We start from the raw sequence: 72089 nt of genomic DNA, 5'->3' as shown, positions 1-72089 counted from the left end.
ATTTACGTGGAATCGAAGCGATGCCTATTTTAAAACAATAATGATTATTTGTCACTTCAAAGTGCAGTCGAACTTCGCTTACAAAACAAACATTTGTAAGTAACCTTTGTAGAGATCAGCAGGTACCCTGTAATATGAATATATATATATATATATATATATTTATATATTTACTCTTTTGCATGGCTCCTCAGATAAAGTGAAGGATCCTTTGCTTGCTGATGATGGCGTAGAATAGATGTTCAGCAGTGACATCACATGAGAGGAGCTAAAGGGGGTGTGGACCACAAATTTCCCCTTACCGTGTTTACAAATCAACTTTAAAAATACTTTTACATGTCTGGCTTTAATGACATCCATCACCTAGAGTTAACCCCTTACAAATGTCACTGGCATTCATTTATTTTGGTCCTTGGTGAGACTGCACCTTAAAAATAGAAGGGTGACCGTATATGAGCACACTGTTTTTACAAGGTTTCAAATGCCTTTCCTTTTTTTCTTTTTTGGTAAGTGCTGGAAATGTGAGGTTTAAAGACTTGGTATATAGTTTTAAATATGCCTTACCTATATTTAGTAACAGGTTTAGTCTAGCATGGGGGTTTTAAAACCTCCTGCTTGGGGAACACCAGCCCGGCTACATTTTAGAGATGACCAAGTAACTCTCCATTTGCATGTATTGTACATTTATTCTCATGTTGACTAACCCCTCGATCATTCTTGGAATCTGCTATTGCTGGAGATGTTTAAAAACAACTGAGCTGAAGTACAGCCTAAGGCCGCGTCCATACATACCACGCGCGCGGCGCGACAAATGGCCGTACCTCTCTGAGGCAGGCCATACAGCACGCTGGATTCCCGGGCAGACAAAATCATTCGATTTTTTGTTGCGCGACTGCCGGGTCACGTGATTGGTTCAGCCAATGAGGGCACGTCTCCGACACACATCTCCCCATCCTATAGGCCACGAATTGCCTCAGGGGCAGGTGCGCGCGACACTGCACGCGCCTACTATATCCACGGCCTTACTCTCTTAATTTGTTTTTATTATAGTCAATATGTCACATGGGAACAGTTGGTCAATACTACTCGAATACTTTTGAATAATTTTCAGTCTAATGCTGAGATTATGGTGCGTGCGTGCGCCCGGCAAGCCCTCTTTCTGTAGTGGGCTATGCAAGTTACCCCAGTGCCTGCGCGCCTGCCGGAGAAGAGGCTCGGTGACGCGGCAGCATTTTAAAAATACAACACGTTTTGCATTTTCCGGCGGCTGTTGTGTGACGAACCAGCTCTGTGACGCGTCCGCCATGCCCCTGCATTGTGTCTACAATCTCCTACAGCCAAGTTCACAAACCGCCTGGGCTGTAGGATTGCGCGCGGAGGCGCGCTCGTTCTCACGCGGTCCATAATCTCAGCCTAAACATTCGATAGAAAAGGACAGAAATCTTGATTTACTTCTGAATATATTGTTCTTGCTTCTAAAACCCAGTAGCCAGCATGTAAATTAATTAAATACACTACCTCATTTCCAAATGATTTCAGGGTGCGTAATGAATTTTTGTTTTAATTGTAAAATAATTGACTTTTCATAAGTATAAGCTGTCTAGTTTCTTTTTAAAGTTCTCCAATTTAGTTGCTTGTTCAGCATCCAATGTTATGCAGTTCTATTGCTTAATAACCCTCTAATCATTTATTATGTAAATGCTGGTGCCATAGACTTAAATCCAAAACTTGGGAGTTCGTTTTTGATTTTAATTTCATAATGTATATGCAATTTTACTTTTGTTACTGCTAAATATTGCAATTTTGTTGCCAACACAAAGACTTTGACAACCATTTTATTTCTTTGGGCACAAATCAACAAAGGTGAAGAGTCTTACAAAGATACTAATGCGTTAATTATTGTAAATGTACATGATGAATATTGACAAGCCATAGGATATATATTAAAGGATGGCTAACATTCTGGAGTTTCAAGGACAAAGGTACAAAAAAAAGTGCTTATGTGTGAAATATTTAATCATCCTGTTGCTCTTACTTTTTTTAATACTAACATGCTTTCTCTGGAGATAATAGAAAAAAAAATAAGCTTAGGGCTATAAAGCTGTAATTTGGTCTATTCAGTTGAAACCCACTCAAAATATATGCAATGGCACAATTGGACATGACGCCAAAAAAAAACTAGTTTCTTTTTTTACCTTGCGCCTAACGTGTGCCTGAAAGGTATAGCTACTGTATGTTGAAGTGCCATATCGAAATGCAAGACTTGTGAGTGGATAAGCCTATAAACTAAAGTAATAATGCACTCTTGGATCCAAATACGCATGGAAGTTGCTTCTCCATGTTAGAAAAGACATCTGCTCAATTCAAATAAATAATACTAAACACTTTGCTAGAATGGGGAACTGGCTTCAAGGCATAATTAACAACGGCCTTAGAGGGTTATTAATTAAACTGTGATCGTGCTGATCAGGCACTATCTCACACACAAATCCCATTGATCACCACTATCACAGTTTGATATATAACCCTCATTGAGTCTTACTTTTTATTTCCATAGTATAAAACCTACATACTTAAACTATGGAAATATATATTATATTAATATAAAAATGTCATGTATCCAAAAAAAAAACAACCACACCAGAAAATATTTGTTTTTTCATTATATGACAAGACTTGTATAACTGATTAACCAGCGTCCTCATGTTGTTGATATCGTCACTGGTGTATCACTGCACCTGGATACCTTTTTACAGATGCACTATGGTTTTTTTTTTTTGTTTGTTTTTCTTAGGGCATGCATAATTTAAGAAAAGGTTCCTGCTGGTGGTATGTTGGTAATTACAATTCTGCCTCTCAATGCAGAAAAACGGGAAGGTCTCAATGTATGCACAAACGTATCTAACCAGCAAGGGTTTTAATTGAATAGACCCTAGTAGATGTAGACATATTTTATCCTAACCAGGTAATCTGCGTAGTGACATCCAACAGTGCAACTTCATACAGTATCTTGGATTTTTTTTTTTTTCCTCAACATTTGGATGTTGTATTTTTATGTTTTCATTTAAAAAAAAAAAAAAAAAGCACTTGATTGATAATGTATGAAAAACCTACAAAGAATTACCATGTAATTTTATTATTACTGTGATGAGGATCAAATTTCAGTATTGTAACCAGAAAATGCCAAATTTGCATTTGTCTTTACTTTTTACTCTGGATGCACAGATTAATGCAATAAAGATTGTATCAACATATTTTGTAGTGTTTGATTACCTTTCTAATTCCACTTTTGTTCCTCTTAAAGAGTATAAAAATAAGTAGCTGGCAGGGATTATCCCTTCTTTATCAACCTAAACATAGAATTTGATGGCAGAAAAGGACCACTTGACCCAACCAGTCTGCCCATTTTCCTATCTGCTGCAAAACCTCAGACACGATTTTAGTTTCGGGACTTTTTTCTTCATATTTAGGATAGCCTCATTATGCCTATCAAAGCATTTTTTCATTCTCTTACGATTAGTCGCTACATCTGTGTTGGGAGATTATTCCACACACCCACCACTCTTTCACCAGAGTTCTTTACAATTCCCCCGAGATTACTCACCCTCAAGCTTCAGAGCATGACCTCGTTCTAGCATTCTCATTCTCTGAAATATTCTTCCCTCTACTCTGGAAACTATTGATATTAGAAAATGTCAATCATACAGTATGCTCCTCCCCAAGCTATACATATTGAGGTTCTTTAGACTTATGATGTAGCCCATGTTTGCTCAATCTCTAAATGTATGCCCTTCTGGAACTATGGTCTCCACAATTGAACAAAGTGGCATCGCTTCCTCTTTCTACTGCTAATACCTCTACAACCTACTAGCTTTTGCCATTGCTTTCCTCCTTTTAAGTCCGATGGAAGACCCTGAGGTCCCTTTTTATAGTTTCGTTTTATAGTACTATTAATCCGGATTCTGCCGTTGTATTTTTTATGAAACCAGTGCATTGTTTTTCATTTTTTCGAAACACATTGTAGTTGCCACACTTAAACATTCCTCTAATTTAGCAAAATTATAAGTCATTTTGTTTGCCTCCTTCAATTTCAGTCCTGTTGTCTACAAAACATACTTTTCCTTCCAGACTATTTTTGTCATAAATAAGGGGGGATGGTGGCTCACTAGGGGTATTGAGATTTAGAGCAAAGGAAGGGGTGACCAGAGTCAGAGGGTCACTCCTGCGAGGGAGAGTAAGCTGAAGTAAAAAGCCCTCGATTACATGCACTAGCTGGTTAATAGTGGAACTTTGGCTATGGGCCAAAGAAATGATGATTATCTGTATATGGACCTCGTGGTTATGTGAGTGACCATAGGTAAATGGTAGTCCCGAATAGATTATAGATAAACTGCCAGTGAGATCCTATGCTAGAGTTCCACTATTAACTAGCGAGTGCATGTAATCGGGGTCTTTTTACCTCAGCCAGCTCTCCCTCTCTGGAGTGACCCTTTGGCTCTGGTTACCCCCTTCATTTTCTTCATATTTCTAATGTCACTAATAAAGATACATGGACCAGAGTAGAGATCCTGGAGGTACTCCACTGGCCACCTTCCTCCTCTTCCACCTTGGAATCCATCCCAAGCACTGCAATATATCACTCTTCTATGTGGGTCAGTCTCTGTTTTCTCTAGTACAGTAACTATTATTAAAGTAGCTTGCACATGTAACGGTATGTATATTCTACCTGTCTTCCCCGCCCTGTTGTGTAAGTCCTGCTAGCTGCAGGCTGTACGAGATTAATCCTATGGGTTTGTGCCCCCACACATGCTCCTCTATGATGGACAGGAGTAAGGTGGTGACTCATGGCCTGTGTAAGCCACAGAAATAGGTATAGACCATGAGTCCGCCCGTCTATCCTTATTTGGGGACTACCAAATTTAGGATCAGTCCTGTTCCTGCTCTGGAAGAGAGGAAGCAGTAGAGCTATCAGCCTCTCCCATGGCGGGATTAGTGTGCTCACCCCCAGGCTTTGGAGTGAGGGAACATCTCATTCAGCCACAGATGCCCTATACTACCAGGCCTGAATCTAAGCCTGTCCTGATCTCCACTACACCGCAGATCAGCTCAGTTCTCCTGAGGGTCGGGGGGGGGGAGGGGGGGAAGAAACAGTGCTACATTTGGAGGCGCTGCTGAGATCAGGGCAGGCTTTTTCAGTAAAAGCAAGGCAGCAGGGTGGCATCAAGTACCAGGAAGGTGGATGAAGAGAAGGGCCAGGGGTAAACCTGGAGATGCAAATGTTGGTAACTCCTGGGTACCTAGCACCTCGATTGTGCGGGTGGGGCGTACCCTGAAGGTCTGATACCAGGGAGCGTGGACCCATACCTGAAACAAGGCATACCTACGGTGCTAGTTGGGGCGTACCCTGATGGTATGATACCAGGGAGCGTGCTCACCCTCCTCCAGAGGGCCCAGGTCTACACATAATACTGTAGAAAATCCTGGGTACCATAAGAAAAGTATGTTCTATGTTGGGGGCTCCCAGTGGGAAACTTATCCTGGGAGAGTGGTTACCTCATTTGAAAATCTGCTGTAAGGGACAATCTGTGCAGTGCATGTGGGGATTGTGCACCTGGCAGACTGGACCTTTAAAAAGGGTCCTAAAGGAGAAGCATAAGAAACCGGCCCTGATGGTACGACCGGGAGCCCCTGTGCACCTTTAAGTAAAGTGCTGGAGGAGTTCTAAAATGGCGGCCACCGCATTGTGCCAGATGCGTGGTGTCCAAAATGGCGCTCCCGCCAAGAAACGGCAAACCGCATGGGCTTGCAAAAGCCAAAGTTGCAAAAATCTGCAAAGTGTTGCATCCTTTCGGCGCCAAAGGGAGGGGTCCGCCCCTTATGCTGATCGGCTCCTGGTGAGTCAGCCCTGCCTCTGATTTCACTCAGAGGAGAAGCTATTTCTTACCAACCTTTTACAGAGTGCCTAGTGCTGGGAGGAGTTACTGTACTGCCCCAAGTGTTCATTTCATCTTTGAGCGGAGTAAGAGAGAGGAGCTTAAGCACATCTATTCCAGACTACCTCATGGCGTCTCACTCAGCTGTTAAAGGTGATCTAGAAGTCACCAACTACACACTTCCAGGTGGCTACCTGATTGTGTATGTGAATAATCAAGTTCACCTGCGGTGCATCTGCCCACATTGTCGACTGCCCGGAGGAGCTGTTGGCCTAGAGGACCGGTGCCAACACTGTGGCACCTACTATCTGCGGCCTGCCAGCCCAGTGCCACCGGAGGTATGTGTGCCTCCTTCAAGAGCCGTTACCCTGACTGGTGCAGTCTAATTTGTCTTCCCTGCTGCCACGGAAGCTGTGGGCCCGTGCGCCCTTATTAACGTGGCCGGATGCCCAAGTGGTCCGATGCCACCTCCGTTTACACCTACGGCTGCGGAACCTGCTGTGGGCCTGTGTGCCCTACAACTGTCGTTCCTGTCTACGGTGATGGTAATGTACCTACCGACGTCCTAGAGGGTGACTTGACTGCCCCAGGGGTGTCGGGTGTGAGTCCCCAGGTGACCGCGGAGCAAGGTAGCTCCATACACATGGTTGCCCTGGCGGAGGTGTCCCCACCCGAGGAAGAACATGACCTCTACCGGGCGGGACCTGTGGAGAAGAGCTCACAGCCTACCTGTCATTTGGAGAGAAGTTCCAGCCCGATCGTGTCCATCCCCGAGGCTGTGGAGGTTCCGGAACATCCGAGGAGCTCCGCGACTCCAGATGATGTCGGTGCTATTTCCGATCCACCTGAGGAGGATCTGAGGGACATCTACCTGATGATGGGTGAGCCGCCCTTTCATACTTCATTGCAGATTCAGTTGCGGCCTACCTGGAGGAGGCGCCGAGTGCGGCCTTGTCTGGTGCACCGCGGGGTGGCGAACTTCCAGTTTCACCGGATGTGACATCGCCGCCGCCGGACTTGAGCCTGCCTGGTGGTCTCACGAGATTGTCCATTGCTGATGATGTTGACAAGATGGCGTCCGAAGAAGCCACACGGAGCCTGCTGCACCACCGCTAACATCAACAGCAGTGAGTGTAGGTCTGATTCCCATCAGTGCTTCATTTTATGTGGCTAATTGTTTTTGGAGAATGTCACCGGGCCTCTGACTCCCTGTCTTTGTCACCATCCTGGGCCAAAGGACAGTCCATGGATCTTGCTGTACCCCCGCCACTGGCCATAGCATCCCATGTTCTATCCCATGCTACCCCAGTGCAGGACATTGTGGACTTGGAGGCGCTAGGCACCTGTGGGAAGAACTGTGCTAGGGGGGAGAATGCTAAAAAGGTTGGAGGAGATTCTAAACTAGGATGGAGGGGAATGAACCAGATAATGAACTAAATGGAATAGAGGAGGATACAAGGTGGTATGGAGATAGAATAGGGGCAAGTGCGAGTTTGACAAGCAGTGAGACACCCATAGTAAATACAGATAATACTAGAAAACTTCTAAAGACTAAACCAAATGGGCGCAGAAAGGAAGGAGCAGATAAGATAATAGTACAGGCTGAAAAAAAAACTTAAATGCATGCTTGCTAATGCAAGAAGCCTGACAGATAAAATGAGGGAGCTTGAATTAATAGCTGCAAGGGAGCAGTATGATATCATAGTAATTACTGAAACATGGTGGGATGAAACTCATGACTGGACAGTTCATTTAGTGGGTTATTCCCTTTTTCGGAAGGATCGAGCAAATAGAAGGGAAGGTGGAGTATGTTTATATGTTAAACCGGATCTAAAACCTATTAGAAGGGAAGATCTTTATGAAGGGAATGGTGAAAATGTAGAGACCTTGTGGATAGAAATTAGCAGTGGAGGTTAAAGTATAAAGAAAATGTTTGTGGGAATATGCTATAAAACATGTTGTAAATGGGGGGAAAAGGGAGAGAGGTGGGATGACCCCGCTCAGCCACTGGAGTATGAGAATAGAGACTGGAAGTGGTTGCTATCAGGGATAAAGGCATGCACTGGGAAACGAGGAAAAGAATCCCAAAGGATGCACTCACTAAGGGATAGGACTCAAAATAAATACCCCGCTGTGGCAAACATGCGCTCTTTTTTCAGGTTTTAATTAGGATGCGTTTTTCTTGTTATCAATAAAATGTATTTATTTTGAGTCCTATCCCTTAGTGAGTGCATCCTTTGGGATTCTTTTCCTCGTTTTACAATATGCTATAAACCACCAAATATCTGTGAGATTGAGGAAGCTAAAATACTTTTGCAAATGGAGAAGGCATCAAAACTAGGTCATGTTAGCTTTATGGGGGATTTTAATTATCCAAACGTAGACTGGGGCAATGAGATTAGCATTACAACAAAAGGAAACAGGTTTTTGGGGGTGCTTAAAGACAATTATATGACCCAAATTATTGAGGAACCAACCAGGAGAGGGGCAGTACTGGATTTGGTCATGTCAAACAATGTAGAAGTAATAACAAATATATTCAAGTCCTGGAACATTTGGGTAACAGTGATCATAACATGGTCTCTTTTGAAATAAATGATCAAAAAAACGGATTACTTGGGTTCCACAAAGATCTTAAACTTTAGAAAGGCAGATTTGAATAAACTGAGGTCTAATCTAAAAGTAATACATTGGGGTGAGGTTATTGCAGGGAAAAATGTATAAGATAAATGGGCAGTCTTTAAAACATTGTTAGAAAAGCACACTTATCAGTTACCCCTTGGGCAATAAGTATAAAAGAAATAAGTCAAAACCAATGTGGCTAAATAAAGAGGTAGGGGAGGAAATGGACAAGAGGAAGGTGTTTAGATTCTTTATGTCAGAAGGGACGGAGACATTGTATCAGAATTATAAGGAATGTAACAAAAATTGCAAAAGGGCAATCAAATTAGCAAAAATGGATAATGAAAAAAGGATTGCAATAGAAAGTAAGATCAACCCTAAAATGTTCTTTAAGTACCTTAATAACAAAAAAAGAGAAAAGAAAATATAGGACCCTTTCAGTGTGAGATGGGTAGGCAGATTATTGGAGATAAGGAAAAAGCTGAGGTATTAAACACTTTCTTTGCCTCTGTGTTTACCAGGGAAGAATCAATTTCAATAGTAGTGCAGCAGGAGGAAGCTACAACATCCATATTAATGAACAATTGGTTAACTGGGGAAGAAGTTCATAAGCGACTTGAAAATATTAAAGTAAATAAGGCACCTGGCCCCGATGGCATACATCCAAGAGTTCTCAAGGAGTTAAGCTCAGTAATAGCCAAACTACTATATTTAATATTCAAGGACTCCATTTACACAGGCTCAGTACCACAAGATTCGCGTAAAGCAGATGTGGTGTCTATATTTAAAAAGGTAGCTAGATCACAACCGGGGAATTACAGACCTGTAAGCCTGACTTCAATAGTGGGGAAACTACTTGAAGGTTTAATACGAGATAATATTCAGGACTACCTAATGGAAAACAAAATTATTAGTAATAGTCAGCATGGATTTATGAAGGATAGATCATGCCAAACTAACCTTATTTGTTTCTTTGAGGAGGTAAGTAGGAATTTAGACCAGTGTAATGCAGTTGATGTGGTCTACTTAGATTTTGCAAAGGCTTTTGATACGGTTTCACACAAGAGGTTGGTGTACAAAATAAAGAAAATTGGACTCAGTAATAATATAAGCACCTGGATTGAAAACTGGTTAAAGGACAAACAGAGGGTTGTCATACATGGAACTTTTTCAGGTTGAGCTAAAGTCGTGAGTGGAGTACCTCAGGGATCGGTACTGGGACCCCTGCTTTTTAACTTGTTTATTAATGACCTTGAGGTTGGGATCGAGAGCAAAGTCTCCATCTTTGCTGATGATACTATATTGGGTAAGGAAATAGAAACAGAGCAGGATGTAATTTCTCTTCAGAAGGACTTGGAGAGACTGGAAACGTGGGCAGGTAAATGGCAGATGAGGTTTAATACAGATAAATGTAAGGTTATGCATTTGGGATGCAAGAATAAAAAGGCGAATTACACATTAAATGGGGATACATTGGGGGAATCCTTGATGGAGAAAGATTTAGGAGTGCTTGTAGACAGCAGGCTTAGCAATAGTGCCCAAAGTCATGCAGTAGCTGCAAAGGCAAACAAGATCTTATCTTGCATCAAACGGGCAATGGATGGAAGGGAAGTAAACATAATTATGCCCCTTTACAAAGCATTAGTAAGACCACACCTTGAATATGGAGTACAATTTTGGGCACCAATCCTAAGAATAGACATTATGGAACTAGAGAGAGTGCAGAGAAGAGCCACCAAATTAATAAAGGGGATGGACAATCTAATTTATGAGGAGAGACCAGCTAAATTAGATTTATTTACATTAGAAAAGAGACGTCTAAGAGGGGATATGATAACTACTGTATATACAAATATATTCAGGGACAAAACAAGGAGCTTTCAAATGAACTATTCATCCCAAGGGCAGTACAAAGGACTCGGGGGCATCCCTTAAGGTTGGAGGAAAGGAGATTTCACAAGCAACAAAGGAAATGGTTCTTTACAGTAAGGACAGTTACAATGTGGAATTCATTACCCATGGAGACTGTGATGGCAGATACAATAGATTTGTTAAAAAAAAAGGTTGGACGTCTTTTTAGATAGGAAAGGTATACAGGGATATACCAAATAAGTATACATGGGAAGGCTGTAGATCCAGGGATTAATCCGATTGCCAATTCTTGGAGTCAGGAAGGAAATTATTTTTCCCCTTATGAGATATCATTGGATGATATGACTCTGGGGTTTTTTGATTGCCTTCCTCTGGATCAATAAGTATAGCTGTAGGATAAAGTATCTGTTGTCTAAATTTAGCATAGGTTGAACTTGATGGACGGAAGTCTTTTTTCAACCTCATCTACTATGTAACTATGTAACTAGTAGAGAAGTATCTAAGCCTGTCCTGACCTCCACTACACCGCAGATCAGATTAGCTCTCCTGAACCAACAGGTATGCCTCAGCAGCACATGGTAGCAACCTGACAGCTACTGTTTGTCCCAGTCCTGATTTTCATTATAGAATGACTCACCTTGTTAATTGTGAAAGGCAACTGTGCTTACATGCCAGAGAGATGCAAGTGCTCCATTTGTAGTGCCAGTAAATTTATAGTGCAGGGTCAGTAGTTTGTATTGGTCTAAAACAGAATAACAGCACAGTGTGGAAACAACATTTGCAATTGAAAACATATGAATATTCTTTGCATGTATATGTAAATTAACACATTACAACTGTTTTCTATATGAATGTGTGTTTTTTTTTACTTCCTTAAATACTGTATCTTTAATAGAGAATCCTACAAATGACATGCAAAACTTTTGTATTTTTTTTTATTTATTGTCTTTAAAAAAAATTATATATATGAATCTGCAACAGGCTATTCCAAGTGCTAAAATACAATTCTCATCTTGTAATAAATAAATATCTTAGCCATGCTGCATTCAGCCTAATTGACTTGAATAATGCTGCATTTGGCTGCAATTCAGCTCCATAACTATGTTAAAATCGCCGAAGCATTATGCAGCTGTTTTGGGACACAGCTGGGCATTTGTTTGGCTTTTGAATTGGTTCCTGCTTTTGTGTAACATCTGTGACATTTTTAATATGCTATAGAGGGCAGCACATAACTGCTCCGAGGCATATTCTAGTCCTAAATGTTCCATTTGCACAAAAAAAAAAAATGGGTAACCTTTAGAGAAAAATAAAACACATTGAAAGCACGTAGGTTATACAGAATACAATACTGCATGCAGTTAAATAACAGTAAGTCATGTGAGCAGAAATATTTGTACGTATGACTTTACCTATTAAAATGTGCCCGTATAATTTCCCTAATACAGGACACACAAGTAAAATCAAGCCAACATTGTGCAAAAGGGTGACCACACATAATTACTATTAAGCACAAACTGGAAGACAAACCATTAAGCGAACATTCCTCACAACCAGTTCTCTCCGTCCCCCCTGGGCCCCCTCATCTCTGTGTCTTCTGTGTTTATTCTAAAGGTACATTACAAATCAGAAACACACTAGAAGAACTTAGGAGCTGAAATTCATGCGTCTTTTTAATGAAAAATAATAATAGTAGTTTGAATTACGATTTGAGTTTTATAAGAATTGACCTGCACTCCGATTAACTGTGTGTGCGCATGCTGCATGATGCATGATGCATAGTTATCTGTATTTGCATTGCTTACATGTCCCAAGACTCAAGAACAAAAAATGTAATTGACAGCTGTGCAAGACGATACACAACTGTATTAACTGAAGATGTAAGAAAATTGAACTGCAATATGGGGAAGAAAACTACCTTGTCAAAGGTAACAAAAGTTTAAAAAAGATGAAGAAAATTATGACTGGGAAGAAGAAAATCATCACCCGAGAGGCGATGGATCAACAATAAAAATCGTTGCACATAAAGAGAGTTAAGCGCTTTTATAAAAAAATAATATAAGAACAAAGAGCAGAGAACATTATCCAACAAACTTATCCTCCTTGTGGTGTAAACTCCTCTAATTGCACAACTATCCCGTCAACCTCCCTCCCCTCTCCCTTTTATCTTTACCGTTTGGAATACATGGCAGGCGTGAAGTTCCTCCTCAATCTACCGTTACCGAACCCTTCCTATACCTCCCTCTTTTTGTCTTGCCTTCCTTTGAGCGTTGAGGCTCACACTCTTTGTCTCTAGATGGTGGTCATGTATCGTACACCTACCTCTACCCATCCCCCGCCTGTATTTCTCTCTGACTTTGAATCCTGGCTCTCCTTTCTCTCTTCTGACCCCTTCTCTTCTCCTTGGGGAGTTCAACTGCCACATTAATGACAACTCTCTCCCTTCGGCTTCCCACTTTCTCTAACCTCTTCTTTTGGCCTTCACCAATGGACTGCAGCCAGGAGCCACAAAGATGGCCATTACCTGGACCTGGCTTTCACAAAAAACTTTTCTCACTTTGATTTCTCCATTTCACACTTTCCTCTCTCTGACCATCACCTCATCACGTACTCCTCTACATCTACATAGAGATGTTGCCTTCGTTTCTGCAGAAACTTGTGTGCCGTTAATCTACTGGCCCTTGATTCCCCTTTGCGCTCCTCCCTCTCTTCTCTCTGCTCCGCTACAGAATGAGAACCTGGTCATCAACTATGCCCATGCCTCTCTTGACCTACATGCCCATCTTTTTCTCCTCCCCTCTCACCCTTCTAACACCAGACGATGGCTAAACTGCCACACACACGTGCTCCACTACTGAAATCGCTTCTCTGAATGACTCAGGAGGAAATCTCATACTACGTGCACAGATTTCCTTCACTACAAATGCATCCTATCCTGTTTCAACTCTGCCCTCTCACAGGCTACACAAACCTACTTTTATTCACGAAACAACACTCCCAAGTCTAACCCACACCCACTCTTCTTTGTCTGACTCTAGTCAGACCACCACTTATTACCTTTTCCCCCCTCTCCATTTCACCTCAAGGATTTGCTGACTATTTCAAGATAAAGGTGGATTCTATTCATCAGGGTATCCTCTATGTACTATCCTCATATTCCTAACTCTCCTCCAGCCTTTCTTGACTCATTTTCCTCTGTCTCAGTGGAGGAAGTGTTGCTGCTGCTATCATCCTCCACCTCTACCATTATCCTTTTTACCCCATCTCCTCAAACCTCTTGCTCGCACTTTAATCCTTAGACATATTTTCAACTCCTCCCTCAGTTCTGGTGTCTTTCCCAACTCTTTCAAGCATGCAAAAGTTATACATTTACTCAAAAACAATACGCGTGACCATACCTCTCTCTAACTGTCCCCCTGTCTCCCTCCTGCCTTGTGCCTCTAAACTCCTTAAACGTCTTGTAGTCTCTCACTCGCTCCATTTTTGTACCTTTCGGTTCTCTCCTACATCCTCTACAATCTGGCTTCTGCACTGCTCACTCCCCTGAAACAGCCCCCACCAAAATAACTAATGACCTTTATGCTGCCAAAGACATAACTTTCCGCTCATATTACTTGACCTCTCTGAAGACATTGCAACTGTGCACCACCTTCTTCTCTTTCATATTCTCCATAATCTTGGTATCTGTAACAGAGCTCTATCCTGGATTTCCTCTCCCATGTTACTCCCAGTGTGATTCGCTAACACCTCCTCCTCTGTTGATCTCTCTGTAGGCGTACTTCAAGAGTCTGTTTTGGGACCTCTCCTCTTTTCTCTTTACACACTGTCTAGTTGACCTCATCACATCTCTTGGGTTCAAATATCACCTCTTTCTGATGACACTCAAATGTACTTTTCAACCCCTGACCTTACACCAGCTGTACGGACCGAAGTCTCTGAATGTCTCTCCACTATATGATCCTGGATGGCCCTCCACCGACTAAAACATAACATGTCAAAGACTGAGCTACTCATACTTCCTCCCAAGCCTGGCCCTACTGCTGCCTTCTGCATTACTGTTGGCAGTATTACAGTAGTATCATACACTGCCTAGGTGTCACATTTGACTCCGCCCTCATATTCTCCTCTCACATTCACAATGTAGCTAAAACCTGTTGATTTTTCCTCCTTAACATTGTAAAACTGTAATGCAGGTCATCGTTCTCTCATGTCTCGACTAGTGCAAGCTTCTACTGTCCGGCCTTCCTGTCTCCCCTACAATCTATCCTAAACGCTTCCACTAGAATCACTTTACTCTCTCCTAGATCTGTCTCAATGTCTCTCCTGTTGAGATCCCGCTCATGGCTTTCGATTAAATCATGTATTACTTTCAAAATGCTCCTCCTCTTTTAAAGCCATACACTCTTCTGCCCCAACCTTGCATCTCAGCCCCAATTTCTCGCTATACACCTGCCCGACTCTTGCGTTCTGCTGAAGAATGTCTTCTGTCTACCTCTTTTGTATCTAAAGCCCTCTTCCATCTTAAACCTTTCTAGCTTACTTCCACAAATCTTGAATGCCATACCCCTCAATATTTGACTAGTTCCCTCTCTCTCCACCTTTAAGGCCCATTTTAAAACATACCTTTTTAATGAATGATCTGGGTGGCCTCGTTGGCTGATACTATACATCTCATTTACTATGACTTCTTGCAGATGCACTTACCATGACCCGCCCCCTATGGTCTCTATAAGTTCTCCCTACTTAACATTTCGACAGTAAACTTTTTGGGGCAGGCCTTCTTTTCCTAATGTCTACCTTTATGCATGAAACGCTTATTCCTATTGTATAATGTATATTACTGCTGTAAAGTGCTATGTATATGGATGGCACTATATAAATAAATCTATTCATACATAGAGAGAGAAGAAAACACCAATGTTTTACCATGCCTGATTCCAGAAGAAGTAACATAGGCAATAAAATCCATGAAAAAGGAGAAGGCCCCAGTGAATTTACAACTAAAATCTTGAAAGGAGCTTTGTTAAACGTAGAGAAATGTCATAGTTATCCTCATCCATAAGATAGGAGACAAACAAATTCACAAGAACTATAGACAATTCAGTATAATTTCAATCATTTAATGTACAAGATTTTTAAGAAGATACACACTAATTGTCTGCAACAGACCCTGGACTGAACAAGCAGGGCTTCTCAGTGGGTATAACACAATAGACCCCATCTAAGTTGTACAGGGAGTGATTTCCTAAAGTACTGAATACGATCTACACATATATTAGGATTCATAGTATGGAAAAGCATGTTATTCTATCTACACCTCAGCGGCATTCAATTCAGTACGAAGACAACATGTTGAAGAAGTGTAGATTGATAATATAAGGAACATTTATGAGAATGCCAAACCAACCATTAGATAACATAAACATACAAGCAAGGGTGTACGACAGGGAGACACCATGTCACCAAAGCTATTCACAATAACACTTGAAGAATTTTTCAAGACACTGAATTGGAAAGAAGAAGGAATCAAAATGATACAATTTGCAGACAACATTGGTACTTTTGCCTCAAGCCCAGGAAACCTCCAGCAACAAATCAAAGAAGTCGACGAAGCATATAAAAAGATGGGCTTCCATATGAATCTCAGCAGGCCCAAAGTGATGTTCCACAAATTTGTCAACTCCACAAGGATCAAAATAAACATAATAGAACTACATGTTGAAAACAATCTTCCTTGGCCTGCAAGTATCAATGGAAAGACAGAAGCAATAGGAGAGATCAGAGCACACTTTTCCCCAGAAGTGTGTTCTCCTCACACGAAATGTGAACAATCGGGAGACAATGACATTACTCTTGTGAGACAGATGCTAACGGGACATATACTGACTGTGTCTCCTGTACCCTGCAGTGTCTACAACGGTGGGCGACCCGGGCTGATCATACTGTGGATCAGAATCAAAACAAGTGATTTTTACTGAGGTAATCAAACGCACCAGACTATAACCACTCCCAAGCTCCTGTACTTAAAAAACCTAGTTGAATTAACAGCATTGCTGTTCCGGTCACTCTGCGTTTGTCCTTCCCACTGCAATATGATTGGCTGAGCTCCCTTCTTCCATGCATTTGGACAGGAGGGGGGAAAACTACAAACGCACTTGGCCATCGCAAAGTTCCACAGTTGCTCGTGGGTAGTTTCGGCGATTAGAGGCTGCCTGGAAATACGAGCCAGCGGTGATCTATGCACTTTGTAGCCACGGTCGAGGCTTGATTTGTGGAATACGACCTGGGTAAGGCCGCGTGCATAGCGCCGGGGACGGGTGACGTCGCCTTCGCCGCTAGCGAAAGTTCTATTTCGCATTGCGGCGGTGGCGCCGGCGTACTGGCATTTGGTTCAGGGGCTGTCACATGAGGCAACACCCTTTGAAAAATCAAATATTGCCAGCTACCAAAATTCGCGACGCGCCGTTGCTCCGTCACATTGTCGCCGTCGCGATTACTATAAGTGCACGCGCCGGTGGTAATGCATTTGTTTTTGCCCGACGTCGCCCGTCGCGGGCACTATATGCACGGCCTAAGCTGGCTTATGTAGCGTCCGGCACCTAGAGAGTTAGGAGACCCTGTTAACCCTGTTAAATGCAGAATCTGGCTATTTTAAGTGTTTAATAGTGCTTGTTGTGTGTTTTTAACTCTGTTTATGCTTGTGATGTTCCCTTTTTGCTTTTGCCAGAATAAACCCTTGTTTATTTAACCCCTTGCTCTACCTTCTGCTGTGATCTCTGTGTACTGTATATCGTCTCTTCCTCCGTAACACATGTAAACATATCTTAGTGCGTCCATGTGTCTGAACGTAGTCACTCAGTTGATGCGTCTTCAGTCAACAACTTATGTAATTGATGAATTGTGCATTTGAATAATGGAAAGATAGGAGGATAATGAAAAGAGGGGAAAAAATCATATATCAAGAATTATGTCCTTTTTTTTATCTTTACGGTGCCAGGAGTCCTGCAGAAGCAGAGCGCCACTGGTAATCACATAACACCACCAGGCCACAGATGTTGTAAACCTAAGTGGATGACTGGATTTTGTTTCCCTTCTGCATTTGATTATTTACTTCCTGTCCATGTAAATCATTACAGTAGGCCTGTTATAATGCTTTTAGTTTTTGTTGTTTCATGTAGTTAATTGAGTTGTTTGTACGTTTTTTCTGGGATGTCCCAAGGCTCTCTTTTGAAGAACATGGAAAAATACATGTACATGTAAATTGGAAGTCTCGCAGGAGTACTACAGTTCTAGCACTTGCTGCACTTAGTAAAATATTAAATCTGGCCTATAGTACACATATACAGTACTGTAGTAGACCAAATAAGCATTTTTTCTGAGAAAGTGAATACTCAGGTTTATTGCAAAACTATGCCCTAGCTTAAAAAAAAAAGTCCATATTAATATCACATTGCATTATTCGGAGAAAAAAAGTTGTTATTTTTTTCTCTCCATATTTACTAAACATTTAATAATGCAGCAATTGCTCTCCTCTTATTGTATCTATTATGGGCTAAATTTAACACCAGGACTGCTAATTAGCATGAGAATGAGTGTATACATCACCTAAATACGTACGGAGCAGTGTTAAAGTCTCACAAATGACTATGCAGATGAAGAATTAACGCCGTATTACCTATTTTCAAGCTACTCACTATCGCACAACCACCCAAAAATATTTCCATTTTTGAGCACCTACCCTAGGCTTCTACCGTATATACATACGACAAACAAGGAAGGAGCGCAACAAAGCATGGTATCAGTATAAAATACTCTATATAGAAAATAAGCAAACATTTAAAAACTCGCATATAATTATTGCATGAACCAGCACGCACAAAGTCTTCAACATATATCCATGGTGTCTGGCTGATACAATGCCTATCGCTGGCAGTGGAACTCCCGAAGGGAACGTAACAGACACCACATCACCCAGGCCGATTGTAGGACAGATCTTCGGCAGCCTCGTGGAGACACTCGGGATAAGACGTCAACACGGGATCAATTGCCAACCACTAAGCGTTTTGCGTCATTACGCTTCATCAGGGGGTTGGCTAGTGGGCGCTAGCTACATAACGCCACCTGTGACTACTCTAGTGATATTAACTCTATAGGTACAGGAATAGAGGGGAGGGGATACATATATTACAGGGGAATAGATTACATATAAACCAGAAAAACTATTTGGCAACAATTGAAAAAAATTATTTAAAACATTTGCTACTTTTCTATCTAAAGTATGTTATACTGACACCAGCCTTTGGTGTGCTCGTTTTTGTTTTGCTAAAGTTTTGCCCCTTCGATCGCGACAGGTTTTTGAGCAGCAGGGGAAATTTCCTATCACTATTTCAATCTGATTTATCTGTTAAATCCTGGATTCAGGGCGTGTGGTTTTGTGCGCTACTGTACATACATAGGTATGATAAGACTAGCCAATCAAGAATGAATCATGAAAATACATAATATAGTCAACTCATCACTAGTTGGCTACTAAAGCTTTTAACATGTGCACATGTAGAAGTTATGCTTTTTGTGTATTATTTGTGGGTGTTTATGTTGTACTGTATGTTAATCACTTTGATTATATTTCAGGAATAGGTTTTTGTTACACTGGCGACACACTTTATTCGAGCTCGGCTAGTCCCACGAATTCGGGTATACCCGGGTGTATTGAGGTTTGTGACTGTTTTCTGCCCGAGTGCATTGGGTTATTTTCCAGGCAGGGATTGAAGCATTTTATTCCCGCTGGCTGCAATACTGCACAGTATATATATATATATACTGCATTACAATTCATGAATTTATGCCATCTGGTAGACACGCGAAGCATTGCAGCCTATTAAATCCTAATCATTATTATTTAACAGATCAGCCGCCCATCAGCCAGGCATGAACCCAGGCTGGGAAGGCAAACGCAACGGGGCTTGTCACAGGTGAGGAGCGGTGCATTCCAGGTATCTGCCAGGTACATACTGGGTATTTGCTCGAATAAAGTGTGTCGGTGCAGTAATAGGTTTTTAGATAACTGTATGGTAGAAAAGTGTGATACATGGGTACATATGCATGTATGTATGTTTGTATAGGGATATATGTATATGCATGTTTATGTGTTTCTATGTGTTAATGCACCTAATGTTTTGGTTCTTGTTGCGATGAGGAAGGGAAGGAGTGCCCCCTCCCACTGCTGAGCACGAGGAAGCCGCTCTCCCCCCCCCTCCAACTGGCACAAGAGACCGAGAGAGAAGAAAAATAATAATAAATATATAATAATGAAGTAAATAAAACAAATAAAGAAGAAAGTTAAAATAACAAAGGAGCAAGTAAGGAGAGAAGACAGATCTATACAGAGAAACTAAATAGCAGTAGAATATATATAAAATGGACTTCAAAAATAGCATCCCATCATGTGTAAATATAAAACTTGAGTGAACACAGTAAAACAGTCTGAGTGCTCAGTGTTCCTGCACTGAGCGTTGGTAACTATAGCCTATAAAGGCTTCAACTGTCCTCCCGGTTCTCCGGTACTGTGCTGAACTCCCCACCGGTATTTCCCCTTGCCTGTCTCTCCAGTATAGGTCTCAAATGGCTGCTAGAAGGGCGATCAGAGGGCTGCAGTGCCTGGGACTCCACCTTGTCTCTTCCTCCGTGCGTGCCTACCAGCGATCAGCTGAGAGCAGCGCTACGGGGAGCACATGAGCGGGTACACTCAGTCACTCAAACTCCTGCAGGGATTTTCAATTGCTTAACCCTACACATTTTGAAACTCTATGTTTTTTCCCTCAGGGGTATTTAGTGTGTTGGCCATCTAGGGTACTTACTGTATATAGGATTCTTGATTAACCCCTTCATAGCCATTCATACTTATTACCAAACGGATTATATATATATATTCCCCGGAAGAAGAGATCAGTGTATCTCGAAAGCTCGCACAAATAAAAGCATTTTGTTAGCCACAGAACGGTATCATCTATTAATTTTTGATCATATATACATATACACACTGTAGAGTATGTGAAAAGTGGTAGCAACACATACATGACAAAACAGTACATAATGTGTGTACTGCTATAGCATAAAACTTACCAAGAATATCAGCAACATATACAATGTATAATCCTATCACCTATACATATTCAAACTGATTTAATAGTTCCTTGGTAAATTTTATGCTGTATCAGTATGTAACGGGTATTCCCCCACCTAATCGCATATAGAGTGTATGTGAGGGGGAACCTATATGTTACCAGGTGTGGTGCGTATACCTGCAGGTTCACAGGAGGCCTGAGCCTCCGCTGATGGGAACCTGGGGTGCTTCTCTGGAACGTTTCTTCGGTCAGCGCCTCCACCTATGTAGGATTCTAGGAGTGTAGAATGTTCCCTACACAGGACCCACATATAGTAACCACATACACAGGAGTATAAGTATAACCGTTTACTATATGCAGAATCAAACATAACACAATACACATAGCAATAATAGCAACACAGCCGTGTCACCCTCTGCCACTAGCTGGCAACTATAACCTTGCCCCTAACTGGGCTATACCCTTACCCCTTACTCCTCCCCAACACCGTGTACCCAGAGTCCCACGAGTCCTCTAAGAAACACAAAATCTATAGGCAGGATCAGTGCCTGATGTACCGGTAAGTTGGTGCTCTTAAAATATGATACCTGCCCCAGTGATTGGGCACCTGGGGCTGCAGACACTTCACAAAGGATCCGCCGCTCTGCGATCTCCTCAGCGATGTCCTATAACTCTGCCTGGCGGTGGGTGGCTCCCGCATGGAGTGATCCACCTTTAGAAAGTCTCTTATCTCTGCAGCCGCAGAGAATGATTCCTTATACACTGACCCTTCTTGTCAGAGCACACAGCACTGCAGCAGCACTGACTAAACTGACTGCTAACAGGGCAAAGTCCCTACCTAAGGGGCCTTCCCTAAAGCAGTCACAAGCAGAAGGGAAGTGGGGTCTAGCTGGGGCCTAAGGGGAGACTTCTGGCCTAGTGCAGGAGGCTACTTTCCTCCCTGCACAAACACACCCTCCCCTCTCTGTGTCCCAGTTCCTAACTGACACTCTCACACTCGTGCTCCATTGTCAGCTTCCTGGACTCCAGCACGCAACATTGTATCTCCTTTGCTGCAGGAGAATCTGTAAACCCTATTGGTTTCAATGCAGCAAGTGATAGGGGTGAAAGGGCAGTCCCCAGAGGCTGCTGGGAGTTTTAGACCCTTAGGGGCCACTTTAACATTAGGGCCGCCTGCGCTATGGTTACTGCGCATGCGCGACAATATAATGGCCGCCGCTAGCTCTCCATGCGCCTGCGCGAACTCTGGGAAGCCCTGCACTTCTGTAATGGCCACCGCGACTGCTCTGCTTACGCGCAAGCCTCCGCATATGCGCGAACACATTAAACATGGCGGCGTCCTGCCGCAACTGCCACCGGGAGCCCCCGGGAACACGCTCGCCCCCGCCACAGCACACACGCAAGGGGGGAAGAAACCTGCAGACAGTGTAGCCAGAGGGACCCTGGCTACAAGTACACACATTATAGTAACATTTGATAGTACATATTATTGACAACAAAAGAAAAAACTCCCCAATGATACATCCAATATGACAAAAAATATATAGTTAAATACTTAACTGTTTGTCTTCTCATAAGTAAGGATCAAGGTTCAACTCTTTGGCCAAAGTGTTATAATCCTGCAGCCACGTCACAACATGACCACTCTGCAGGTCCTAACACTAACAGTGGAGGGAGAAATGTCTCAATATGTTGCCACTCCGAGGAACCTGCTTCTAGAACTGTCTATCAGGCTATTTATAACCTGATAGTGATATCCCTGGTCACCATGCATAAAGGGGGAGTGGCTTCTTTCCTGCCAAATCACTCTACACCAGTGTGATGGGAGAGGGGCGTTATACTGCGTGAGCCCACACAGTTAACCGTTTAAGGCCATTAACCCCTTAACTGAAATAGTAGTCCCTAGGGGACTACACTCTGCCCTATTGAAATACAAAGTTGCCCCCGACATCCTTCAAATATGCAACTGGAGTAAAATTAGAATACTCAGATACAGACATTACAGATGTACATTACATGTTATAACAGTCACATACACGTATTTTGTATCTGCACTCACAGCAATACTACAAGACTAACTATGGCATAACATTAGCAATATACTTATACAGTCAACCGTTCTCTCCCACTTCCTGGTTGAGGCCTATTTAGATCAAGAAGTTGCAACACAACTTGCGTTGCAACTCTTTTCCATGCCAGTTCACGCCCCTGTTTCCCTTGGCCTCTTAAGCTAAGTATTTGTGTTGCCTGCTTCTCTAGTATGACCTCAGATCTCTGCTGAACTTTGCCTTTGCCTAACCCCTTCATTTATACTGCTGCCTGCCTGTGAATGACTTCAGATTGCTTTGACTCTGCTTTGATTTCAACCATTTTCATCAAACCTCCATATTGAACCGCTATCATTCCCCAGCATTCTTAGAGGTTGCAGTGCGCTGACGGTACAGAGTAGGCGGCTCCACAGGAGATCGAGATCGATGAAAGAAGACGTCCGTCTTCATTAGGGATATTTCTGAGGTCCCGGGATTTGGAGTCAAGTACCACAATCACCACACCTGGCTTCGCAGGACAACTCTCTTCCTGGTCACCAACGCAAGGCACACACGGCTTGGAAGAACTCTTTGCCTTGTATCGAGATTTCAAAGACTGTTCCGGGAATGTCGTTGTGTGTGACTGTCACGACAGGCATACTGGAGTCCATTTCGATTTGAAGTAGAACTTTGCAATGTATTCAATGGTTTGGGCTGAATACAAATCAAGTACTCTACTGTACACTTCCTCAGAACATAGAGGCCAGCTAGTAACCCAGAAATGGGCATGGTTTACCATCACACTAACATGCACACAGTTTTTTTTCCTTTGCAACAGTAGCCCCTCCCCTATCAATATCAATAGGGGAGGGCTTAGTCTTCTTTCCCTTGAATTATTGTTGGACGGTTCTGCATTGGTTTTAGTTTCGCGCCACTCTCACGCAGGGGCACGGCACATTGGTTGCACCCCATGCACAGATTTTGTTGCACACATTTTCTTTTGGTGGCAAACAGCAGTTACATTTACTTGTGCAAAACTTTTCTGTAGCAGGAGATTGGGACCCACTATAAGTTAGCAATTCCTTTAGCGTAGTAGCATCTGGATAAACAATCCTAGCTCTGGATGCACATATTTCAATTTACAGTCCCTAATACATGGCACGTGCACGTAACGTCCCCATAGTATATATAATTGCTGAAGCAGTGGAGCAATGGGTGCAGGCTTGCACTGTACCTGGAATATCATTGACGAGACCTTCATCCAGCTGTGGATCAACCAAGGCTGAAGAACATGATGAAATTATATACTGTACATATGTGTGTTTTTCATTTTATTTTTTATTTTACAGAACTTAACTATTGCTAAACCAAATGACTAGTCTGGAGATAGAGTTTTTTTGTTTAAAAAAAAAAAAAAGAGAGAGATTGAGAAGTATTAAGATTAACAAAGTCAAACAAATTAATGTCTGAATGGTTAAAATACAGTGTCTGTAACTTTTGTTTTAGTTCTAACAACCATTTGGGCTGAAGAAATGGGTAATGAGTAAATGTACAAATGCTAAAAACAATGACATTGACTTTAAAGTAGGGGGTCTAGTTTAAATCCCTTTGTCAGCTCTTTGTGACCTTATGGCCTTGGGTAGGGTACTTTATTTCCCTGTGCCTTAAGCACCAAAATTAGATTGTATAAAGATGTTACGGGGCAGGGAATCATTGGGTCTGCAAAATTATGTATACCGTGCTGTGTACCTTGTCAGTGCTAGATTAAACCAAATGCTTATTTTTAATTTCAAAAGGAGGGAGCGACAACAAATTGGTTTCAATTGAATGTCCACTAGGGATGTTTGACACAACGCCTTATAGTACAGGAACTTGCATTGCCAATCACAGGTAAAATTCAAGGTAAAAAACACGCCAGTCGCATCTTTTTTCATTTACAAGATAATTACTTGGATACCAAGTATCTTTGAGATGTCAGTTGCTTAGAACTGGACACCAAAGCAAATGAAATGTAACAAGGAGAGTGTTGGTGATCTCACGTAGTGAGCAGTCATTAAAATCTAAAGCTGTTCATTTAATTGAATTTTTTTGGCGTTATGGGTACTTTGGAGATTTGATTGTTTAAGGAGGGGGCTCCTGTGCATGTTTATTGAAAAGTTCCTTAAACCATACAAAAATTCTTCTAACACCCCCACCTTTTACAATTCATCTAGCCTTGTTTCATGTGTGTAATCTCAGGAGCATGATAGTAATTGGCAAATGGAACAAAGCTGCATTTAGAGCACCTGCATTAAGGGCAGCCATACACTCAAAGGATATCACATTCCAAATAACAAGGCTTCTAAACTCCTTTTTTCAGTATCAGGTTGATACAAGAGTGAAGAAAAAAATCAAGCGCAAATAACACCACTTAAAACTAATACCATTAAATAATATACTGTCCTTAGAGAATGCAGCTCCCGACACAGGATTCAGACCAAATCCAATCAGCAATCGAAGAAGAAACAGGTGCGCAAATCACATCAGGACATGGAAAAGAAGTAGAGACACCAAATAGTGCAATATTGTCAACCCCAACAAATGAAATCAATGTTGATAGCTCTATAAAATTTGCACTCACGTGTACGACGTGATAATAAGGCGTTGTGGTTATTAGAAGTTACCAACTTTAGTTTCCAGATAGGTACTCCAGATCCATAGAAAAGGAAGGGAAATCCATATACAAAAAAGGAAAAAGCAAAATAGTATAATACTGCTTTTAATATTAAAAGCACAAAGTATTCCACTTACATAAGTGCCTTTGTGGTGAGCATTCAGACCACCCTGGGTCATATGGACAGACAATTGTATTCACAGCAACAGCATCTGCTCCGCGGCCGTCACAGCATACACTGGGCTGAATGAAGTCGTCTTCCACTCTGGATGTCACCAACAAAGTGACACTCTGTAGTCAATGATTCACCCAACGCGCGTTTCCACTTTAAAAGTCTTCCTCAGGGGATAATCTAACATCCTGCACTGTTTCTCTCCCTTAAATAACCCAATGCATTAATTTTCAAATTGCGGAGCGTCACGTGTGACGTCGTCACGTCACGCGTCATCACGCATAATTTAGCATATTCAATTGTTCAAAACTTTATAGAGTCTTGGTGCACAATCTATTAAACAGCCAACCCTTTGGCATATAGCTCCATACTAAGTATAACCCACCGCATTAGAATTGGACTGCGGGACATTGCGTGTGATGTCATTACGTCACGTCTCTCACCGCGTCACGCGACGCGTCACCACACATAGTATTCAGTCATTTAAAACTTTACAAAGTCTTGACACAAAACAAATTACATAGCCATCAATTGGGCGCATAACAACATAACACAACCCTCTATATTTAGTTGAATTAAGGAGCGTTGCTTGTGACGTCATTACGTATGACATCACGCAACATATCATTAATATATTAAGCTTACACAATCTTTACAGAAAAAATGTTACACAGCCACAAATAATTAATGACAATACAGATTGGTGCTAATTAGATATAGGGATAATAGCAACAATATTTATACATTCAATATAAAATGGCAATAACAAATTGTCATAACAAGCATATTATAGAATAAAAATTATCATTATATAACAATATTTCCATGTCAGTGCGTCTGCAGGTCAAAAAGGATATATTTTCCAAAATGACCTACAAAGACACTGACAGGGAAATATAACATACATTTGACCTATTCTAGCCTTTGTTAAATAACAATGGACATTTAATCGATGGATCCATATCAGCAAATATCTAAAAATAAAATAATTAGACATATAAAAGACATATAAAAGTTATCTCATTCAAAAAAGACATTAAGGGATATTAGAGAGTACAATTATATTGCAGACCTCAAACCAAAAAAGCATTAATGTCAAAATCGACATTTAAGCCTCTTTGGTTGTAACGTCCTCAACCTATATATTCAAAAGGATTCCCTCTTGGATAACGATTGAGTTCTATTTCCACCTCTCCAGTGAGCAAATGTTTGTTATATTCCCATATACTTAAGTCCAGAGGGATCAGAATTATGACATTTCTTGAAACGGAGAGACACATTATGTGTTTCTAACCCAATGCTGATATTTCGTATATGTTCTAATATTCTTACCCTTAAAGGGCGGATAGTTCTTTTCACATATTGATAATTACAGGGGCATGTCAGAATATATACCACATACGTGCTTTTACAGTTTACAAAACCCTTCATCTGATACAAGAAAATGACTAGATTACTTTTATTCTGTAATTTCTTCCCCTGTTTCATTCTATAAAATCAGCTGAGGAATAATATTATCACTAGTGGTCGAATTGCCCTAATGAATTGGGTTATTGATTTCCAATGTGAAACCTGTTAAACAATAGGTCAAAGCTCTTTGGACAACATTTTAAAATGTTTATGCCATATGCACTGTAACAACCAAATGGGACATAGCCTTCTTAATTGAAATATTTTTAATAGAAATGATATGGCACTATACTGTAAGTTTATTTTAAAAAGTAGCTGTACACCAGGATTGGAAATAAAAAAGTAGTGTTATTCCGTATCCCTTACCCTCACACTTAACCATTGATTACCACAACTAGTCCTCGAACCACTTATTTAACAATTGCATCCTCCAATCCACGTTTAACACCATTGCTAGACATAAACACAGTGAATCCCCCTGTCACGGTGGACCAGAACTTATCAACAGTTTTTATATTTTTGGGATTCTCGATTGAACACGACAAGGAGGCAAAATAAATTATCATTTATTTCCTTGATAGACAAACACACGACAGCTTCAGAATACACTTAATACAACACTTACTGGGATAGGGAAGCAAAATAAAATGTCCTTTGCAAGAAAGCGGAAGAAATGCAGTCTCTGATTTACAGTCCGTTTGGCTAGATCGCAAGTTGCCGATCTAATATCTCCGCCAAATGAGGAAAGTTCGTAATAGTTCATAAGACTTCGTTCGGGAGTCACCAGGGCTAACGAATTCCGGAGTTTGGGGTGAATCCTTGGTTGCAATGTTATTAATCCCTTGCGTCCTGGAACCGCTACCGCTGTACTCAAACAGAATCTTGTGCAAAGTTTGGTTACGTCATGAATCACACTGGGGATAGCTCGGTGGGCAGTTTTATAAGGTTCACAGACCTATCTATAACATGCATGCCCAATCCCCTCCATGGGAACATTTAACCCACCAATCTCCGATTTGCCCGTAGTTTGCAAAACGGGCAAAAAAAAAGCTTTCCGGTTTGCACAGCGCATGTGTTAGCTTGACACCCATGTGACTTAGCATACCTGGGGTACACCACTTATCTGGTGATCCTGGGTCTTGGGTTTGGCTCCAAGGTTTGAATGACTCATGCTGAGTACCAGGATCTGGCACTCAGCAACATCCCGGCCAGTTTCACACTTTGGATCTCTGAGGCTTTTCATCCCTGCATTTCACTAGACTCAGAGGCTCCCACTTAGCGGGACCTCTTTGAAGTGAAGGAAGGAAAATACCCTCAGCTCATTCATCCCTGGCATATTTACATGCCAAAGGATTTCTCCCGGGCTTACAGAAAAAACTGTTCCTGCCTGTACATTTTAAAACTTACAGTATTATACATTTTATTAAAGCATTATGTTCTGGGGGTGTCACATCCATAATTTTTATATGTGTGTGAGTGGCTTATTTATTGGGAATTGCACACCAAAAATCAGGGTGCTAGCTGTCTCCGTTCGCGAGTTAGCCCGCTTCATTGAAAGGCTTGCTGGTGGGAAGCCAAGTTCACCTACTTCTCACGTCAATTGACTGACTTCCCACGGCAATAGACTTTCCGCTTTTCAAGTTACGCGAGCTAACAAGGTACGGATACATTCTATCTGGAAACCACTTCAAATCTAACCGCAAGCCACTTATTCAATTGAACTTGCGGTTACGAGGTCGAGTGTTTGAAAATGGATACCTATACTTCAAACAGACCTCCCATCCAGCCACGCTTCTTCAATCAGCGCTGGCTTTGACGCTAACAACGCCATCTTGTGCCTAAAAACCACATTGCACACTTTGTATGTAATTCTATTACTGCAGGCAGGGAACAGCCTGCAAAATGGTACTAAGAAGGTTGGGACAGGGGTAAATACATCAGGGTCATGCATATACTTTTAACCTCTTCACTCCCAATGCGAGTTGGGGTTAATCAGCCCGGCATAATACCTTTATTAATGGCCTGATTAACCCCACTGTCGCCACACCCCCCACATCCACCCCCTTTATTAATGGCACACACATGGTTGGGAGAAACAGGTCACAGTTTTATTAACATTATACACAATAACCAAAATTGGGGTACCCTGCAAAGTTTCTCCGTAACGTCCAAAAATCCAAGGGATGCCCCCGGCTTGTAACCACTTGCCAACTAACCGCCGAAACCACTGGGCCCCAAACATCACCACCACTGGAAGGACACTGCCATACTGACCGCTCAAGCCAAGTATGACCCCGCCTTCCCCAATGACTACTGGAGGTACCTTGGACTTCCCCCAAAGGAGCCAACTTTTCACTGGGGTCCCTCCCCCCTCTAACACCTTCCCGCCAAGCTTCAACACAAAATAACACAGTTAACACAATAAATATAAATCAAAATAACATAAACAGGGAGGGAGGGTGGGACTTCTTACAGGTCTGGATTCAAAGAGGTGTGCAAATTCTCTTTCCAGGACTGATATAACGTAAGCCCCCCCTCCTTACTCCTCCCCCTTTCACCCTAACAGGAAACATTAAGCTCCGCCCTCACTTGTCAGGAAGTCATGTAGCCCAGAGACACCCGACCTTGCTGGAACTGAAGTGCAAATAAAGCACGCATTCCGCAGTAATGGATGAACAAATAAAGGTTGTACAGCACAGATGTAGGAAAAGCTATTGCACCTGTTATCGCACAATAATGTGTTACCGCTGTGGCCAGTTTTACAGTGTTATTGTCTTTTTGCTTTTGTGCTATGTGCCATACAAAACAAATGGAGCGGTAACGCACCCAATAGAGCCATTTTTGCCAAACGAATTGCGTAAATTTGCACGTAATCGAGTGCAATAATGTCTGCTGCAGAGATTAACATGCAAAGCTTTTTGTGATGAGTAGAAATGTGTATTTTATGAATCAATGCGTCGTAACACTGGTTTCAATTGTATGGTTTTATGGTGCAATATGTTGAAATAGTTCACAAAATAGTATGAAAATGTGTTTAATGATGGGTGGGATGGTATGCTTTGTGGTACAGTGCGCTTTAATTGTAAATAGAATGGTAAATGTGTTTTAATGGTGAATGGAACAATATGCTATATGATTTATGTGCAATGTGTAATAATGATTGATAGAATTGTATACTTGTTATGGTGCAATGTTTAAATGTTGGGTAAAATGGTACTGTATGCTTCATGCTGCAATGTGTTTTAGTGTGCATGGCTTTCCTTCATGTTGCAAATTCCTGCTACTAGACAGCAAGTTTTATATCCAACTGCTTTTTAGTATGTATGGGTCTGCTTATGCTTAACAATAAAATGTAACATCAGGGTTCCCAACCGGTAAAGTAGAGGAACCAACAAATCAGAAATGGTTTGCAATATAAATAAATTGACAATTGTACAAGATAGTATCTCAAAAACTAGCCAAAGGTAATGTAAATCAGAGAAAATTAGCAATAAAAAGTCAAATAAATACCAAGACACCAAAAAGATGTTAAAAAAGGTATGTTTAATCTAATACAACATTGCAGTGGGATCACAGTAAAAGACTCAAATGATTACAACAATAAACATTCAATGTGTATAGAGAAATGACAGAAAGATTTTGTGAATGCAAATCTAAAAGTGCTGCAGTATATACAGGAAAATATACCTCACCACAAACGTACAAACTTGCGGGTGGCTCAGTAAATCATTGTGTACAATATGTTCCCATGTGGTTGATGTGTCCAATGTAATAGGGGTTATCAAAGGTGATACATTTTTTCATCCATGAACTGGGAATGTAACATTTTTGATTTGGTAGTGTATCTACTTAAGTGTCCTGTGGGATAATTTACGTAGGAGAGACTTCTCGACTATTCACCCGTGGGAGAAGTGAACATAAAAGTCTTATTAGCATCAATCAGAAATTTCTCCAGTTGCGAGCCACTTTTGGGAGCACAAACATACAATTAGTCAGCTTAGGTATGAAGTTATTGAACAGGTTTTTTGCAAGAAAACCAACAAAAACATTTAGCTCCTCTGGAGTAACACATTCTACAAATGTCTCTGCTGTTCAGCTCAGACCGACAGTAAGTATATTACCACCAGGTCCAGCTATGACATCTCTGTGCAGAGATGTTTCTCTAATAAGTTCAGGGTTAACTTTCTCAATATATGAATGGGCTAGGCCATGTGGACCCAGGCTATTAGACATTCGTGAAGGTGAGAATCTATCACCAGTATATATGGATGCAGACCTAAGAATATGCAAGGGCACTTGGGCAGGGTATTCCTAGTATCACTTTTTATAGTCCCTGAAAAAGAATCATCAGATTCCTTATCACTGCCAACAAGGAATGGATGCCAAACTTGCTCAAACTCTTATACATGCTCATATTCGTGTCAATTGGGCAACACAATTGAAGTTTCCTGGTGCTATTTGTGAAAAATATGTTGGCAAAGCCCTTCACACAATTTCTGCTAATATCCTAATTTCTTGGAAAATCATACATGTTTGTTGAGCAGAAGTGCAAGATATTCGCACATCTCTACCCCTGATGATAGCAGAAGAAGCCAGGCAAATTGCCAGTGTGGGGGGGATTGAGAAGAATCTCAGAACATCCAGGGGGAGCATATAATGGGTTGAGAAAACAAAACAAGATACACAAATATAAGTGCAGACGTAATGCAATCAGTGAATAAATGTGGCAGTGTCTTGGCTCATATAGCTGTACTACTCACAGGACTAAAGTGTATATATAAGCAGTTGGCAAATAGGGTTGCCACCCTTGATGGTATAAAGGCACCGGACCCCTTATCGATACTCCGTCAGCATAAACCGCATGTATAAAGAGAGAGAAAACTACATAGTGCGATCAATAATATAAACTTTATAAAAAATGAATGGGTAAAAAATGCGCACTTACAATGTGCTAATATAATAAAAGCTTTGGTCACAAATTGTGAGTAGGAGTTGTCCCGAGCAGCTCACCGCCTCCCTGGGTCATCAGGCTGAATGCCACGGCACTGTATCCACGATCGGAGCCTCCCTCTGTGCGCCCGTCTGATCCTCTGACGTCACGGCTGCAGGTTAGGTTCAGCTACGGGTCGCCTCCAAGACCAAAATAGGTCTGCTGGTTTCCTCTACGCGTTTCGCCCAGCACCAGAAACTGTTCACGGCTTCGTCAGGGGATTGAGAAGAACACATGTCTCTGGAGTGCTGGTTTCTCCTAACTCCAAGACCGGTGGACTCCCTGCCTGCAGCCCATAGCTAATTTCCTACAGCTCTACTTGATTGCAAAAATGTCTTTGGGTTCGCCCATGTATGTCCACGCTTGCAAGTGCCTCCCTGTGTGTCTGCCATAAAAGTGGCATTTTCTCAGCGACCATGGAGAAAATAAGTCGCTAAATCTGTACACAGACGGTGTCCAACAATGACCTGGAATAGTGTAGCCTATAATGCTAGATTTGATGGGGTTTTAGAACACCGGTGAAAGACTTCCACGTGATTGGAAGCCATAGCAATGGTATTTGAACTAGCCATATCATCAAAATCTATTTTTTTTAATCCAGAGCATGCTGTCATTGGTGAATATAAGATTTAGCTTGTTACATACACTGAATAAAATGCATTACCCATTATTATTATTGAACATTATTATTTCAAATGGGGGAGGCAAGGATCGAGTGATTTAATCACGAAATACCCCAAAATAGGCATAACTTTAGAGGTTTTTCTGTGCTGCAGTAAAACCCTTAAATTATTTTTGGGAATTTGGATTCAGATCATTTGTTCTAGAGATTTTTTATAGCACTTTCAGTGAAAGTGTACTTATGCCATAGATAAACAAAATTGACAGTCAGTACCAGCAATGTATACAAATGCAAAATGATCTTATTGCTGAAAAGGGAACAAAAATAGAGGGATCCCTTATAGTCCCACAGACCTAAACAGTATAGATATAGGGCTCCCCACACTCACAATATAAAAATCCAAACAAAAGAATTCTTTATAGAAAATGTATATTTTGCTATAAATAATAAACACATACAATATGCTATGTGTCACAGAGAATGGTGTATCCCCAGGTGACAAAGTCTTTGGTGAGAATGGATAAAGAGACCTCTCACTGTTATGAAAAAAGATCTAGGTCTACGTTATAATAGTAGCTAATGTTAACATAATTCATGATCTAAAGATCCAAAATACAAAAGATCTAAATACCTGTGAACCGGTTCCACCCTTTGTCCTCTTCATCCCCTTACCTTCCGCTGCGGCTGCGGCCGGCAGCGGAAGATGGGGAGAGTGTGGGGAGGGTTGCGGGTAGTGGCAGCGGGCGACGGTGCGCAGGGCATCGCCATGTTGGGGGTGCGTGCACATGCGCAGTAGAGGAAGGCAGCCCGGCGGCCATTACAGACCTCGCAGACGCGCAGTGTAGCGCAAGCGGCGGTGATCAACAGAAGGGTTATCCCACACTGTAGGATTCTGTACAAGTGGAGGCGCTATCCAGAGACGATCCAGGTTCACCCCAGGATTCAAGTAGCGGAGGCTCAGGCCTTCTGCGAGCCGCAAGTAAAAGCAGCACACACACTAGCCACTAGATCTCCCAGGGAGTGGGGGAAAGTGCGCTCCATACCATATACATAATAAGGGGAAATATCACCACCTTCGACACAGAAAAAAGGAGGTAAAGAGGAGTGTAGGAAAAACGTACAACACAATCAGCAGAAAAAATGAATTCTCCTTGACAAAGCTCCATAGTGGGCGTGAAACTTGTGGGAGGAGGAGTTTTGTCATTTTATGTAGTTTTCATTAAAGACTTTTTTTAACCTTCAACTCTGGTGAGTTACCCAACTTCTTTCCATAGCAAGCGGTAGTCCACTCGATCATTTTTTGTTTCTGTTGCTGCCTCGATCGGATGACACCACCGGTTTCACCATTGTTGCGGGAGGAATGGATTAGTGGTGACACCTTGTGAGCGTGCGGTTCTACACCACTTCATTTGGAAGGAGACGGGGGTAAGGTGAAGCTTCTCAGGGGGTTAGACAGCCTGGTGGGAATCCAACCTCTCTGTAAGTACCCCGCTTCTTATACCTTGCTTAACCCCTTGGTTTTTCTCCACTCTCCCTGCATCTATACTTATATGTACCGGACATTGCTATTATCAATTTAAAAGACTGTTATTTGATTTCACTTACCTTTTTGCTTCTGGAGCTGATATTCGTTTTTTTGCTCTGTGAAAAAATGAATCCATAAGTTTATAAGGGGGCAACGTTTCAGGGTTGTAACTGTTTCTTCAGGCCCATTCCCATTCCCACAAATCATGAATAAAAATGCGGTACTTACCTTAGTCATAAAATCAAAGCTTATTCCTCCAAAATGTCAGAACAGTTCAGGTTGTGATGACTCCATTCAACGTCCCAGCAAATAACTTGCACTCCATGTTGCAATATATGAATGTAGTGAGATGCTCCCTGTTTTATAGCCGCATGGCATCTGACGTCCATCGTGTCCATCAGAAGGTCCTCTACTCATTAACCATAGCAGAGGAGGGTCAAAATCAGGACAGAGTAGGAACAGCGGTGCACAGACTTGATGTGTAAGCTGAGCATGCGCAGTCCTACTTCTCCCAACCACCGAAATGGATGAAGTAAATCCCAATCCACGGAGACAATAGAAAGAATTGTGCTGCGCTAATCGTAATAAGTGCACGTGACTAAATTGTGCACTACAATATAAACACTTAACCCTAAATGATATACAGTAGTGCGTTAAGGTGGCTGTCAATCAATGAATCTAACCACCCTGGTCAGATAAAAATACTACAGCAGGGCTCCGCTTCTCGGCGCTTCGCTTTTCGGCGATCCGCCGATACGGCGGCACTGAGAAGGGGGCCGCCATCTTTGATCCTCAGTCGCGCATGTGCAGAACGGGCGGTTGCGCCTGACGCGCATGCGCAAACCGGTATCTGCGCGCGCATACCGTAGTTTGCGCGCGCAGACCATAGGCCGCGCATGCGCAGAACGGCAAAAACGCCATTCTGTGCATGCACAGAACTGAAAATCGCCGGATCCGCTTTCCAGCGATTTTCACTATACCCCTGGAACGGAACCCCCCCGTATACCCGGGGCCCTGCTGTATAGTGAAAAACAGATACTGTGCGGCGCTCTGTGCTAATATATACAATGTGACAATTCACTTGCAATGAATTGTAAATGTTGCTAATGCAACCAAAATTGAAACATTCGGATACAATGGTCCCTATGCACTAAGCGTTCATAAGCCACTTATCGAGCACTTATCGCCCAAAATGCCTACTACGATTCAGTATGCGCTGATAAGTGGGCGTTAAAAGACTGAATCGCCCCAAAAAAATTTGTTAAAAAAAAAAATTACGAGTGAGCGAAGAGAAGCCAGTTTTCGCCGCTTTTCTGCAGGTTCATAAACTCGTGCAATTCTAGTTCCAGCAATTAGGTTATCATAGCTCTAGAATGGCGAATTTATGTCAAAATGATCACACCAGGAAAATTGGGCGTAAGGATGTTGGAAACCTGCTTAGAAGCGGCGAGACGGGACAGAAAAAAATGCATTTTTCCTGTAACGCATTGATGCTGGGAGACTCCAGAGCTGATATCCATTAATATCACCACTGGAGACCCCCGGCATGAATCAGTTGCATGAAAAATGCATTTACAGGCAACTTCATTACCTTAGCGGCTAACCGCTAAGGCAATGAAGGGGATAACCACCAGTGCCATGCTTATTGTGGGTAGCGGTGGTGGGTGAAGGTGGTGTTTGGCCCTTGGTGGGTGTTTAGGCTTGCGGGGGGATTGCGGGTGGACTTAACCCCTTCATTACCTTAGCGGTTAATACCACTAAGGTAATGAAGGGGTTAACCACTCCCGCTACCCATCCGGTAGGCCTAAACACCCATCCGTGGGGCTAATACCCCCTTCTCCCACCACCACTAACCACAATAAAAAAATTACACACAACAGCCCTACTAGCCACCTCCTAGGCCACAAAAAACCTTTACAATATTTAATAAACAACAGTACACAACCTACCACCCCATTTTCCTCCACATAAAACCATTATTAATTTTTTTAGACACAGGATTAATATCACAGGCTGGCAGGGGTCCCCACAGTTGTCCGTGGGTCCCAAGGGGCACCCAATTGCTTACTATGTGTGTCTGGGGGCCCTCGGGTTGTCCCTGCTAGGCTCCGTGGGCCTCCAGGTGGTCCCTGTGGGTGTCGTGGGGCCCAATGGTCCCCGCAGGTGTCTGAGGTCCCTGGGTCATCCCAACGGGTGTCTGTGGGCCCATGGGTGGTCCCTGCGGGTGTCTAGGGGCCCCACAGTCATCCCCGGATGGTCCTACAGGTGTCCGAGGGTCCTTAGGTGGTCCCCGTGGGTGTCCGGGTGTCCGGGGTCCTCGGGTGATCCCCGTGGGCGTCCGTGGGTCCTCGGGTTGTCACCATGGGTCCCAACTGGCCAGCAGTCCCATTCCTGTATTTAAAAAAAAATAAACATGGCCTACATTTCAATAAATACACACCCCACCCCCACCAAAACACATACAGTACTGTAATGTGCAAAATAACTATTATCCAGATATGAATAATAGATTATTAGCCCATTATTAAACCCAACATTAGCCCATAAATAAAGTAAATAAATCTTTTCTACGTACCCCTGCCAAGATGAAGGTGTCCTAGTCAGCAGGGCCATGTCCTCTGTTGCCAGAAAGAATACATTAAAAAATACAATCTAATGGCCCCAAGCCCCTTAATTACCTTAGCGGTTAATAACCGCTATAGTAATTAAGGGGTTAACCCACCCTCCCCCGCTACCCACCTGGGAGGCCTAACCACCCATCCCGGACCCCCTATACCCACCCTGTACCCATTGAGTGGCATAGTAGTATGTCATGTTAAGCTACTATAGCAGTCAATGTTCACCCTAATATAAAAGAATGAATGTTCAAAATACACAATAATAAAACAAATTCAACAAGCACCTAAACACCCAGAAACAAAAATTAAAAGCACTAGCCAACCAAGCAATTAACTAAATAAAACCACTAGCCAATCAATTAACTAAATAAAACCATTAGCCAATCAATTAAAGAAATTTAACCACTATCCAATCAATTAAAGAAATAAATCCACTAGGCATTCAATAAAATAATTAAAACCACTATGCAACCAATTACATAAATCATACCTCTAGCCCAAAAATACATTTAATACCTAAAAGCAGTAACCAACACAACAATTAATTAATACTAGGCAACACATCAATGAAAACCAGTAGCCACCAAAATACACCATTAAATAAAATCGCTAACCAATCTGTAAAAATAAAAAAACAAGCCATCACAATTCAAATCAATTTAATATAAACAATACACAGAAATAGAGAATATAACTGTCAATAGAAGAAATGCATTTGCCAAAAAAACAGATTAATACATTATCAGTCAATGGGCAATGAAAAACATAAAAAAAGAAAAATCCAATAAAAAAAACTGCAAAAATAAAAGTACATACATTCAATATTTTTCTTACCTTTAGAAGCGTTGGCCCTCCGAATCCTGGGGGATCAGCAAGCTCTCGTACCGTGACGTCATGAAATGCAATCCAACGCCATCCACCGTGAAGATCAGGAACAGGTAACCAAATTATTCTGTCTTTAATCTTCTCTCATCTTCTTATTTCTTCATCTGTGATTATTTCTTGATTTTCTTTATCGTCTGTCTTTATCTTCATCTGTTAATCCAATAACCCCATGTTAAATCCACGATGTTGACCCGTCAGTTTCTTGAGCTCAAATGAGCCGTCACAGCCTTAAATATGGCCTGCGGCATCACATTTGGGCGGCAAATGGTTTACACGCCATCTGATTGGCTGTGAAAACCGTGTGCTTCCTTTTTTTTTAATGTGACGTCATGAAAGGGACTGAAGGCAGCCAATCAGAATGGCTGTGCGTTCTTTCCCTTTAACATAACGTCACCAAATTCAACCTGACTGCTGTCACATGGTATTCTAGCCAATCAGATTGTGAGAACTGTTTCCCCAATCTGATTGGTTGTAGTAGACCATGTGAAAGAGCAATTCTTGGGAAGGGATGTGACATCATCTAAAGGGACTCACATGGTCTGCTACAGGCCTGCACAATTCCAGTCCATATGTGGATAATAGTAATTTTGGCCATTATTGTACTGTATGTGTTAGGGGTCGGGAGGGGGTTGAGTGGGGTGTATTTATTTAAAAGTATTGTTTATTTTTTTGTGGGCACACGATTGGTATCACAGGCCAGGAGGGACCCCCGGACTCCCGTGGGGATCACCTGAGGGCCCGGACTCCCGCGGAGATCACCCGAGGGCCCATGGGCTCCCGCGGGGATCACCCGTGGGGATCACCCGGGGACACCTGCCGGCCTGTATTAATGATGTGCTGACAAAAAGGTAAACAATGCTTTTTTGACTGTCTCCAGCTCTTTTGCGCCAGCCTTTAGCTGGTGCAAAAATCTGGCGTGCTTTTAAAGCCGTTTTTTTGCCTGATCGGACGTATTTTTTTCCCATGGCTGAAAAAATGCCTTTTACGGCCGATAAAGCACTGTTATCACTGCTTAGTGAATCGCGCAACAGGCAGTATTGGTCTTAAAAGCCATTTATCGTTCTTAAAAGCAGTTATCACTGCTTAGTGCAGGCCTGCACAACACGCGGCCCGCGGCGGTTTTCCCCGTCCTCCTCCCTCCCGAGCCTGCTCTGCCCCCCGCGAGCCCGCTTTCGCGTTGACTGTGAGCCAGCTCTCCCCCTCCTCTCCCGTGAGCCAGCTCTCCCTCTCCTCTCCCGTGAGCCAGCTCTCCTCCTCCTCTCCCGCGAGCCCGCTCTCCTCCTCCTCTCCGGCGAGCCCGCTTTTCCCCTCCTCCTACCCCTAGAGCCTACTCTCTGGACTGCATGCTCTATGTGTGTGGTACTTCCTGTGCCCGCTGCCTGCGCTGCCGTGATGTGAGGTGTAGGGGGGAAAGTAAGGTCAGGTGCAGGAGGGAGGTGAGGTGCAGGAGGGTAATGTGAGGTGAGGTGCAGGGGGGTTATGTAAGGTGCAGGGGGGTTATGTGAGGTGCAGGGTGGTTATGTGAGGTGCAGGGGGGATGATGTGAGGTGCAGGGGGTGTGAGGTGTAGTGGGGTGATGTGAGGTGAGGTGCAGGGGGGGGTGAGGTGAGGTAGCAGGGGGGGTGAGGTGTAGTGGGGTGATGTGAGGTGAGGTGAAGGGGGGGGGTGAGGTGAGGTGCAGGGGGGGTGAGGTGAGGTGCAGGAGGGGTGAGGTGCAGGGGGGGAGGTGAGGTGCAGGAGTGTTATGTGAGGTGTAGGGGGGGTGATGTGAGGTGAGGTGCAGGGGGGTTATGTGAGGTGCAGGGGGGGTGAGGTGCAAGGGGGGTGATGTGAGGTGAGGTGCAGGGGGGGTGAGGTGTAGTGGGGTGATGTGAGGTGAGGTGCAGGGGGGTGAGGTGAAGTGCAGCAGGGTTATGTGAGGTGCAGGGGGGGGGTGAGGTGAGGTGCAGGGGGGTGATGTGAGGTGAGGTGCAGGGGGGTGATGTGAGGTGAGGTGCAGGGGGGGTGAGGTGAGGTGCAGGGGGAGAGTGATGTGAGGTCTGGGGGGGGTGAGGAGCAGGAGGGTGGGATGTGTGAGGTCTGCAGGGGGGTATTGTGTGTTATGTGGAGGGGGAGTATTGTATATGGGTGAGGGGGAGAGATGGAGGTGTGAGAGAGGGTGAGTCTCGTAAAGGTTGATGATGAGGGGTGCAGGGGGAGATATGAGGATGATGGGTGCTGTGGGAGATATATGAAGATGATGAGTGCTGGGGGAGATATGAGGATGATGAGGGGTGCTGGGAGAGATTGATGAGGTGTGCTGGAGGAGATATGAGGATGATGATGAGAGGTGCTGTGGGAGATATGATGATGATGATTGATGATGATGATTGATGATGATGATCATGATGATGATGATTTTACCCGTGCGGCCTGAATCTGTTTTCCTTGGAGCAGTTCGGCTCTTCTCGCTTTACAAGTTGTGCAGGCCTGGCTTAGTGCATAGCCTGTTGAGAGTCTAAAATGGTGACACCAGGTACTGCAGAAAAATGCAAGTTTTTTTTTTAATAAGGGAATTCTTCTCCGGAGAAAATGCACAATAAATCCTGCAGAACACTTTGCGGCAAAAAGAAAAACCTTCAAGATCCCAAACGGGGTTTCCAAAAACCAAAACAAAAGTACTTATCCTCCTCCAATACAAGCGTATGAGGTCTGCTGAAACAGGAAGGCAGAGCATCTGTTCCGGCGAGGTCCAGAGATGGCCTTTGTTTTCTGTCAAGGGGAGACTCCTGGAGCGGGTAGGACCTCAGTGGCCAGAACAGCGGGAGCAGGCAAAGTTTGTTGGGGTCACGGGCTGAGGTCGTAGGCAGCCAGTAAGCAGGATTGTCGGGGTCAAAAGCAGGGATTGGTGGCAGGCAGCAAGCAGGATCGTTGGGGTCACAAGCAGGGTTTGGTAACAGGAAAGCAGGATAGCAGGGCAGGGGAGCAGGAACTGAGGCAAGGGAGGCAGTACAGTACAGTACAGGGAATTATAATAATACAATAAGTGCAGCTAAATCAAACAATATGAAAGGCAATCCCTGCCCCGAAGATCTTACAATCTAAGTGCTATGATGGCAGACTTACAGAGACAGCAGGTGAGGGAATAAGTGCTGTAGATGGCAGTGCTTAGCCACAATGGGTGGTAGGAGTGACTGTGGGTGTGCGACAATAGGCATGAGTGCAGGCTATTTGGATACTTGATTTGTGGGGTGAGATTTAAGGTGAGTCAGTATTAAATCAGAAGGTTAAAACCATTTGCAGGGGAAGAGATGGCAGGGAGGCGTGGGTGAGAGCAGGTGTGTTTATGTCTGGGTTCAGGATTAGGAGAGATCCCCAGCAGCATACATACGTACAAAAGGGAGAATGGAACAGTGAAAACATAACATATACAGTAGTAGAGGAGATAGGTTGATATCGCTGAGGTTCTGTAGCTTCTTGTAAAAAGATTGGATGATGGGATTCTCTAGCCATCAATTGTCAGGTGTCATTTTAGGGACTGGATGAAAAATAAGGGGATATTAATGGTGAGTTTCTCTATTGAAATCAAAGTAGGACAGACAGTTGCAGTGGTGGGGCACATTCTAGGAATAGACTTAGAGGTGGGAATTGCAGGAAGTTATGAGAAACTGTTTGTTTTTTAAGTGAGAGCAAGTTTCTAAGGATGCAAGAGTGTATGTCTGATTGTGTAAGTCTAAGTATGATTATGCAAAAGCTTTGTGTATTAGCCCACTGGTCTGAGTAGGGCAAGTATAAAAGTGAGTGAATATTTCTGAGTTTATAAGGGTCAATGTGTAAGGTTGTAACTGAGTATATATCTGACTGCTATCTTGGAATACATTATACAGAGGCCTCTAAATATGTATCTGTGTATATATTGGGTATGTCTGCTGAAATCAATGGATTACTGTATATTTTGTGGCACGGTGCTCCCCTCGCTGCTAAAAATACCGTTGTAGTCTCAAATAAGCTGCTGATCGGCAGGAAATAACACACAATGGAATCTATTCATTAAACTGCGAGAATGGGCAATTTGATTTAGTATGCAAATAAGGTAATCTCGCAAAATGAGAGAAAGAGAGACTGACTCTATTAAATTAATCTTCCACTCAAATTCAAATGAGAATTATATATGCAAAACGATGCAGCTCTTTTATTCCTCCCCACAAGTTAAATCTCTCTCTCTCTCCAAGGATTTCTTTGCGATATCTGTGCATATTTAAATCAATACAGGAAAAAAAGGACAGTGAATTGTTTTCACTATAACTTGTCTTTTGTTCTCAGGTGAATTTGCATTGCAAATATTACATGTAACACCTCTACCCCCAGCCAATAGAAGAGGGGCCACACCAAAGTATCTCACGTCTCCTTAAGTGATGTTGCTTATGTGTAGAGGTGATGCTCAGAAGTCTTTTACCTTGTCTCTCAGGGATGGACTTCATGCAGGGCTGGAATGGTTAGCAATAATATAACCCGGTGTCAGGAATGTTTCTTTAACTTTATTGTACGGGGCAAAGCAATGTTTAAGTAGCAACAGGTAATGTGGTATATTGGTGCATCACCACAGTAAGCTCGCCAAAACATAAGTTTCGTTGAATGAATCCAGAATCCAGAAACAATAATATGATGATAGAAATGAACTTCCCAGGGTAAAAATAGGGACCTGGTGGTGCCCACACAGCTACCCCAATATATGGTCTCCAATATGCATACATTCACGACTGGGGTATAATATGAGACAGTCCAGCAATAGAAAGGTAACAACAGAGGGGCTAATGCCCTTTACCTGACTAGTTGTGTTCCAGATGAGTGGATTCCTCGGCGTGCAGTCCTCAGAAGAAGAATCCAGATAGGTAGAAGAGAGAAGGAGCACAGCTCACAGCATCCAAAATGCGAAAATAAGGGCAACTCCAAACATGAGAAAAAATATATATTAACCTTTAATGATCAGCTTGGCAATGGTATAGGAACACGCACCAACGCGTTTCATCCCGCAGGACTTTCTCACCTTGCGGGATGAAACAAGTTAGTGCGTGTTCCTATGCCATTGCCAAGCTGATCATTAAAGGTTAATATATATTTTTTCCCATGCTCCTTCTCTCTTCTACCTATCTTAAGTAGCAACAGGACTGATTTTCAGTTATAGGGTAGCTTCTTGTTAAGGCTCAGACCCACAAACGAGAACATCTTCAACCATGAGACTTGTAGGCAGGGCAACTCTCTTTCAAGTCTTTCCCCTGTTACTGGGAACAGAACCAGGGACTTCCCTAATAATTTTCCAGCAGCAACTCCAGGCCTCCTTGAGCACCTGTAATGAAGAACATTAGATTGTATTTTTTCTTCTTGTGTTCCTGCCAACGGAGGACGTGGATATGGAGGATGCAGAAGGGGACGCCCTTTATCCTGGCAGGGGTAAGTAGAAGTTTTATTTACTTTATGCTGAGGTATATTGTTTTATTTTTGAATGGGCAAATGCACTATTATCCATATCTGGATAATAGTAATTTTGCCCATTACTGTACTGTATGTGTTGGGGGGTGTTGGGGGTAAAGGAGGTGGGTATTAGGGTTTTTAAAAAAAAATGTTTATTGGGGGTAGAAGGATTGGGTAAAGGTGGTATTTGGCCCATGGTGGGTGTTTATACTGTACCTACTGGGTGGATAGTGGGAGGGTTTACACCTTAATTACCATAGCGGTATTAACCGCTAAGGTAATTAAGTGGTTAACTGCACCCGCAATCCCCCGCAAGGCATAAACACCCATCATGGGCCAAATACCACCTTCACCCACCCACCCTTCACGGTTAGCCGCTAAGGTAATGAAGCTGCCTGTAAATACATTTTTCATGCATCGGATTGATGCCGGGGGTCTCCGGTGCTGATATTAATGTGTATCAGCTCCGGAGACCCCCGACATCAATCCGATGCAGGAAAAATGCATTGTTGTTTCTAAGTCCTTCTCTCGCAACCCTTCTCACCGGCTTCTCACCAGCTTTTGCTGGCGAATAGGATCTAGGATAACATCACAATTCCAGAGCCCGATAAGATATTTGAGGCTACTAGAATTGCGCGATTTTATAAAAATTGTGATTTGGGGCTTCTCGCCGGCTACCGCACGGCGTGTTTGGCCAGGAGTCAGAAATCGTGAAAAAATGCTTTCGTCACACGATTTTACCAACTTATCGCGGCTTTCTGAATAGCTATTTTGTGAGAATAGCTCAAAAGCCTCGATAAATTGGTTATCTAGTCTTATAGAATAGGCCCCGGAGACTCAGATTATATAAAAAATCTTGCTAAACTAATTTTGTGATCGTAATAGTGCTGTTCTGGGCACTATCGCACAGAAAAGTGCAATAGTGCCCCAATGTAACGGATGACCCCCAGGTGAAAAGGAGTCAAAGGTGGGAAAGGAGGAGCAGAGAGGATATGATGGCAGATTAAATCCACCTTGACTTTGCATATGGAGCTTGAAGGGTGGAATCAAATAATACTTCTGATGAGTTTTGTTGTATTCTGGAAATTGTGTGCAAGTTGTATTATTTGCACATTTCTTGCGTCATTAAGTGAGAGAAAAAATATGATGCTTTTAACCTAGTTCCCTATTATGATATCCATCTCTTGAAAGGCAAACTATGATTCCGTTTGTCTTGTGGCTTCGCTAAGATTCTTTTTAGGGACCACATCCCTATATTAATTATGTTCAGGTCACTAAGAAGCCTTCTTAATATATGCCCAGGCCAAATGATAAATAAATAATCACTTTAATTGTATAGCAGAGAAGATGCAAAAATGCATAAAGCAGCGCACTGCCCAAATGAATGGGAGACAGGTGGTATAAAAAGTGAAAAATGTATTGCCCAACCAGCATAACAAAAAATGAGGTGTGGACCCTCCTACGCGTTTCACACCAAATGTGCTTTATCAAGCCTGCTTTTGATTGATATATTAATTATCTGATAGAGATAAATATTGCTTAACTTCATTTGTTGTGATGCACACACAAGTCCAATTAGTGTCAGTTTGTATGCTATACTGCACTGTACTGTGTCTTGGCAGAAATCATTGCTAGTTGAAGCCATCTGAGCCTGTATTTTCCTATGTGTCAGTCTGAGAGGATTATTTTGTTGTCTGAGTTATTTGGCTGAGCTGTGAATGCTTTCCGCTTCCCTGTTGGTTTCTATCCTTCGCCCTCGTTTTCTGTCTCTTTCATTTGCTGTGTGTTAAACATGTTTCAATAGTTAACAAAACACTAATTAAATAGCCTATGCCGGATATGATTCACAGAGGCTTCCAATTAGAAATTTTATTTGCATCCAGATCCACAGTGTGCTGAATCAATTGCTGAGCTGGAAGTTAATAGAAATGTCATTGGTTAAAAATGGTGACCTCCTGGAAATATGTTCCACATGCTAACAAACAACTAACAAACTAAAGCAAAAATGAGGTGGGTGCAACATTACATCAGATGTACTATGGGCAGAAACACAGTTAATGTTGCTTGGTACTGTACATCAGGAATATTTCAATAAATAATATACACCATGTTTTAAATGCTCACTGTCTCCTGCTGAGCCACCTTTATACAGTAAGTTACACTATAAGAGAACAGCTATTCTGCATGAGTCCAAAACATTAACTCCTAAGCACTTACTACTGGAAATTGGAACAAACATGGATAACGTAGATTTTAAAGGATTCACAGCAGAATATTCAGGTTAGGATGCAGTCTTATTACTCAAAAATAAGCTTTAAAATGTTAAAATAAAAAATAAACATCCTAAGGGCAATTGTTGTTTGATGTTTGTTGTCAGTGGTGTCTATGGAAAAACGATTTAAATGATTCCTGTTTTTCAGGACTTGATATCTATGTAGTGATGATACCAAAAAAAGGTTCAAGAAAGTGAGACATTCAGGGGATAACAAAAAAAATATTTTAGACTCCAGCAGAGCCGCCTGATTCTTTAAAGGTTGGTACAGTGTTTTTCTCACCTTAAGCCCTCCTTCACTGCCCTTTACCTGTGAAACTCCCTCAGACATAGGAGCTTATTCTATAACCACAGAAGCAGCTAGTCAGGCCGTGTTTGGCATAAATTCACCATTGACCCTGATGGAAAATTTCAGCTGAAAACTGTACAATCGGCCAGTTTGGCAGTTATAGAATCAGCCCCTTAGTATGTGTCATGCACTTTCTCTACCCTCTTTAAGTCAAAGTTAAAAACACAATGTATTAATAAATAATTTCAATAGCCAGGCCTCATGGCTGCTACCCCATAGCCAGAGTCTCACTTAACCAGAGTTGGTAAAGCACTGCCATCTACTGCACTTACTCCTTCACCTACTGTCTCTGTATGGCTGGGTCACCGCTAGCGTTCGGCTGTCCTACAATAATTTTGGAGCAGTAGCGTGGGGCGTGGCTATGAAGGGAGGGGGCATGTCATTGGCTGGATTGGGGCTGTGTGTGTCTGTCTGTGTGTGTGTCTCCCTCCATTCTCTCCCTCCCCATTCCCTCCTCTCTCTCCCCCCCCTTCCACCTCTCTCCGCTCAGCAAATTACATGAGCAAATCTGTTTGCCCCTTGTACTTAATCTGCCTATACATCCCCAAAACACTTCACAATGTCCCATGTTTTGTGTGAGATTCTTACAAAGACGGTTTACATTAGTGTAACACTGCCCCTCACCCCCCCCCCCACCCCCACCCCAGTGGGAGATACACAGCTTCTGCTACCTAGTGTGTGGTGCGAGTACCTGTTAGGGTCAGGATAGTTGAGTTTGATCTGCGATGATGGATGATCAGGATAGGCTAGCAGGACTTACATAACAGGGAGGGGAAAGACAGGCGGAATAGGCATACCCTATTACACTCTCCCCTGGGTGAAATTCCATGGTCCCCACTGGAACCAAATTTATTGCACCATCAGTCAGTCTGGAACCTGAAAGATAATACAGATGACACATCAGTGGTGCACATAACCATAATACTAGCAGAAACCCAAATCACCCACTGATGACAGCGATAATTAATCTAACTCTTCCAACTTGGAGAGTAGTGGGTACTACTTGTAATATTTGGGATCAGGCTTCTTTATAGCCCATCCCTCGAAGTCCTTGACCCTGATGTAGTATACTCTGGGTCCACCAGTATTATGGCAAACCTCCACCCGATCTTTAAAGATACATGTCCCAGTCATCGGTAAGGGGCTCCGCTGTTGAGCAGAGTTACTGACATCATTCAGTTTATCTCCAGTCTCGGCTGTCATAATCAACAGTGGCCGAAACACCACCAAAGATCGGCGGCTACTGGTGCAGGGAGAGGGTAGGGACACATCCGCAGGGGAAAGGCACCGGATCATTTCCGTGTCCACAGTGGCTATTGGCATGGCCTCTCCAGGCTCCTGCACCTTTGGGAACAGCGGTGCCTCATAACACCAAGCAGTCCTCTTACCCGACATCTCATGGGCTGGCTCCGGTTCACCGACCGTCTCTGGTTCCTCTGTGGGGACCATGTCTGGAACCGTCTCAGCTTGCTTTGTGGTCGTCGCTAGGATACTCGGATCCCCTTGGGCCTCATCTTGGGCGCACGGGCCTTCTAAGGCCTCCATAGTGGAGGTAGATGGTTAGCAGCATCGACCACCCAAGTATTGGGTTTGGTCGCTTCTTTCTTGGCGAACTCCGTAGGCCTCATTAGCATGGGCCTCAGGAACGGTGCTCCGCATGCTTGCCACCTGGGAGTCGCACTTGGGACAGAGGCATCGCAGGTACCTCTTCCCTTCCACAGTTACCACCAGGAGTCCTCCCGGTAGGCGGTAGTGGGTGAATTCCATATCGCTGGACATAGTGTTTGCCGAATACAAGAGTAAAGGGTAGCTCACTCCTTTCACTTGGCAGGCTCCGAAGAACTGAGGGTGCGGTACGCTGCATCCGGTACCTCCCTTATTCTCCAAAGTCTTTAGGTATTGGTTGTCAACGTGTCCCCTCCCTCTGGTGGAGATTAGAGGAGGGGCACTCGGTTACGTAGACAGGGCGTGACTCTGGCTTTTGGCTGAGCCAGTCACATCGCTTGGGTGGGATTCTGGCTTTCGCACCATACCCCTGCAGAACTTTGCAGCGAGGCATATAGTTCTTCTGCAAACAGCACGTGCGCTCTCCAGCTTTGGCGGGAGATGCCATTTTAGCTCATGTTACTTACGTGGCGGATTCCCGGGCAAGGGAACCTCCATTTTGGGCACAGATGGCTGCCGGCATCGCGGACCCTTTTCAGGATGACTTAGAACAGCAATAGCCTTTGTCTCCAGACCCTTCACCCAATAGGGTCATCTAAGTCGTTATTTGCAAGGTTTCTCTCTGCCTAACTATACCTAGTATTCCTCCTTCATTAGTACTCATTCTGGAAGCGTACCTTGCTACTTCCAGCTTTGTTTTGCTGTAAACCTGTCCTGTTACAGATCTCAGCAGCGCTTCCAAATGTAACGGTGTTTCCCCCACCCAATCGCAGATAGGGGCCATTACAGGGTGTGTGGTGCATATACTTGCTGGCAACAGGAGGGCCAAGTCATCCGCCGATGATAGTGGGACATAGAAACAGGCTTCTGGGATTCATACCCCACATATCTCCCTTGCAGTGCAGTGCCTCTATCTGCCGTGGACTCCAGGAAATGAAGGTGATCTTCTACAGTAGAACTTATTACCTTTCCCCCCAGTAAGGTCACACACCAGGCAGGAGGTAGGAACGGGTTTATTACTACAGTCTGCAGAAACAGTTACTCAGCAGTCTTCTGCCAGATACAGTCTGTCAGTATTCACTGGATAATGGTCCCTAGACCGCCACTACAGGCCAAGAGCACCCGCAGCCATCCTAGCTCTTCCCCACCAACCTAGCAGAGGCAGAGGTATTGTCAACACTCACTCTCCCCCGGAGGGAATAGCACATGGGAAGGCCCCGATCTCCGGCTCTTAATTGTGTGACCTGCATTCATCAGAGGGAAGGAACAAAATGCTAACTTTAGGGCGGTCCTGCCCTTAAGTACAACCAGAAGGAGGGCATCCTGTTGTCCCAGAAACAACAGGATGTACCACCCCCCCTGACACTCAAGTGCAGCACCAAAGGTGATGGGGAAAACCCCATAGCAACTACTGACAAGCCTATTAATGTAGCTCAACCCCATTATAGAGCAGTCCTCGGGTCCACCCAATCCAATCGTGCTATAACCGGGGTCACGCTAATTTTTTTTAAATGGACACCGCGCCCGATCAGGAGGAGGAGGGAGGAGGGGGGAAGAGGTGGAGTGAGGCACCGACAGCCCTACACGTCCCCCAGCAGCCACCATACTTCCCCCAGCATTCCCCGCACTCCCCTCGCACTTCCCCCACACTTCCTCCAGTAGCCTTACTTCCCCTAGCAGCTCCACACTGATCCCCCCCCAGCCCTGCACCGATCCCCCTGCCAGAACCACACCAATCCCCCCCAGCCCCGCACAGATCCCTGCATCAATCCCCCAGCCTTGCACCGATCCCCCCTCCCCAACCCGGCACCAACACTCCCCCCCCAGCCCGCACCAATCCCTGCCAGCAGCCCCACGATGGCCCAGCAGCTGACTCTAAAGGTAGGGGTGTAGGGGGGGTGTATGTGTGCATGCTGTGAGAGTGTGCTGTGAATGTGTGCAGTGTGTGCAGTGTGCAGTGTGTGCAGTGTGTGCAGTGAGTGTGTGCAGTGGGCTGTGAGTGTGTGCAGTGTGTGTGCAATGTGTGTGTAGTGTGTGTGCAGTGTGTGTGCAGTGTGTGTGTGTGCAAAAAAATATTCTGGCCTACGCTCAAACCGCGTTATAAGCGGATCCGCGTTATAAGCGGATTGCGCTATAACGGGGTTGAGCTAAACCAGGGTTTACTGACAGACCATTGGGTAGAATAGTAGGCAGGGGGTACCCCCCTACATTCGAATAAAATTATTTTTTTCTTGATGGCTATGATCTCCACAGCCTTTAAAAGTAATTACTTACATTATTGTTTTGATATTTATAGATACTGCAAAAGCCTTTATTTTGCATACACCTTTGTAAAAATCAGATGGATTCAAGGTTGATAATGGTTCAAGGTAGATTTTGTCATAAGTAACCATTGGCACAAGTCGTCACTGATACAATCTTCAGAATCATTCTTTGTGTGTCATATTAATACCTTCTGCAATGTGTCACTTTCATATCCTGTGCTGTGAATCAATTAATACTGGAGTGACAGTGGTGATCAAATATTCACTCTTACTTTGCTTCATATCTGATCTTGTAAGCACCTGCTTGTACATTAATAATAGTATTTTTAAAGTTCAGGTAAAATAATCACATATATTATTTTATTCATACAGCATTTAACAGAACAGGTTTTTGAATACAGGGGCAGTACAGTACAATAAGTGCATCAAGCTACAGTAAGTGTATAGAACTATGCATAAAGAACAAAAAACTCTTCTGAAAAGTTTTCTATGTAAAAAAATATGCAGAATAAATGAGTTCTTCAGTATTAGGTGATACCTTTTTTATTTGGACTAACAATTTGTCATAGGACAAGCTACCAAGAGTTTTCCTCTCTTCCTCAGGCCAGCGATACTGATATACAAAGGTTTCTATGACTTAGGGCCTCATGCAGTAAGCCCCGATACAAAATTTTCGGCACGAATTGCGAAAATGTTTTTTTTGGGCGATTTGCCCTCGCAGTATTCAGTAAGGGCCGAATCCTTCCGATCCCTGCTGAAGCACTGCGAAAGCAAAGCTGCCGATGAGCTGTGGCGATACAGCCTGGCTCCCGATAAGGCTCCCGATAAGCCTTTGGTGCCGATAGATGTTTGCAGCTGAGAGAGACAAGCCGCTCTCTCAGCGCAAACTTCGGCACCAAAAAAAGTATTTAAAAACAACTTTTATTCATAGTGTACATGTGCAGGGGGTCTTCGGAGCTGAACCGCGTTGGTTTGAGGTCCGGGGACCCCCTGCCCCCCGAGATACAGGCCCCTTTATGAGGTGCCGGTATCCCTCGGCGTTTAAAGGTCCCGATCACGTGACCGCGACCTGTAAACAAACCAGAGGGATACCGGCACCCCATAAAGGGGCCTGTATCTCGGGGGGCAGGGGGTCCCCGGACCTCAAACCAACGCTGTTCTGCTCCGGAGACCCTCTGCACATGTACAGTATAAATAAAACACACACACATCAATAAAGACTCGTTCCTTACCTTGGCGGCTATGTGCAACGGTAATGAAGCAGCATGAATGTCTTTTTAATTATACTGTACAGTGAGCAGGGGGTCCCCTGAGCTGAACCGCATTGCTTTGTGGAGCAGGGACCCCCTGCTTCCCGAGTTACAGGCCCCGGTATGTGTCATCGGGTGGCAGTGTTGCCGCCATGTTTATAGCGTCCCCGCAATAAACATGGCGTCCACACTGTAACCGATGGCCCAAACCGGGGCCTGTAACTCGGGAGGCAGGGGGTCTCTGAGCCACAAATAAATGCGCTTCAGCTCAGGGGGCCTCCTGCTTCCGCACAATATTATTAAAATACATTAATGCTGCTTCATTACCATAGCGGATAGCCGCTAAGGCAATGAAGGGGTTAACGCATAGTAGCATGTTTATTGGGGACAAATGCCCCCAATAAACATAGCATCAATACACAACATACAGTATAGTAATGGGCAGAATGACTATTATCCACAAATGGATAATAGTGCAGTTGTCCATTTACAATACATACACAACAATAAAGACTTTAAATACATATAGCACTCACCCATGTCCCACTGCCACGATGAAGGCCATCCTCATCTTCATCCTGCCCATGCCCCATCCGCTTCTGCAAAACAAACACAAGAATTACAACATCCAAATTAATGTCCCCTAACCCCTTAATCACCATAGCGGTTATTAACCGCTACAGTTATTAAGGGGTTAAGCCACCATCACCCACATACCCTCCCCCACAAAGCCCCCCAACCACCCTCACCCAATACCCACAGGGGAGTCCTACCAAATACCCTTGGGCCTAATACCCCCTCCCCCAGCACATACAGTACAATAATGTGCCAAATAACTATTATCCACATAGGGATAATACATTATTTGGCCATTATTAAACACATTCAATAACGTTAAAATGTAAAGAAACTTGTACTAACCTCATCAATAAGAAGTCTCCGTCGCCAGCATCATCCTTGGGGTCCGTTGCCAACATTAGAAATAGCCACAACATTTCAATATCATTAACATAACACTGAACCCCTTAATCACCTTATCGGGTACTAACCTGAAAGGTAATTAAGGGGTGAAGCCATCCTGCAATGCCTACAACAGTTATGCATAACATCCTCAGTGAAATAAAAACCAATTGCCTAACCAAATTCCATTTAATCATTCAATCTGTAGGCTCACATGCCTCATAAAACATTGCATTTACAGTGTATACATGTAGCATAACATGTACACTGCATGTACACGCTGCAAATCAATGTTAACAATACAATAATGCCACTCAAATCGCCATACATCACAAGAAGTATATTATTTAATACAATAAACTCACCATCAATGAATTACCACACATCAATTACATCCCTAAACAATTAAAATACCATCCATACCAATTACACAATGAACTAAAGCTATCCTAACAGAGAACAACTTCAAAACATAGTCAAAAGTACACCAACAATTACAATATAATAAAGCAAGGCTTTCCATATCCTACTGTACGGCCTGGAAGCCCAAAACTTACATCTGTCTAAAAATAAAATACATTTAGCACACATCAATGCATAGCCACAATGATTAACAATACAGAATTAGAAGCTTTAACAACACTATCATTTCTTACCCTGTATATATATCTGTACACATACATACAGACATACATACAGTGGGAAGAAATGATATGCATTGTAAAAAATGAAAACATGAAAAAGCAACACAAAAAACAGTTACATTAAGTACATTTCTTTATTTAACTTACCATTACTTGCCCCCACCGACTCCCGTTGATCAGCTTACTCACGAACCAATCCACGACACCATCCACGACACCATCCAGGAACACACATGGTAAGCCAGCCAATCAGAGCGTGGGAACTCCATCCCTACTCTGATTGGTTCAAGTACCATGTGAGTCCGGCCATGTGTCATTTCATGACGTTTTCTTAAAGGCAATAGCAGCAAAGCCATTCTGATTGGCTGTGCTGGCATTGCCTTTAAGTGACGTCATCAATTTTTTTACATCGGCCAAAACACATGGTTTTCACGGCCCAATCAGGGCCGTGGGAACCATATGACGACAAATGTGACGTCATAGGCCTATAAAAGCCTATGTCGTCTCATTTTGAAGGCAGATGCCGAGGAAGACGGACCTCCTCCTGAAGATTGAAGACCAGGGCGTGGCACCGGACGTCAAGAAGACCCCGGAACAAGGTATTGTAATACAGATTCACTAAGAATAAAACTAGGAGAACCCTTGATTGTCATGTTTTATTATTTTAATGTTTAATTTGTTATGTTTTTTTTTCTTTTATGGGTTCCTGTTCCTGGATCGTGTCGTGGATTGTTTCTTGGATTTCTTCGTGGCTTGCTTCCTGGATTGGTTCCTGCACTTGTTCTTGGATTGGTTCCTGGTTTGGTTCGTGGATTTGTTCCTGGATTGTGTCGTGGATTTGTTCCTGGATGGTGTCGTGGATGGTGTCGTAGATTGGTTCGTGAGTAAGCTGATCAACGGGAGTCGGTGGGGGCAAGTAATGGTAAGTTAAATAAAGAAATGTACTTAATGTAACTGTTTTTTGTGTTGCTTTTTCATGTTTTCATTTTTTACAATGCATATCATTTCTTCCCACTGTATGTATGTCTGTATGTATGTGTACAGATATATATACAGGGTAAGAAATGATAGTGTTGTTAAAGCTTCTAATTCTGTATTGTTAATCATTGTGGCTATGCATTGATGTGTGCTAAATGTATTTTATTTTTAGACAGATGTAAGTTTTGGGCTTCCAGGCCGTACAGTAGGATATGGAAAGCCTTGCTTTATTATATTGTAATTGTTGGTGTACTTTTGACTATGTTTTGAAGTTGTTCTCTGTTAGGATAGCTTTAGTTCATTGTGTAATTGGTATGGATGGTATTTTAATTGTTTAGGGATGTAATTGATGTGTGGTAATTCATTGATGGTGAGTTTATTGTATTAAATAATATACTTCTTGTGATGTATGGCGATTTGAGTGGCATTATTGTATTGTTAACATTGATTTGCAGCGTGTACATGCAGTTTACATGTTATGCTACATGTATACACTGTAAATGCAATGTTTTATGAGGCATGTGAGCCTACAGATTGAATGATTAAATGGAATTTGGTTAGGCAATTAGTTTTTATTTCACTGAGGATGTTATGCATAACTGTTGTAGGCATTGCAGGATGGCTTCACCCCTTAATTACCTTTCAGGTTAGTACCCGATAAGGTGATTAAGGGGTTCAGTGTTATGTTAATGATATTGAAATGTTGTGGCTATTTCTAATGTTGGCAACGGACCCCAAGGATGATGCTGGCGACGGAGACTTCTTATTGATGAGGTTAGTACAAGTTTCTTTACATTTTAACGTTATTGAATGTGTTTAATAATGGCCAAATAATGTATTATAGTGCAGAAAAGAGTGAAAAAAACAGGCGCTACTTCGTGAATGAAATTAATGTGGAATGTAATAGAAAGGTGGTGCAGATAGGATTAATAATCCAACCCCTTGCTCAAACCTCACTGGTGGGACCTGTGTCACGGGTTCCAAGGGTTAAGTATTGCTCAAAACATCCAGGGGGAGCATGTGGGGAGATAAGAGAACAATATACAATTTAAGTGCAGACGTCTGGTGTTATATGGTTATAAAGGCTATGTCTTGGCTCTTATGGTTGATCTACTCACAGGAGCAAGGTGATATATTGAGCAGTTGGCAAATTGGGTTGCCACCCTTGAAGATGTCTGTGGATAGTACCCCCCTAACGATTCTCCGTCAGCAGAGTATACATAGATAGAGGGAAAAGACTACATAGTGCGATCAATATGATATTTTATATTTGAAAAACACAATAAAAATGCGCACTTACAATTTGCACAAAAGTTAAAAGCATGTATCACAAATTGTGAATGGAGGATCTCCCGAAACAGCTCACCGCCTCCTTCAGGTCAGTCTGCTGGCTTCTGCTGCTCTGCGTCCTGGACCGGAGCTTCCTTCTGCGCGCCCGTCTGCAAGATGTGACGTCACTGCATTCAGAGCTGCTTCTACGGATCGTCTCCAAGACCTGAAGGAGGCGGTGAGCTGTTTCGGGAGATCCTCCATTCACAATTTGTGATACATGCTTTTAACTTTTGTGCAAATTGTAAGTGCGCATTTTTATTGTGTTTTTCAAATATAAAATATCATATTGATCGCACTATGTAGTCTTTTCCCTCTATCTATGTATACTCTGCTGACGGAGAATCGTTAGGGGGGTACTATCCACAGACATCTTCAAGGGTGGCAACCCAATTTGCCAACTGCTCAATATATCACCTTGCTCCTGTGAGTAGATCAACCATAAGAGCCAAGACATAGCCTTTATAACCATATAACACCAGACGTCTGCACTTAAATTGTATATTGTTCTCTTATCTCCCCACATGCTCCCCCTGGATGTTTTGAGCAAATAATGTATTATCCCTATGTGGATAATAGTTATTTGGCACATTATTGTACTGTATGTGCTGGGGGAGGGGGTATTAGGCCCAAGGGTATTTGGTAGGACTCCCCTGTGGGTATTGGGTGAGGGTGGTTGGGGGGCTTTGTGGGGGAGGGTATGTGGGTGATGGTGGCTTAACCCCTTAATAACTGTAGCGGTTAATAACCGCTATGGTGATTAAGGGGTTAGGGGACATTAATTTGGATGTTGTAATTCTTGTGTTTGTTTTGCAGAAGCGGATGGGGCATGGGCAGGATGAAGATGAGGATGGCCTTCATCGTGGCAGTGGGACATGGGTGAGTGCTATATGTATTTAAAGTCTTTATTGTTGTGTATGTATTGTAAATGGACAACTGCACTATTATCCATTTGTGGATAATAGTCATTCTGCCCATTACTATACTGTATGTTAGGGGGGTATAGGTGTTGTTGGGTATATATATATATATATATATATATATATATATATATATAATTATTTAATTATTTATTTAATTCGTTATTGTGGGGCTGGGGTGTTTTTTTTTTATTATTGTGGGTAGTGGGGGTGTGTGAAGGGGGCATTAGCCCCAACGGTGGTTGTTTAGGGCTTGCGGGTGGGTAGCGGGAGGCCTTAACCCCTTCAGGACCGTAGCGGTATTAACCGCTACGGTCGTGAAGGGGTTAAGTGCCCCCGCATCCCCCCCGCAAGTCCTAAACTCACACCCAGGGCCAAATACCCCCCTCACCCATCCCCGCTACCCACAATAACGCTGGCACGGTGGGTTAACCCCTTCATTGCCTTAGCGGTTAGCCGCTAAGGTAATGAAGTGGCTTTTAAATGCCTTTTTCCTGCCTCGGATGCATGCCGGGGGGCTCCGGTGCGGGTATCAGCTCCGGAGACCCCCGGCATCAATCACAGGCAGGAAAAAGGGCTGATTTTTCCTAAGTGCCGCCCTTGCCGATGCTTCTCCTTCAGCAAGTTGCCAACTTTAGTTGGCGTGCTGGATTGGCCATAAAATCTCCAATCTGGCCTGCCGATCAGCACCAAAAAGCTGATCGGGGCTTACTGAATTCAGGCGGGAAAAAAAAGTCCCGATAAGTGGCTTATCGGCAGCCGGGTGGCGAAAATTTTTTTTTCGGAAGAAAAGTTGCCGATAATTCCCATTTATCGGGGCTTACTGAATCAGGAGGGCAAAAAACGGCTATAAAATGCCGAAAAAGCCTTATCGGGGCTTACTGCATGAGGCCCTTAGACAGGGATTGGAAAAGAAAGAAAAAAAAATTGGTGTCAAAGAGTTATCATTCTGAGTTAAAATGTTTTCCGTTCCTGGGTGCGTTTGAACATTCCATTGAGGATTTTGATTTTTAAGACTCTTTGACACCAAAACAAGTGGAGTTAATGCAGACATGGGGTTTCTCACACACTATCATAATTGGTTGTAATGGTCCTCCCTGTGTCCCTGCCATTGTGCCATCCTAAACCTTCTCCTCCCCCCCCCCCCCCCCCAGCATCCTCTTCCCCCTCTGTGCTGCTTTGGATGTACAGCCCCCCATCCCCAATTCTCACCTTCCTTATCTCTGTTTTAACACCCTTCCAGTGCCTTCCCCACCCCACCTCATATACGTTACATCTCTCTTTGCTTTTTCTTCCTTTTTTTTCTTTTTTCTTTTCCATTCCCTGTCTAAGTCACAGAACCCTTTGTATATCAGTATTGCTGACCTGAGGAAGAGAGGAAAACTCTCGGAAGCTTGTCCTATTACATAAATTGTGAGTCCAAATAAAAAAGGTATCACCTAATACTGAAGCACTCATTTATTCTGCACTATCGCAACTGGACTAACATGGCTATTTACGTTTCATATATATATAAAAACATGGGAATAAGATCTGACTTTGGCTTTGAAATGAAGTGTTGTTTCCCTAATTCTCCTCAACTTTATTTGCGATCTTGGAATATTTCTCATGAATAGGGATGGGCAAACCAGTTCAAATCAATTCCGCTGAGTTTCTACGATGGTTTTGACCAAATCCGCCCCCCCCCCCAAATCCATCTTCTGATTGGATAATTAAAAAATCTGAGCAGTTGAATGTGAATCCGCCATTGGATAGAATCCGGGGTTATGTTTTAGAATCCGTACACAGATTCAATATTGAGTCGGCATTCCGCACTCAGGTTGTTAAACATGCACGCTCAGATTGTTAAACATGCGCACTCACATTGTTAAACGTGCACACTCAGATTGTTAAATATGCGCACTCACAATGTTAAACATGTGCACTCACAATGTTAAACATGTGCACTCAGGTTGCGCACTCACATTGTTAAACATGCGCACTCACATTGTTAAACTTCCGCACTCAGATTGTTAAACTTCCGCACTCAGGTTGTTAAACTTCCGCACTCAGATTGTTAAACATGCGCACTCACAATGTTAAACATGTGCACTCACAATGTTAAACATGCGCACTCAGTTTGTTAAACATGCACACTCACATTGTTAAACTTCCGCACTCACATTGTTAAACTTCCGCACTCACATTGTTAAACTTCCGCACTCAGATTGTTAAACATGCACACTCACAATGTTAAACATGCACACTCACAATGTTAAACATGCACACTCAGATTGTTAAACTTCCGCACTCAGATTGTTAAACAGCCTCACTTTCTTTCTCTCTCCCCTCAGATTTAATCTGAGTGCAGATTTTATTTTTAATAATCTGACCGCGGATTATTAATCTGCCATGTGGATTGTCACTGATAGAATTTTTTTTTTTTGAAAAAGGCACATCACCCTTTTAAAGACTGAAATCCGCGAACCAAAAGGATCCAAAGCCGTACAAAATGTCTGTCTATCTTTACTCTGCTATTAGATAAGATTTTATTTTTCATACACCTTGGTAAAATGTCAGATTTAAGTTACATTCCTTAATTGGGTAAATTTATAATATTATATATTAATATTTAGAAAACATAAAATATACATGGAATAGTATTGTGAGAAAGGAAACCTAAGAAGCAGCTGTGTACTGGATGCAGGCCAGCAGCCTCAAATCCTCAATCTTATGCCTTCGAGATTAAAGATCTACTTTAAGTTTTGATTAAGAATGCAAAGTTAAAAGATAAGTACCAGCTAGCGAAATTAAAGAGGTTTAAATTCGATCTCAGAATTCATCAATGTAGTAAATTTGTAAGCTTCATTATAACACAGGATTAGTGCAAAACTTGCCTGTCAACTGGCCCATGAATTGTCCTCTGGTCTGCATCCTACTGAAAGACCTGTCTTTATAAAGTCATATCTCACCCACAGTATAAACCCCTTTCTTCCCTGCCTAATCCAGCAACGCACACCATATTAATTCCATATGTATGAATAGTCTGGAACTGCATGAAACATTTGAAATTGGTTAAATTAATCGTGATGCAGTTACGTTTAAGTAGCACTATAGCACTACATTTACATTTAAAAGACCCCCAAATATTGTTCTTACATGATTAACGAATCATCTATTTGTTTTAAGTTCTTTTCATTTTATATTAGTGGAACATTATCTGTAAGCTTTATTAAATTACATTTTTACAACAACATTTGTCACTAGGTTTTCTTATATTGTGGGTTGGATCTATAAAAGAATTTCTCCAGTACTATAGCCTAAAATATCCCAGTGCTTTATTTTTCTGTATATTCGTCATAAAATTGGGATAATTCTAAACGAGCTACTATCAACTAAAGGCTGGACAATTGGTAGTAATATATAAGTTAGATAATAAACCTTTATAATTATATAGATATAACATATTATCAATATACAGTACAGTTAGAATATGGTGTGCTGCATCACAGTGTTCATATACTGTATTGAGTCCATCACAATACCTTCATGATCTGTTCCCGACACCTAGACAGCAGCACTAAAGTTCAGAAGTTGCACTATTTTCACCACACTTGCCCCGTCTTTTACAAGTTGAACGGAATTATGATTTGAAATGCTAAGGGATTTTTTTTCTTCTTCAAAATAATCACATTTGGACATTGCTTTGCAAGGGAAGTAGCTTTACATATACATTTTAAATATGCTTTGCTATCAATAACCTGATTTTAATTTAGGCTAATGTTATCATTTTACATAAAAAATGCACTCACTCTTACTTTATTATAGACCACAATTGATTATCAGAGATTAATGGAAATAGTTCATTAATTGAATTGACTGAGAAAAATGCTGATTACATCTGGACCACAGTCTGGAACGGCCTTGACATCATTACTATAAATTATTTATAGCGCTGCTTGCAGAGTTCAAATGATCCCATTACACTCTTTTTTAATGATTTTTTTTTGTTTTACTCTAACTTTAATTCCTTTGTATCTATGTCCACAAATTAAAGTAGTATTTCTGTTCAGGGGCATTCTTTTATTCTCCCTCTTGAAATGCAGCTTTGCATATGTAAAAAGTATCTGCATACCACCCCAAATCTCTCTGGGGGCTATCCACAAGTATTGTTTTTTGCTGAACGTGAGTTGCGCCTCCATTAGTGCACATTGATTACATTTAGAAAACAAACAGGAGTGTCCTTGTTCCTTTTAGGCCTTACATTGCTAGGCCTTAGAAGATAGTACTTTGACTCCCACTTTCTTACAATCTTACAGTCCTGTACGGTTCATGTTATGTTCTTTGCATTTGCAGGATTGAGGAAACTGATGGTGTTGTAATAGCCTTCGGTGCAGGTGAACCTGGTTTCGAATTCCAATGTCAACTCCATGTGATTTTTGGCAAGTCACTATACAAACAATAGGGTGAAAAGAATCTAGGCACTCCCTACACAGCCAACCAGTGTGGTGATTCAAGTGACAAAATATATTTGTGACTTTATATAATAAAGCGTCAAATAATAGAGCAACGTCACTTCAGGTACCTCTGCTGTCACTTCCGGTTTCGGCTTTTCAGCCGGATAACGCTTCTACGGGTGCAGAGTCTCTCAGGAGGCTAATACTCGATGCGTTTCGCTTTCAGTTAGCTCCAGATGAAAAGCTTTATCCTGATGAAAAGCTGAAACCGGAAGTGACGTCAGAGGTACTGGACGTGATTTCGCAGAGCCCAGAGAGATGCCTGTGGGGCTGAGATGCCGCTCCGGATAGCCAGTAACATCAGGAAGGACTTTCGTGGGACACCGCAGAGCCTAAGGCCTAGGACATAGTGCACTCAGCGTCGCTGAGCCGGACTGAGCCGCGCTGAACAGATGCACAAAGCCCCTGCATCTGTTATCAGCGCGGCTATAGTTTCTCCCTCCGCATGCTTGCTGATGCGTGCGGAGGCTGAAAAACTTCCCAGAGACAGGTAAGTTTGAAATTTGCCACTCGGGGAAGCGGAGGAGCGGTCACGTGACTGCTCTCATCCAATGGGGCTGCAGCCGGTCCTACAGAGCCACCAGACCAGACAGAGGCAGCACAGAGGTGTGTGTGTGTGTGTGTGTGTGTGTGTGTGTATGTATGTATGTATGTATGTATGTATGTATGTATGTATGTATGCATGTGTACAGTATGTGTATATGTGTGTGTGTATGTGTGTATGTAGGAGGGGGGGGAGCGGGTGATGTGTCCCCCTTCTGCCCCGATCCTTGTGCCTGTCTCCCTGCCAGCGCGGGAGATGCAGGGGTGTTGCGCTGCTCCCATGGGGGGGGGGGGGGGAAGGGGGAGCGGGTGATGTGTCCCCCTTCTGCCCCGATCACCGTGGCTGCCTCCCTGCCCGCACGGGAGATGCAGGGGGGTTGCATGTGTGTGTGTGTGTGTGTATGTATATATGTGTGTGTGTGTGTGTGTGTGTGTGTGCGCGTGCGTGAATATATTTATCAAAGTTGCACAATGTTAATAAATAATTTATTCTCACGTCTTTTTTTTTAATTTTTAAAATATTATATAATATACACACACACACACACACACACATATACACACACACACACACACACAGGTTCCCCAGTGACACACAAACACACAGACCACTTCAAAGTGACACACACACACACACACTGACAGCTACCAAGTGACACACACACAGTGATACCCGCCTCCCAAGCGCGCTTGCTGTCTCCTCTGCCAGGACAGCAAAAAGCTCCTGGTAGAGCGAGCGGCAGCAAGCAAGAGCGAGCAGCAGCACCTAAGTGCTTACTATGTCCCAGGCCTAAGGGAGACACCGGCAGGGCCGAGAAGCCACTCCAGGGCCCTCACCCGAGGGGACGGTGGCAGTGAGAGAGGTCACATCATCGATGTGAAAGGTGATTATTACAGTGATGTGGCCCTTCTGCACCAACACTCCTACTCAAATCAATGGGACCGTCTGTTAATTAACAATGGAGTGCCAAAAGTTTACACATGCTGATGTAAATGACCAATTACTTTTACACAGATAAAAATACAGAATAACATTTCATTTGAATATTTTACAATATTTGAATAAATATGTAATAAACATGTATGAATGGTTTGCTTGTCATCCCTGGTGGGCCAGTGATGTTTCTAATATTCTTCACGGTTTTTAAAAAGGCCCATTACATTCATACTGTATCTATACCCCTTACGACATATCTACATTTTATCTTGTCCTCTGCACCCCAAAATTAAGTCCCTGTAGTAACCATATGCTGACTACTAGAAACATCACAGGACAACTTACGTTTCATTAGTGACATGAAAACGGCTTCAAATTTGCTTTAATTAACAATTTTTCTAAATTCTTGTGTAGCCAGGTCCCCCATGGCTCCCTGGCCCTCCTGTTCCCTCCCCCCCCTTGCCTTCTGCTGCGGAGGTGGTGCTGTGGGCCGTCACAGTGGGCGACGGGCTGGCCGGAGGCTCCGGCAGCTCACTCAGCAGGGCGCCGCCATCTTGCGCAGGGTTCACGCACGTGCAGAGTAGCAACCGGCAGCCATTACAGGGTTGCGCATGCGCAGTACGTTTGGCGCACCTGGCAGCAGTATAGGAAAGGCTCTGCAGGGACTGCAATTCTCAGCAGCCCCCGAGTCATGCAGTCACATGGGCGGAACAGGCCAATAGGGTGGCCGGTATCACGGGCAGCCAGGAAGAGGTTTTGGCGCGCTCAGGGCTGATAGTAAGTGCTGGGACACAGGTATGGGAGGGTGTATGTGCAGGGCATCAGTGGTCCCTGCACTAGGCCAGCAACCCACTATAGGCCCCAGCTAGGCCCCGACTCACCTACTAGTACTGTGGCAGCTACAGGGACTGGCCTCTTAGGTAGGGACACAGCCCTTTTAGCTGGTTATAAAAAGGGAGATACCAAGACTGTCTGTAAGTGGGACACTCCAGTAGGATACCACCCACGCAGAGGAGGACCCCGACAGATGCAGAAGCATCGCGGATCGGCGGAACCTGCAAAGCTATCCATCAGCGCACCTGGGTGCTGGAGCACCTGGCAAGAACCTATATCTTTAAGTGCACCAACAAAGTACACACACCATAGTGGCAGCGCTGACCACATACAAGGGTGGGGTTGCTATTCTTGTGTACACCAGGGTGGTTGGGTTCCCGAGGGCCCTCAGGTACGGTGGACACGGTGTGGGTTACACGGTGGTGGGATAAGGCCCTGCACGGTGAAGGGGTAGCTGCAACCAGTAGTATTATTATTTTTCGCTTAGCACTGCCTATTGCATGTTACAGGTTATTATTATCATATACTGTGTGTGGATATCAGTATTGTGGTTCTGTGTGTGTATATCCAGTATGGTGGAGGCGCTGCACCAAGTTGTATTGTTGTATCACCCCGGGCTAGCCAACAGGTAAAGCCAGCACCCGTAGACTCTTTACCCTAGGGGGAAAGAGGGCTACTCTTGCAAAAATTAACGCTACTCAAAATGTAATCTGAAAATTCTCACAATGTTCCCAGAGCTGCAAGAATCCCCCCCACCCCAATTTCTTGCACAGCTCGCAGATTTTATCAAAACCAGAGATCTACTAGACATAAGACTAAATATTCACAACATATTGAAGACATGTTATTTACTTGACTCCTCATAGCAGTTTTAAAATAGATTAAAACAAATACACACCATCTGGTAACCTTTATGTAAGATCCAGTGTTAATTAATAATAATATGTTGAATGTGTTATTTCTTTTTTCCTATGCTTTCTGGCCACTCATGCCCAAGTATATGTCCCAAGCTGTTCAATAGTTGTATTGAGTAGTGGGATAAAAAATGTAATTCACAAGAATGGCCATTCAAGAGAGTGTCAGCGACTGACAAATTGGTAGTAAGACAATATGAGACAATATGTATCATTAGGGGAAGACCCTAAATTGAGAATGAAGATTGCTTCTGTGTAGCATAATTGAGCTACAATATACCATCTTATTAAATTATCATTAAAGTCTACTGAAGTCCTTTCTATAAAGATGACAAAGAAGACACCCATGTGAGGGCATATTAATTATTTACTTTGACTAAAGAGAAAGGCTTATGAGTGACTTATCAGGGAAAGCTATGCCAAATAATAATTTGACATTTAGAAAACGTTGCCTTTGAAGCAGGTTGCATGAATTAGGAAACAGAACTAATGGCTTAATCATGGTCAAGCATTGAAAAGTACATGCAGTTTGGGAGCAAAAAAATGGTGTATAAGGTTTTCAGTATGACTGCTAACATAAAAAGCTGACGTTTATTGTTACTTTATACTATGAAATGACCTGCTCATGCTAGGGTCATCAAACAATTCATTTTACGAAAGCAGTTGTTGAGAAAAGTCGTAATACCGCAGAACTCATTGATAATTAAAAGACATAACTCTTATTTTAAGAACTTCATATTATGCTCATTAGCTAGGTCTCTTAGATCTATTTATCATTAATTTACTAGAGTATAATTGTCATTAATCTCCTATCAAGAACCCAGATGGGGATTTCATTAAGCTTTGATGGGGAATTAAAAGATGTGGTTCATTAGAGTGTAGTTTATAATATAGAAATCCCATCACTAACTAATGGCTCCAGTGAATTGGTTGTGCGAATTCCAGAAGTAAATTCTAATTTTCTGGTCAATGTAAGGATTGACTATTTGGTTTATTTACTACATAAATATGTACATCATGTTTTAATAGTTAGGCCCTGGGCATTACTATGCACAGGACCATGATTGTATTCTATGCATGACGTCGTTCTATGCTTTATACAAATCCTCTTAACATTTCCTATTTTGCTTGTCCCTTGTATCCACCAGTTTATATTATTCTGTAACAGCACCAGTAGACGCAGTTGGAGTTGCTCCACAGCCAATATAAATCCAGGTTTTTATTTTAACTGACAAATGTTAGTATCAGTACAACCACAAGTCCAGGACACTGAATCAAATTACACCGACAAGCTGCTCCCATCCTTCTGTCTTTGTGTATCCTCTAACACTCCCTCGACCAACAGGCCAGAACTTCAAGTATTGTAGAGTGAATTGGACGATCTGAACCACACAGAGTTTTTGTTACTGCTTTTCTCTATAAAGAATGACTTATACAGATGTAGCAAAGCTTAACTAAGCTGCTGCTGCCACCACGCACAGTCAAGCTGTCATGTTGCAGAACAAGGAGAGTGTGTACCGCTTTGCCGGGGGGCCGTTGTGTGGACGCACATCATCGGAGGTGCCCGGCTGTTGAAGCAGAAGAGATTCACACACATGCTGCCATGAGATTACAGCTCCATACCGACAGACCAATAACGGGATACTGGTGTCTTTGTCTGATGTGCATGTCCTACCTAATTGCTGTGAGTGACTTGATTGTAGCTCGTGTTGATAAAACCTTATACCATTTACACTATAGAGCCAGCCCTGTCCCTTTTTGGTTTTTAGAAGTATCGAGGAAGGTGGTTGATCCTGCGGATAGCTGTCCGGGTGTTCCAGTGTTCCCATCCTAACGGTTTTTCCTTTTGTTTCCACTTCCTTTTTCCAGACGCTCCTTCCTTGTCATATGTACAGTATATGTTGTTTGTTTGTGTGTTTGTTTTGTATTGTCTGTAAGCATTTGTCTTACTTAATCTGTAGCAGGTCTCTTCTACCCCATTTGGCAAAGATTTAACTATGATCCATCATTAATCATATGGCGCTGTAATTTTATGTTATATATATGTGTAGTAGGGTTCCCCCTGGGCCCCCTTACCTCCGCTTAGCGGGTGGAGCCCCCGCAGCGTGTCGGGGAGCTGCGGGGGCGAGCACGTCGCCCGGGGCTCCTGGCGGCATCTGCAGCAGGGCGCCACCATCTAGTATGTGATCGCGCATGCGCAATGAAGTTGCGAATGCTTAGTATAGCTCCAATAGTCCAGCGGTCATGTTGGGGTTGGTGCCAGAGTTCACGCATGAGCAGGAGTTCGCGCATGCACAGGTGTAAGCGCACGAACCAGCAGCCAATGACAATGGGCTGTTTACAGGGACTACAGCCCCCACAATGCCTAGGGGTGATCACATGTTGCCAATAAGGCTTTAGTATTTTCCCTGCTCACAAGATATAGTTAGGAGACAGGGACCACGCCAGCAGTCGGAGCTGGGACAGAGTAAGGGTAGGGTGTACATGTGCAGGGAGCCAGTAGCCCCTGCACTAGGCCAGAGATTCCCCCTTAGGCCCCAGCTAGGCCCCGACTCCCCTCAGCTTGTGGTTGCTACAGCCGGCCCATAGGATAGGGACACGGTCCTGTAGAACCAGCATAAATGAGGGTCACAGCCAGGAAGCGTGTACATCCTGGTCCTTGGTGGTCAGACCAGATCACAGTCGGCAGCGAATAGCGTGAGAGACATTATAAAGGTGGATCACACCATACGGGAGGCATCCACCATAGAGGCGGAGGCGTCATGGATCATCCTTCTGGATTGTGGATCCCAAGTACAGCATCTGCACGCCCGGGTGGGGACATACCCAGCAAGTATCTTCCTCACAACAAGTGCACCAACCATCTACTCAAATTAGTGGTCAGCGCTGTCTCACACAGGGCTTGAGACTCTTGGGTACACGGTGGGAGTGAGGAAAATGGTGTGGGGTTACGGCCCTGCGAGGCCTAGTGTTACAAGGTGACACTATTGTTATATTGTTCTGCGTATAGTACAATGTTTTATCCATAACCTGGTAGCGATTTTCGTTCCAGGATATACCCCAGGTTCCCAGCAGCGGAGGCTGAGGCCTCCTGTAAGCCTAAAGCTAAGGCCCCTCTCCCTCAGTCAGCGCGCCCGCACTGCAGACAGGCGGGGCGCTGACAGACACAGACCACGATATGCGGTCTGTAGGGAGCGAGAGCTGGGGCTGGAGTAGGAGGGAGGGGAGCGGGAGTGGGGGCGTGGTTTGAGCGGAGGGACCCGCTAAGGGCTCAGTGTAAAGCCATAATCTTCTAGGGAAATGCAAGAAAATATTACTGCTTGCCCCTAAAGTCCTGCAATCACTCCCCAGTGGGGCATCACCTGAGAGGCAGACCCCTGCACACAGACATTCACATAAAAAGGTTCCCATTTCCTATAGCATCAACACATTGTCATCAATGTTACCCGCTACTCCCCCCCCTCCCTCCATGGGCTCAGGTTCCCGGGCTGCAGGAGGGAGCTGCTGCGGACTGCCCTACTCACACGCTGACGCTGACACTCACACGCTGACACAGGCTGACACACACACACATACACACACACAGACAGGCACTTACGCACTCAGGAACACACATACACACACACAGACAGGCACTCACGCACTCAGGCACACACATGCACACACATACACACACACACACACACACAGACAGGCACTCACGCTGCTTTCCCTCCACACTCTCCTCCCCGCTTCCCGAAGCCTACCCTCCTCATTGGCTCCCAGCCACACCACGTGACGCGTCGCCGCTTGGGATTACAATTCTCTTTAATCCCTTGGCGGCTGACGCGTCACAGCGTGTAGTGAGCTGTGCCGTGAGGGGGGACTGGGACCGGCTCGGGAGGATTCCCCTGCTCGTGGGGAACTCTCGTGTGGCCGCCCGCGCCGCCGGGCGCAGCGGGTCCCAGCCCTAACAGGTATTGCACCAGACACGGTAATTCATGTAGATTCCCATACATGGTCCCTATCTGCAATTGGGGGGGCGGGGGGGTGAGAGACTGTTTTACATATATAAGGTACTTCACCAAAATCAAATGACCAGGAAAGGAGACACAGCACTACAGGAAGATGAAAAAAAATGAAAAAAAAAAGGATATTTAATCCATAGGTATCCAACGTTTCTGAGCCATCTTCCTGTATATATATAGTTATTTTTCCAATGTATTTAGTTACAAAGCTCATAGTCGTGCATCTAACCTAAATCCACTGCAACTCCTTTCTTTGCCTTTCTATTCTGGTTTGATAAAGTGACAGTAAAAGACAAGAATAGAAACTATTATAGAAACTATTATAGAAACGAAGAGAGCGAGTCAAGCATAGCACACATCAAACATAAAATGTACTAGAACCAGACAGTCTCATCATAATATTGTCCGTCTTTTTCATTGGTATACGAGTTCACTTTATGTATATTGCCTCTCTAAATATAGATTGAATAGAAGTGACACAGTAAAGCCTTTAAACAGTTATATTTACTTGAGCTTTGCTTCGAAAACGTTTAATTTTCTTTCTACTCAAGTACTGAAGATATAGACTTCTCTTGGATGGTACCCTGTAAAATCCTTTTACCAGAAAGGGAGGTTAATTTGAAGAATGTAAAGAAAATTTCATTATGTTTCAATTTGGTAGTAAATCAGTAAATTTGCATAATAGATGCATCTTTAAAATTGCTTTCCTAATGGAGTACTTAGAAGATATTGGCTCTCCTTGTTCTTAATCGTTCCTCTAAATGAAATATACAGTTTCCAATGTATGGGAAACATTAATTCGTAACTGAAACCATATGTGAGAAAAAGACTACCTAAATGTCTTCTTCTTTTTTTTTTACCAAGGATTCTACCCCGTTTTAAATGCACATCAAACCTCACTTCAATAGAACACTACACCAAAGGAGACAGTGTATGTAATATTCAAAATATGGCCGTTTCATACAAATTAATATATACAAATATATATGAAACAATGAAAGAAAGAGGCACAGAGAACCTCATAGTGAAAAACCATGATCAAAGGTATAAATCTCATAGGTGAATATTGTGCTTACAATTTCAACATGAGACAATCGCTCATAAATCTCAGTTGGATCATAATCCAAAAGCTGTATGTCCCCTCCGATGTGAATGATAAGACGTCTTTGGTGTTGCAACTCCTGGAAGTTGGTACACGGGGTGCAAAAGGAAGTGATCCTCCGGGCCTCCTACGTTTTTCGTGAAACACAGGTCCACTTCATCAGATATAGCTTCTAGCTAAACCACTAGAGATTTAGACCCATGGATCCAACTCCATTGATCTTCTACAAGTTATGGAGGACCAATGGAGTGGGATCCATGAGTATAAATCTCTAGTGGTTAAATAGAATCCAATCCCTGATGAAGTGGACTTATATAAGTTGTGGAGGCCAATGGAGTGTTATCCATAAATCTCTAGTGGGTTATATAGAATCCATTCCCTGATGAATGTCAAGTCTGTAGCTGGCATTGATCAATCAGAAGTTCAATTAGGAACAAAGGGATATATCTTTAGAAGGTCACTAATTTTTTAAGGTAACGTTATCTCATTTTAATGTAACCATATCCGTAACGCAAATCCTCAAAGCAGCTTAACGCTATGTTGTTCAGCCATTTCCCTTAAAATTAATGGAACCCTCCATTTTAATGGGCCGTAGGCTTCTTTATATGCATATATATATATGGGATTAAGTATAATATGTTGTTTAATTATGAAAGGTAATTTTAGATACTTTATAGACCTACTATGTTATATATAATTTATGTTATGAAGTATGAGCTTTCCAGAAAGAATCTATGTATGAGAAAATGATTTTCAAAGAGACAAAAGTAACCACAATAATATTTTATTACACACAGTTCAGGCATTGTGCGCAAAAAATAAAATAAAGTAATTTAATATACCGTATATCCTCGATGTTAAGACGCCATCGATTGTAAGACGCACCATCGATTTGGCCCTTGAAATCGAGGAAAATTACTTTTTCACTTACCATGTTTCAGGAGAGGTCCCATGTCAGCGAAGGATGAAGAGGGCCGGTTGCGGCAGGAGAGGTCCCATGTCTGCAGGTGAATGAAGATAAGACAGCGGGTGTGCGGTGGCGGCAGGAGATCATAATAGCAGGAGAGCTGAGCAGAGCGGCATAGAGGAACGACTGGGGAAGAGCGCACTGTAACCAGAAGTCAGACATGGGTCAACTTCCGGTGTTACATTGCACTCCTCCGCAGCCGTTCCCCTATGCCGCTCTGCTCAGCTCTCCTGCTATTATGATCTCCTGCTGCTACCGCTGCCACCCCACGCCCGCTGTCTTATCTTCATTCACCTGCAGACTTGGCACCTGTCCTGCTGCCGCCGCACTCACGCCAGCTGTCCATCTTCAACCATCTGCAGACGTGGGACCTCTTCTGCCACCGCCTGCTTCATCCTCCGCTGACATGGGACCTCTCCTGAAATATGGTAAGTGAAAGAGGGGGTTAGTACTGTAAGCACTTTATTTTATTTTCATTTTTTAAATACATCGATTCTAACACGCACCCCGATTTCAGACATGTGAAAATCGGAAAAAAGATGCGTCTTAGAATCGAGGAAATAGGCACACACAACATATCCAAAACAACAAATAGAACAATATACGGTGCATAACAGAAAACAATAAATCCATATATTCATATTTACAAACAAGGCTTTCTCTTTTACATGGTGGACAGGTACTATCAAGACTGGGGTATCCTCTGAAGAGGAATCAGGAGGGGTGGTGTCACGTATTGGGTATACTCCAGATGTTGCTAGTGACGCCACCGACTCCACAGGCTTTTTGGGGATAGATGTGTCCATGCTGTCCTGCATTGCCCAGATCAGGAAACTGACTGACCTTGTCAACTGGACAATGCTGGAAGTAACAGCCATTGCATGCTGCTTAATATCCCGCAGAATTTGAAGACCTTGAGTCTTGTGGCTGCTTTCTCCCGGTGTCTGGCAGTTCTCTCCCTTATTTGGGCATTGATGGCTGTCCTTGACTTAAAGACGAGCAAGGTGACCCGATATGCCACTGAATCCGGCCCTTTGAATTTCCATTAATTCCCGCTGCATCTCCATCATGGCAGCTGATGGAGCTGCAGCAGAAGGTGGGGTTTGTCGGGGGCTAGCTGCAGGAGATGGCCAGGTATCAGCAACAGGAAATGGCTGTGGACAAGCAGCAGGAGATAGCCGGGTAGCAGCCGCAGAAGACGGCCGCGGCTTTCACTGTCCCCGGAGCGCAGCATTTTGCTTTACATGCAGCAGCTCCAGGAACAGTAAATTGGGCTAACATCTGTATATACACATACATCATGCATGCACGACTCATCAACACTCACACCATATATGCACCATATACACCATATACACACACTCATCACACCACACTGTAAGGCTGCGGCCCCAGTGCCTCCGCTGCACGCGCGCCCGCGCGCCCGCGAGGCTGGCGGCGCGTGCAGCTGAATTCCCCGGCCTGCAGGGAGCTGCAGGGGGAAAGACAGGGGGGCATGACGGGGGCGCGGCCATGACATCACCCTGTCATGTTCGCCCTCGTTGGCTGAACCACCGGGGGCGTGGCCTAGCGCTCCATTGTCCGTGGCCATCTCCATTTACAGGTGTTCCTGATACACTCAGCGCGTGGTGCGGCGGCCCTCGCAGCGTGCCCGGCCCCATTGAGGGGAGGGCTCTTGTCCCTGCAGCGTCCGCCACAGCGGGCGCTGCAGTAGCCAGCAGGGACCTGGCCTAATGCTCGAACATGTACTATATGCACACACAACATATCCAAAATATCTAACTAAAAATCCATATTTTATTATTATTAGCATTATTATTAGTACTGAAGCATTATTTCTTGTAATTATTACCATGTATGTTTTGTCATTTGGATGTAGCACTGGGCACCCACTGTTGTTTGTTATATTCACTTGCCACAGCCCAGTGGCACTCTATGTGACATTACATATAGTCAACATTAGGTGGGTGTCGGTGTTTGAGCTTGCTGGGTTTGTGTGTGCTAATTAATTTCTGACTGGAATCAGTTGTATGGAGGTTGTGGCACATCCCCCAGAACTCACGTCACCTCTCCCTTTTTAATTGTGGAACTTCTCATCTTGCTGCAGGTAACGAATCTATTATGGTTCTTCCCCCTCATACAGAGGTATAGGGAACAGAATGCAGTGTAGTGTAGGACTTGCACTTATTATGGTTTACCTTGACGATTTGGTGTGCAGGCTTATGATGCTTTGGCCAAAATATCTAATTAAAAAAAAACATATTTTATTATTATTAGTATTAGCATTATTATTAGTACTGAAGCATAATTTCTTGTAATTATTACCATGTATGTTTTGTCATTTGGATGTAGCACTGGGCACCCCTGTTGTTTGTTATATATGTTTTATATATAACAAATACTGTATATACACACATTTGCATGCACATGTATGTACAAACACTGTGGGGCTTATGCAGAGAGGATAGATATGGAAATTGCGCCATCTTCTGGCCAAAAAAAACTCGCCACAAAACCTTTTACTCGTGAGAAAATGGCGCGATTTTTAAAATCCGCCAGAACTGTTTTCTGAAGTGTAAAAGTCACCAAACACGTGGCGAAAACCTGGAACTCGCCATGCTAATATAGCGGGCAATTCCAGAAGGTCCGAATCGTGTGAACGCGCCAATATGTGCCATATTATGGCGAGTTTTAGGTATCCAGGAAAAGTTGGCTATACAGCTCGCGCTACGGTATGGCGAGTTTAAGGCAAATCGG

Source organism: Ascaphus truei, chromosome 3 (assembly GCF_040206685.1).
Source record: "Ascaphus truei isolate aAscTru1 chromosome 3, aAscTru1.hap1, whole genome shotgun sequence".
NCBI classification, from domain to species: domain Eukaryota; kingdom Metazoa; phylum Chordata; class Amphibia; order Anura; family Ascaphidae; genus Ascaphus; species Ascaphus truei.
Note: the sequence above shows the minus strand (reverse complement) of the source record.